The sequence below is a fragment of the Miscanthus floridulus genome, chromosome 15 (assembly GCF_019320115.1).
Source record: "Miscanthus floridulus cultivar M001 chromosome 15, ASM1932011v1, whole genome shotgun sequence".
NCBI lineage: Eukaryota > Viridiplantae > Streptophyta > Magnoliopsida > Poales > Poaceae > Miscanthus > Miscanthus floridulus.
In genome coordinates, this window is record NC_089594.1 from 21,822,241 (window position 1) to 21,893,428 (window position 71,188).

The window sequence follows — 71,188 nt, forward strand, 5'->3', positions numbered from 1 at the left end:
GATAAGTTCTCCAAATGGCTCGAGGCTCGTCCAATCAATCGAATCAAATCCGAGCAGGCAGTGCTGTTCTTCACTGACATTATCCACAGGTTCGGGGTCCCTAACACCATCATCACCGACAACGGGACACAGTTCACCGGCAAAAAATTCTTGACGTTTTGCGATGACCACCACATCCGTGTGGCCTGGTCGGCCGTAGGACACCCAAGGACCAACAGCCAAGTAGAACGTGCCAACGGCATGATCCTACAAGGCCTCAAGCCAAGAATTTACAACCGGTTGAAGAAGTTTGGCAAGAAATGGCTCGCCGAACTCCCATCGATCATCTGGAGCCTAAGGAACACCCCAAGCCGAGCCATGGGGTTCACACCTTTCTTCCTGGTCTATGGGGCCGAGGCCATCCTCCCCACTGACTTGGAATACGGTTCCCTAAGGCTACAGGCCTATAACGAACGAAGCGACCGCACCACCCAAGAGGACGCCCTCGACCAACTGGAGGAAGCCCGAGATGTCGCGCTCCTGCACTCGGCTAAATACCAGCAGACCCTACGGCGCTATCAGGCCCAGCGCGTCCGAGGCCGAGACTTGAAGGTAGGCGACCTGGTGTTGAGGTTAGCACAGAGCAACAAGGGCCGCCACAAGCTGACCCCGCCATGGGAAGGACCGTACATCATCGCCCAAGTGCTGAAGCCCGGGACCTACAAGCTAGCCAACGAAACGAGCGAAATCTTCACCAACGCTTGGAACATAGAACAACTACGTCTCTTTTATCCTTAAGATTACAAGCATTATATATATTGTTTCTCGGAATACAATTGAAACCCGTTTTTTAGTTGTTCTAATTTCTCGAGAAGTTCCCCGAGCTTATCGTTGGTCTCGGCAATACGATGACACTGTAAGGGAGACTCGGCTCTGCCTCCGCAGAACCAAATCTCCCTCAGGGGCTAGAGGGGGGATTCCCCCTAAAGTCCCACACGCCATTTTTTAGTCGTTTCTCAAAAAAATTCCTACGCCAAACCCTCTAGCACGCTCTGACAAATCGGTTGCGGAAAACCCAAGGACCAAAAGCCCGACTCAGGGCCAGAAGGCCGGTTGAGTCGTGAGACAGCCTAAGCCTCCGGGCCATGGTGTTCCCTCACCACCTTTCACCCAGGGGACGGCTTAGGCTCCAAAGAGGTTTTTTGCAAAGAAATCAGATCGGAGACAACAAGAGGGCAGAGGCTTAGAAATACAAGACAAATGATTAAAGAAACACGAGTACTTTAAAAAGAAAGGCCTCAACGGCCACAAGCATTACGATACAAATCTAATTCCTACTCTACACCAATCTCGGTCTCAAGCACCGTCTGCACCACGCTGGAAGCCTCGGCTGCCCGGGTAACCTCCGCCTCCGACTCTGCACCACAAAAAATAGAACGGGGTTGAGCGAGGAAAAAAACAACCTAAATTAGGGGCGGAAGCCTACGGAACTCACCCTTGGCCTTCTACTCCCAGCGTCGGGTCTCAACCTGACAGGCCTCAGCTTTCTCCTTCTAGCACAGGGCCTCGGCCCAGGAAGCCTCGGCTTTCTCCTTCAGGCGCTGGGCCTCGACCCGAGAAGCCTCGGCCGCCCTGGAAGCTTCACTCCCTAGCTCTGCGTCACACGAGGAAGTTAGGGAACGAACGTAAGAAAAAGCGAATAAAACGAAGGGAATAGGACTCACCCTCGGCCTTTCCCCTCCAAACCATAGCCTCGGTTCGCGAGGCCTCAGCCGCTGCAAGGGCCTCATCCAAAGCGCCCTTCGTCAGCTGGTGCGCATTATGTTCCGCCCCTAGCTGCCCTGTAAGAGCCGTGGCTGAGGCCGTAGCTTCAACGGCTCGAGCCCTGAAGGCATCCCGATCACTGGCCGCGCGGGTGAGCTCCTCCTCCAACTCCTTGACCTGCGCCGCTAGAGGGGCGAGCTGCTCCTGGGCCATGGCCACCTCGACCTTCGCGTCGGCACAACGAAGGCGGAGGTCCTCCACCTCTGCGCTCTGCGCCGACAGGAGCTCATTGGCACCGGCAAGAAGGCCCTTCTGCCGCTGAAGTTGGTCCCAGACATCCCTCTCCTGGTGGAGGAAGACTGACTTCCCAAGAGATCGGGTCTCGAGCTCCTAGGGGGAAACAGAACAGGGGTCAATCCCCACAAAGAAAAGTCAGAAAAAGACCACCGCATGGGAAAAGAAAGCACGAACCTGGGCAACTCCGGGCACATCGTTGGCCACCACGGACAGCACCGTCCGTAGAGACCGCTTGACCAAGGACACCACGGTACTACTCGAACGTGTCCCAGCGACTACCCTCGGCCGCGTCCTCGAGAGCAAATAGAGGCTCTGCCTCAGGATCATCCCGGCTTTGCCACAGGACACGCGGGTGGTTCCACCTGCGGGGCTCAGGTCCACGACACCGGCCACCTCGGCGCCGGCCATCTCCTACGCCCGGGAAGTATCGTCGGAGGAGATCGGAAGAACTTCCACCTCCCGGGCGCTCTCCCGCAACGGCGGCGGGCCTTCAACCAAGGGTGCCGCCAAGGCCTCCGCCGCCTTCATCTCCACTTCCTGGGCTGGCAGCCCCGCCACGATCACGTCAGCGTCGGTGGTCCCGTGGGCTCCGGCCTCTGCCATCGTGGCCTCAGTGGACCTAGGGGCTCCGGCCTCCGCCATCATGGCCTCAGTGGTCTGGGGGGCTCCAGCCTCCGCCATCGTGGCCTCGATGGTCACAAGGGCTCCGGTGCCCGTCGTAGCGGCCTCGATGGTCCTAGGCGCCGCAGCCTCGGTTGCCCCGGCCTGTGAAACCCCGGGGACCTCGGTCCCGGTGGTCTCGACGGCCAAGGGAACCTCGGCCGCATCTGACCCACGGGCCTCGCCATCACGGGGCGGAGGCGCTGCCTCCCCTTCCTATGTTAGGGCCGCCTCGGCAGCCCCTCCTTGAGTGGCTGGCTCCTTTGGGTCGGCCCTCGCCGATGCCACGCTACGATGCAGGGCGGCTTGCGCCTCTGCCACCCAGTGGGCGATGGAGCCGGGGTTAACCTTGAGCGCTTTAAGGGGTGCCAAGGTAGGCACCTCCGTAGGCCGCTTCCAGCTAAGGACAAGATGATCACGGGGTCAGTACAAGACAAAAGAACAAACGAAAGGCACTGTGACCCCACCAAAAATACACCTACCTCGAGCGGGGCGGTAACCGCTTCGCCACGGCGACCCTCGTCCGCAAAGGCAGTGGCGGCGGCAGAGGCATCGCCTCCGTGTCCATCGGCGCCGGTTGGTCCTCAACGGACCCCGGTGCCCCCTCGGTCCTCTGCGGGGGCAGTTGCATCGCCTCCGCCACCACTTGTTCCACCGCCGCCGCCGAGCCCACCGGGCTGATGGCGTGTTTGCCCAACGCTCGTGCCTCGGGCGTGTCGGCCTCGGCCCCAGAGCGAGCAATTGCCGACCCCGAGACCGCTCCTCCTCCTCCTCCCAGGAGTGCCGGGCTGCTTGCTAACGCCCCGGGCACCACCTCCACTACGTCAGGGAGATGGTCCAGGGGACCTCGCCCTCGTCATCCCTGTCCGAGGCCTCCGTCGACAGCGACGGCGACGGGGATTCCTCCAACGGGAGACCATCCTTCCTTTGTTGACGGCGACGCTTGTCCAGCTCCTCGTGCGCGAGGATCTTCTTCGTGCGCTTCGCCGCCTTGGCGTCTTTCCGTTTTTTCTGCGCATCGGCGTGCACCCGGTTGATCACCCACCGCCTCACGTCCTCGGGAATGGGCGGTGGAGAGGAGCGCACGTCCCTCATCCCCTGCAGGAACGGCGAACGCGCATAAGGGAACAAGAGATAAGGAGAAACGGAGGAGGCTCGGGGGCTACAGCGGCGCACGACTTACCAGCAAGAGGAACCCCCACGACGGTCGCATCGCGATGGGGGTCAAGTTGCCGCCCCTCAGCTTCGCCTCTACCGTCTCCCCCACCCGACGAAGAATTTCCTTGTCGGAAAGGGCGGAGGAGGACATCCGGATGCCCTCATTGGGCTCACCCGGCCTCATCTCGAACAGACGCCGCCACCGAGCCATCAGCGGTAGCACCCTCCGGCGGTGGAAGGCAGCCACGACCACAGTCGCGGTAAGGCCATGGCCCCGTAGCCTCTCCAGCCCCTCTAGAAGCGGCTGCAGCTTGGGCTAATCCTCCCTCGGGACGCCGTACTTCCAGCTCTCTAGGTAGCTCCCCACAATCCGCCCAGTGTAGGGAGGAAGTCCTCCGTCGTTGTTGCGAAGGTAGAACCAGCTCGTGTACCATCAGCGATTGGATGACGCGAGCTGGGCCAGGATGTAGAGGTGTTGGCAGTCCTGGTGCACTTGGAGAGTGCAGCCGCCGACCCTCGTCGCTTTCCTCATGCCCGACATGCCCGTCGGCTTAGTGGTGTGCCCCGCCCAGAAGAGATGGAGCCACAACTCCCAATGGGGAGCAATCCCCAAGTACCCCTCGTAGACGGCAACGAAGATGGCCGCCTGTGCGATGGAGTTGGGGTTGAAGTTGTGGAGCTCCACGCCATAGTAGTGCGGGAGCGCCCGCATGAACCGATCTGCCGGGACACCGAGGCCACACTCGTGAAAAGAGACGAAGCTCACGACATAACCATCGTGAGGCCTCAGCTCCGGCTGCCCGACGGAGCAATCCACTCCAGCCTATTGGGGTCCATCACCAGACGAAGGGTCCGCCGTCGATGAGTGACTGAAGCATCTCCTCGGTGACGTCCGATGGATCCCAGGGGTCCGCCTCGATGACAACGATGTCGCCGGCCATGGATGCGGTGGAGGGATCGAATGCAGCGGTGAGTTTCTCTCTCTCTCTCTCTCTCTCTCTCTCTCTCTCTCGCTCTTTCTCGCTTTCTCCCTGGCTCGCTCTTCTCCCTTCTTCTTCCCGGCACCCACTGCTCTAGCGACGGCTCGATGGAGGCAGAGCTAACGCAGGCAAGGTAAGGTGGGGAGGGGCGAGACTCTTTGAGTATTTATGCAGGGTGAGGGCGAAACGAACGGGCGATGAAATCGGGGAAGTTTCCCCTCGATCCGGCGCGGTTAACCACGATCCGATTTTACTGCCCACGCGCCCACTTCTTTCTCATTAATTGCGGGAACAGTTACGTCCCATCCACCACGTCGTGCTCGGCCACTGCGGCAGCAGGCATCGTTTCGCCTCCCCCAGGGAACCGCCTCAAAAGGCGCACCACCCGTTGTCGAGCCGATGGGGAAGATATTCCCTCCGCCCTATTTCTTTCAGATGAAGGAACCGGGCTCTGAGCCTATTACGGTCCAGGGGTTCGAAGGCTGGGCCCCTAGGGGTTTCGACAGCCGCCCTAGGACAACAGAGTTAGGGACGACCGCGTGCGAGCCTATACGGGGCTAAGGCCCAAGCAAGCGAAACGCTTGGGACGCCCTAAGTCGTGTCCGAGACCGGCGGGGAGGTCTCCGAATGGGATCCCACCGTAGGGAGGCACCGAGCCACTGAGGCCCAGCGAACGGCCTCGGCACCCACTAGAGAAACCCTCTGGTACTTTTGGAGTGCGTCTCTAGACCGCTAGCCGTCCCCTAGCGAATGGGGCACGGGCCTCCACTCGGACTTACCCGATAACAGCTCATCGGAAGTGTCAACGCTCGTGCCCACCGAGGGTAGCCTGGCACAGTCCACCCCTCCTTCCGAGCAAAAAGGAAGCGTGAGGGTCATGCAAAAAAGGCAGGGGAACCCCCGATAGACCTCTTGCCCCATGCAGAGGCTAGGGGGCTCTTCCTGCAACCTTGCCGAGACCTAGCGACCCCGGTTCGCACTCGAGGGGGCTCGGCAAAACAACCCCTCCTTCCAAGCGAAAAGGAAGCATGAGGGTCATACAAAAAGCCAGGGGAGCTCCTGACGGCCCTCTCGCTCCATGCAGAGGCTAGGGAGCCCTTCCTGCAACCTCACCGTGACCCCGCGACCAAGGCTCGCGCCCAAAGGGGCCTCGGCAAACAAACCCTCACGCGCGAGGGGTGTATAAAAAGCCAGGGGAGCTCCCGACGGCCCTCTCGCTCTGTGCAGAGGCTAGGGGGCTCTTCCTGCAACCTTGCCGAGACCCAGCGGCTCCGGCTCGCACCCAAATGGGCTCGGCAAACAAACCCTCCGTCCGAACGAAAAAGATATGTGAGGGTCGAACAAAAAAGCCAGGGGACCCCTGACCACCCTCTTGCTCCAGGCGGAGGCTCGAGGGCTCCTCCTGCACCCAAGACAAAGACAAACGACCTAAACCTGTGCTAGAAGTTTCGTTACAAATACGATAAAGGGCACCGAGCCCGTTACGGTCCAGGGGTTCGAAGGCTGGGCCCCCTGAGGTTTCGACAGCCACCCTAGGGAAATAGGGTCAGGGACGACTAGGGGCGAGCCCATGAATGGCTGAGGCCCGAGCAAACGACCACTCGGGGCGTCCTAAGTCGTGTCCGAGACCGGCAGAGAGGTCTCCGAATGGGATCCTACCGTAGGGAGGCACCGAGCCACCGAGGCCCAGCGAATGGCCTCGGCACCCACTAGAGAAACCCTCTGGTACTCTTGGAGTGCGTCTCTGGACTGCTAGCCGTCCCCTAGCGAACGGGGCATGGGCCTCCACTCGGACTTACCCGATAACAGTTCACCGGAAGTGCCAACGCTCGTACCCACCGAGGGTAGCCTAGCACATTCCACCCCTCCTTCCGAGCGAAAAGGAAGCGTGAGGGTCATGCAAAAAGCCAGGGGAACCCCTGACGAACCTCTTGCTCCATGCAGAGGCTAGGGGGCTCTTCCTGCAACCTTGCCGAGACCCCGCGACCCAAACTCGCACTTGTGGGCTCGGCAAATACGATAAAAACTCCTCACTCAAAAAACAAAAAAAGCCCCTGGAGGAGTGATTCCACTCCTCTAGGGCCTCGGGGGCTACACCCGGCGGGTGCGCTCGCGCGCACCCACCGAAACCTCAAGAAGCAAAACACAATCCCTACGGGAGCGGCTACAAGCCAAGTCTCGACAAACCCTTAGGGAGAGTGCACCCACTCCCCCTAAGGCTCGGGGGCTACTCTCGGGTACCATAAAACGGGGTACCCCGAGCGTACACCAAAAGGGTCACTTAAATCCCATCAACAACAAAGCTAGAGGGTAAGCCATGGGCTCATCACCAGCCACGTCCGAGCCCACCAGGCTCTCCACCTCGCCTCGGGCCTCGCACGGGAGGTCTCGGCGCCCTGAAGCAATCTCCGCCTTGCGCGAGGCCTCTTGCGAGGGGTCTCGGCAAGGAGCCCAATCTCCGTCTCGCCCGAGGCCTCGTGCGAACAGTCTCGAATAAGACATCTATTCTCCGTATCACTCGAGGTCGGCTTATCAACAACCCGTCGCTCTCGCCTCGACCAGTCTTCCCGACAGCATGTCGCGTCCTATTAATGCATCAACCACTCCCGCAATCTCAGCTGGACGATGGCCCAACACTATGGAGTGGCTAACGGGACAAGAAGTCGCATCAGCGCCATACCGGCTGAGACGGGGCACGATGGGGATTACCGGCCACTGTATCCTGGCGCTGTGCCCACGATCAGCGCTCGCACCGCACTGTGCCCCGCAATTCCCGCCCCGAAGACAACGCGGCATGGGAAGTCTGGCTCGGGTCATCATCGCCTTCGAATTAGTGTACCAGATCGACCGCTCCCTCCAGGCCTCAGCACTCTACGCCAGGGTCTCGGCTATCTCGGGATTCGCGTCCGCCGAGACCCCCCACCGCGGTTTAGCCTCGGCGCCAACCGAGCCTCGGCCTCGCACACAGTCGATCCACAGCGACCCACACACTGACCACCGCACCCGTTCCGAGGCAGTCCAGGAGCTCCCATGATGCGCAGGATCTGATGTGACCAACGTGTCGCCCCAGCGCTCCAAGGACAGACCGCTCCGACGACCACACCGCCACAGGAACAGGCTACAGGGCTTGGACACGCCGCCTCTGTTTGCACGACACCATATAGTTAGCACATGTACTATCCTTGTCCTCCCTTCAACTATAAAAAGGAAAGGACTTGGGCCATCTTGGAGGGAGACAGGTTCTCACGAAGAACAACACCCTGTAACACGCACACTTCCCTGCCGCTTGAGAGCAACGTCTCAAGCGGCCCACATCACTCCCCGCCGAGACCTGGGACTAGCTCCCTCTCTCACCTAGCTTGTAACCCCCTACTACAAGCACTTCGGTGCAAGGAATACAAGATCAATCTCCTAGACTAGACGTAGGGCTCGAATTGCTCGAACCAGTATAAACCTTGTGTCTCTTTGTATCACTATCCGGAATCGGGAACACGTAGAACAAATTCACTAGTTGGTTAAGGACTCCCCTGGTCCAAAACACCGACACAATTGCTACGAAGATGTACTCGAAACCGCCTTTTGCTTTCTTGAGAGGTCCTACTTGATCCAGCCCCCAGCAGGAGAATGGCCAAGCAGGTGGTATGCAAATGAGGTTGTGGGCTGGCACATGAGCCTGTCTTGCGAACTTTTGACAACTTTTGCATCTTCTGACGAGTTCTTCTGCGTCTTTCAAAGCGGTTGGCCAGTAGAAACCAGTATAAAATGCTTTGCCGACTAGTGTTCTTGAGGCGGCGTGATTTCCCCAGCAATCTGAGTGTATTTCGTCTAGGATTTGTTTGCCTTCTTCAAATGAGACGTATTTTAGGAGTAGTCCTGATGATGCGGCTCTTTTGTATAGCTTGTCTCCTACCAGAACGTAATTCTTGCTTCTGCTAACGACTCGAGTGGCTTCCTGTTTTTCCGCTGGCAACTTATTCTCTTTGATGTAATCAATAAAAACCTGGGTCCATGAAGTGGTGATTACCAAGATCTGGATACCTTTTGCTGAGATTTGAGGGGTTATTTCTCCGGGTTGTTTGATAGAGGGGGCTGATAACTCCTCTATGAAAACACCGGGTGCGCGCCAGCTGTCGATGTTTGACCACCGATAGCCTACCACGGGGGTACCTGAGACAGTATGTTCGGGCTTCAGCGTATGCAGAACTCGACGGCTAACGCAAGAGACAGTCAATTTATCCTGGTTCAGGCCCTCGATCGTGGATCGAGTAACAGCCCTACGTCCAGTCGATGTTAGCCTTCGCGTTGGATTGATCGTAAAATGTTGTACAATTGTTGTCTTGAACTCCCGATCTAAGGAGCCCTGCCCACCTTTATATAGTCAGGAGACCAGAGTCCTAGTCGGTTTACAATGAGAGTTCTTAGTAGGATTACAGAGTAATACTACTACTAAGATTATAGGAGAAGAATCATAATTAGACTATGTCTTCTCTCTTCCTTATGGGGTATCCCGTGGGTCCCGCACCGACACTAGCTCTCTTAACTTACCCGTGAGGGATCCAACATTCCAGCTACCTAAACGGATCTTGGTTGATTCGACTAGCTTCCTTACCCTTCTGCCTTTTCTATCTATTTTTTCTGTCTGCCTTCTTTTTTTTCGCCGGTATTAAATTACAGAGTTCGTTTTTTTGTGAACAAAAATTACAGAGTTCGTTTAGAGCCTGTAAAGGACTGTTTCTGGATTCTATTCGTATTCTTTTACCAGGCCCAGGCGGCATGCTAGAGCGAGCAGCCCACATGGCACAAGCACGGCCCATCCGCTGGAGCCAGCGGCCCAAAGCTGAAGCGAAGAGCTGAGATGGGATTCCGACTCTGACTGTCCGACAGCGGCATCTATGTGGCGTATGTTTTTTTCCTTCCCTTTCTTATACACTATATTTCTTTCTCTTCTATACTATGGAGTACGGCACCTACTTATCAAATTAGATAGGACTTAAACAAATATAGGAAATTTCTATATATGCTTAGAAAATATTATCAATATTCATATATTCATCTATATCTACAGCTATCTATACCTAATAATAAAGAAGTAAAATTTTTAATAATAAAAGGTAAAATTTCTACCACCGTTTTGTTTCCGCCGTTTTTCTTTATTGTGCCTTTTTTATGTTTGCGTACCGTCACGGTCTCCGGCTCCGTCTTGGATATGTGCAAAAGGATATTAGAGTGAGAAAGAAAATAGAAATGAATACAGAGTTCAGGTGTAAGATACAAGAGAGAAGAAAAAGGAGGAAGGGCCTTAATAGTTTTTAAATAGATTAGGGTTCTCGATGCAAAATGTTAAAGATCTTGCAAAATTCACCAAAAATCATAGAGAAATCAGAAAAATACCAAATCAGTTTGGTTAGTTTTATAAAAATGTGATCTATCCATATGTGTTATGAATCTTGTTAAGTTATGCTTTGTCTATAGGCATGTTAAATCATCTTGCATATGTTGTATGCATATAGGTTCGATGATAAACGAACATGCTAGAGGCGGACCCGGAATACGCAAAGGATATCCTTGTTGTCATTGTCCCCCAAGCCTTCACTAACTTTCTGCTGTCTGGTTCCTCTCAAGCAAGCTTGGTGTATAACCTCTATTTTTTAACACTTATTATGTTTGTTTCTGAGGGTGTGTTTGGTTGGGCTTTTGGCTTTGGCTTTTGGCCGCAAAAGCCAAAAGTCTAACCAAAGGGGCTGCTTTTGGATGCTGCTTTTTCAGAAGCAGCTGCTTTTCCGTAGTTCATTTTTGAAAGCTGGTTTGACCCTGCTTTTGGCTTTTGGCTTTCTGCTTTTCAAAATTGATGGAATAAAAAGCTCTTTCATAGTTGTTTCAAGAGAGATAAAGATAGAAGGTATATTTTATACTTGTTTAACCAAACAGCTTTCAGCTTTTCTACAGCTCACAACCCACAGCAGCTTTCTCATAGCTCACAGCCCACAGCAGCTTTTTCCCACCGCCACAGCTCAACCAAACACACCCTGAATTAAGTTTTGATAAGAAAGATTTACACCATGTGTAGTTTTGAATAAAAAACAAAACTTATTTATATTAAAATATGGATTAGTCAATGGTACAACTAATTATGTCTGAGCTGGAATGTTGGGCAGTATATAATTCTGACAAGGGCTGCTATATGAAAAAAAATAAAGAGAGATCTCCCGTCATAATCATCAGAGGACAGAACAGTCCTAATGCATTGATAACAAAAAGTTACCAAAGTTGATATGATGCATCAAAAAAGTGTACAGATTAAATATGCGCTTTGTAGCTGAAGGATACCAAGATGTTTTTTTAATTCAATACGTGTTTAATAGGACATTATTATTTATTATGAGTATTAACTTATATTATAGATGTGATGATCATCAAAAAATAAATTATAAAAATATAGGATAAAAGTAGATATGTATCATTCACGTTATCATTTTGCATGAATGTTAGTAGTTTTTTTCTCCCGATGCAACGCACAGGCATATTTGCTAGTAGATATAGATTTACAATATGATTTTAAGCGTATCAATGAAACCAGGGCCTTGTTTAGTTGCCCGATTTTGGACAACCAAAATCACTGTGCCAGCATTGTAGCACATTGTAGCGTTTCGTTTGTATTTGTGAATTATTGTCCAAACATTGACTAATTAGGCTCAAAAGATTCGTCTCACAAAGTACAATCAAACTGTGCAATTAGTTTTTAATTTCGTCTACATTTGATACTCCATGTATGTATCGTAAATTTGATGTGACGAAGAATCTTCTTTTCGACAGTGCTAAAGTTGGGATTTTGAGGTAACTAAACAAGCCCCCCGGCTATTTGGATGTTTCAATCGATGGATTCTACTCAATCGAAACAAAGGCTGTAGCCGGGCCGGGCCGAACCTTTGGAAGTAAAGAGAATAGGTTGGGCTTATTGGGCAAGTACACGGCAAGGTAGTGGGCCACATCACAAATCCTGGCCCACTCCACCCAAAAAAAACCTGCCCCACTGTTGATATATTCCGAGAGGATCACATCAGAAGCCCTCTTCCCCTTCGGCGGCGGCGGCGGCGGCCTATCCATGGCGGACGGTATCGTTATCGCCGAGCATGGACGGTCCAACTGGGGCTCCGGCTCCTCCACGCACGTGGTGGAGTCATACGAGGAGGAGGAGTGGGAGTGCGCAGGCTTGGAACCCTTCTTCTTCGACGTGGCGGAGGCGGTGGCGGACCATGAGAGGCGGATGCAGATTGAGCAAGAGAATGAGCAAGAGAAGGCGCGCCTGGAGGATCTGCGCAAACAGAGGAGGCAGGCCTATGATCGGAGCCGTGATTACGATCCCAAGCAGGGTGGCCGCTACATGACCCGCTGCTTCTTCTACGACTTCCTCCAATTCGACGTCGACGAGGAGTGTAAGCCTATCCGATCCACCTCTCAATTCCTGTGTAATTTTGCTTTTGTATAAGCCGCCCAGGCAACGCCGCCTATCACAATTCAACTAATTTAAATCCATGTGAAACTAAGTAATTTATGCATCTCATCTCGGTAATAGTTTCAGTTGCTTGAGTTTAGAGAGGAGTTTCCCTTTATTAAGTAACCTTTGTCAGTTACCCTACACAGCATGTGCACTCACACTATCGGGATTCAGTTGCAAACAAGCACTTCTTATGAGTCTGATTTGCTGTCTGCATGAAACATTAACTCATTTTTTTTCCTGAGCCTGATTTGCATTAAACCTAAATTATGTTATTGTTTTTTGTTTTCCTGTGCTGCAGCAAGCCTTGGACCAGTGAGATACACCGATAAGGTCTACAAAATGGATGACTTTTGTCCTCTGCTTAATGCAGTAAACATTCTCTCTGTGAAGATAGCATCCTTGGATGTTAAATTTCCAATACATGTCTATGGCACTGTCATTGCCAGAGATTCCTTTGATCGCAAGTGTGTTTATGTCTTCCGCCGCACTAGAGACAATTGCCAAGTCATCAAGTCTAAGGTACCGATATCATGCCTAGCTTAGTTATCCATCATTCTTAACATACAGATTCTAGCATGCATTGTGTTTGGAAAGATAAAAGTCACTACTAGCACGTTTATTAGCATTTTAACTGCTAGTTGGATCTATAATCATTCAAAACCTAACAGTTGACACACACCCTTATAGTTTTGAATCACTGAAAACTGTACTGTAAGCTTTTCTTGTAGACCCAATCGCTGACCTTGGAGGGCCCAAAGCGAGGACTCGTATTGTTAGATGATCTATTCATTGAGATCGATCTGAAGATAAAAGATGTTCGACAAAAGAGTGCTCAACGGGGTAGGGACAGAGAACTTAGTAAAGGATTTGTAAGGATCAAGGGCACTGGTCGGATCCTTGAGAAATCCCTTGTTGAAAGTAAATATCTTGCTACAAGGCTTAGTACAGTTGAAGTCGGGTGTTCAGTTGTGAAAGATGGCCTTGAGTCTCTTGTTGCTATTGAAGTTTTACGTGGAGAGTTCAGCGGTAAAATCACTGCTTGCACTGTGCACGTCCCGCATAGCCTCCTGCTTCATGATAGCAAACTTGGTGGTAAGAAGAAGGTTGGCGGTGTTAAAGGAGTCATCCAACTTTTGCAGCCTGTCATAACTGTGGGTAGGGGAGACAAGCTGATAGTTGTAATCCAGACTAGCGATGGCGTTTCTAAGCGCACCGTCGAGTTTACTCGAAGGATCAGGAGCTCAGATGAAGATGTTATCACTGTTGGTGCCACTAAGATGCGCGTTAAGGTTTCTTGGTCGGTAATGGACTGGTAAGCAGGTTTCTTGGTGGGTGATGGGCTGGTAAGCAGGTTTCTTTGTGGGTGATGGACTGGTAAGCAGGTTTGTTGGTGGGTGATGAACTAGTAAGCGTGAGCTTAATTATGGATTGTCGTATGCTATATATTTGCCGTGCCAACTGTCTGGCCCAGATAAGAAGTAACAGTGTCTGTATATAATGGGTCGTTATGTTGAACTGATGTCTATCGTGTTAGGCTTATATTATTATTGTTATAAGTAGTACTCATGATAAGTAGTAATCGTGATGACCATATTGTGCTCAAGTTGCCAAGAGAATTGTTTGGTGTTGAATGTCATGTGTTTTTTTTTTATGCCTGATCATTCCAAGACCACAGAATATGCTGTGTTTCAACAGAAACTAAGGCTATCAAAGAAGATTTGTTTCTCCATCTACCGCTAAAATGCGACAGAGGATTTGTTCACAATAGATAGATTCAGCCTACCACAGCGACACATGCATGCCTCAACCTGCTATTGGCGCCGACGAGTGGGCCTCCTCTTGCCCATCCTCCTTCCCCAACGCTGCTGAGAGAGAAGCTTCCCGCCGGATCCGACTGGCCCGAGATAACCTATGCTGCCGGCCGTCTCCCTCACGCAACTCAGGGGAGAAGGCGGCGCCACCACACGCCACCATGGTTGCAGTGCAGCGACTGGCATTCTCCGCGTCTAAGAACCGACCCCCAAGCACCGGCACAAGCTCCACGCACAGCACCTGCCCTGTTTAATTCTACATAGGAATTCCAACGGTAATGCTAGGCATACGCCGTCTGATGGGCACATAATCATCGGACCGACGTGGCCCGCACCGGACATAGCCGCCCACACGGAACCAAACCCCACCGCTCACTCCAGTCAAATTCATCAACCCTTTTCGCGCACCACATCATCCTGCTTCTCCACTCGACCACTCCTCCCCCGCCACTCATCTTCCTCGCCGCTGCTGCTCCGCGCATCAGCTGCTGTTGCTGCCGCCGCCTTTGCAGCTGCTCCTGTCGTTGCCACGAGATGCGCGGCGCGACGCTCTCCCCACCGCTACGTGGCGCGCCTGCCCAACCTCGACGGCGGACATGGTGGGCTCCCCATGGCGGATCCATGGCAGCACCGGCCTCCCATGGTGGATCCATGGAGCGGCGCAGATCCAGCGGCGACGACGGCCCATCATCCCACCCCATCCATGGAGGCGGCTCGATCTGCCTCCCCCTCTTTACCCTTTATCTCGAGGCTGCAGTGGATTTTTGCGGTGTTGCAATAGTCGTTTTGAGGATGTTGCATCATGTATTTTGTGGATGTTGCAGCTACCGTTTCGAGATGTTGCAACATAGATTTGTTTATGTTGCAGCATGTGTTTCTCGGATGTTGCAATAGGCGATTTCAAGATGTTGCAACATGTGTTTTCCGATGTTGCAACTGTCAATTTGAGAGGTTGCAACATGGTTTCATAGATGTTGCAATAGTTATGTTTGCAACAGTTGGTTTCAAGATGTTGCAAGTGTTGATCTAATGTTGCAACTCGCGGCCCCTCCCCAACCAAGCGCAGCGCCCTTCCCCCCCTCTCTCTCTCTCTACGCCCGACGTGATCGCGGCCACGGGCAAAGACGCCCTGTGTTAGGGGCGGGACACAGGGCATGATGTCGCGTCGGGGCGGGCGGTGGGGGTGTGCTTGTGCAAGCGTTCATCGGGGCGGGCGATGGGGGTGTGCTTTTGCCGGTGTTCGTTGGGGCAGGGGAGTGTACTTTCTGCAGCAGGCCTATGGTCGGATTCCCCCCATTGGACGTCCATGCGCTAGCACGCCCCGAATTCCAAGCTTTAACCGTTATCTCTGCTTCCACTTAATTTGCTTTCATATCATATCAATGCCCTAATGTTCCATCTTTGTGACAGAATCTCGAGACATCGCTACACAGCAGCTTCGCTGTAATAAAAGAGGCTGGGTAATATGGTTTTCAACTCTTAGTCCTACTAATAACAGCATAAACTTCCTAAGGACTCATGTAAGTTCTAACAAAAGTTTGATTTGAAGCACGAAATTAGTTCTGCTATCACGCTAAGCCTCCACGTTGTGCTCATGACATCAAAAGGACATTTTCTTGACTGTTTTTTCTTCACACAGGAACGGTGGCCTTGCTGTTTTTGGGGTAGAAAAAACACCGTCATCCTCGACCATGCATGCCTCCGCCGACCGGACAACTAGCACCACTGCACCAGAGATTTTATGGTCAGACAACTTCACGACACAGTTGGTCGACTGTTTAGTGGAGTGTTTTCCTATGGTAGTCGTACAACCAAACCAACCTTTCTCATCCTCCCTTTGTTGGTGAAGAGGATCTCAGGGATACGAAACTTTCAGCGCGTCCACAAGGTCAGGCCTACAGCCACACACTGCAGAAGATATATGCATAGTCAGAACTCGAAATGCTCCTTAACCACCAGTTACTGGGGGAATTACTGAAAGGATGTTGCAATGGATTCTATACCCTTGGCGACGGCAGAATGTGTTCCCAAAACATCTCAATTGCCTTAGTAAGCTCCCCCTCGTCATCTTATTCTCCTACGGTCTCCGGCCTGCAAGAATGGACATCATGCTTTGTCAAGCTAACTTGGATAATGGGTCCTCAATAAATTAACGACCTATTCATCGATAATTGAAATAAGACAATTGATTAGGTCCCTTGCAATTTAGACAGAAACATACAGGTTCAGCAATCGGCATATACCAGATTTATTCAGCTGCAATGTGGATTGTGGAATCACTCATGCTGGCCTTGTAATCACAACAGACACATCATGGAGACGTTCCGGCCATATATACAGATAAATAAAAGCTCGCGTTCACACCTTAAAATTTTATCAAAATTGACTGAAATTTGTTGCGGATGATTTAATATAGCAAGCAGCTACTTGATGTCATTTGGCACTACCAAATCAAAATGTGGGCCCCACATCAGAGCTGGACCCTAAAAATAAAAGCTCGAGTTCACACCTTAAAATTTTATTATTGAAATTGACCGAAATTTGTTGGATAAGTTCAAAATATCATGAAGCTAATATGTGCCAGTTAGCAAAATCTACACGTGAGTCCCACATCAAAAGCTAAAAACATTTCAAGTCAATATGTATGCATACAGTGATATATTAAAAATCAGCATCAAACCATGAGTTCAACCTGTTCAAACCCATAAAAAAAGAACCCAAAGACCAACCCATCCAACCTATTTTTTTTATTAAACCAAACCCAACCCAACCCGTTAGTTCCTACACATCCAAAGTGCACCCAATTGAAACCCAACCTATTAAACCCATTTCAATCCAACCCATTAGCAGGGTGATCTACAGCAGCCACACACTTGCAGAAGATATATACATAGTCAGAACTTGAAATGCTCCTTCACTACCGGTTACTAAGGGAATTACTGAAAAGGATGTTGCGATGAATTCTACACCCTTTGGCGACGGCAGATTTTGCTCCCAAAACATCTCAATTGCCTCAGTAAGCTCCCCCTCGCCATCTCATTCTCCTGCGGTCTGCAAGAATGGACATGATGCTTTGTCAAATAAAATGGGTCCTCCATAAATTCACGACCTATCTATTGATAATTGAAATATGACAATTGAGTAGGTGTAGGCCGGTCCCTTGCAATTTAGACAAAAACATACAGGTTCAGCATTTATCAGATTTATTGAGCAGCAATAATGTTGGATTGTGGAAGCACTCATACACTAATATGCATGGCCTTCTAATCAGAACAGACACATCATATAGAGATAAATTACTTGAGAGTCAAGAAGCACTGAGCAAGAGCAAGGAATGAATCATACTTCATACCTCTTCTACCTGTTATGCACAAGCACAATCATCAGGCCTGAAATCGGTGAACAAGGAGGCCTGGCATCCCAGTCCTGTGTCCTGACTCCTGACATCCCTCATCGCACATCGGCTTCAATGTAGTTGTCATCCTCCCAAACAATCTGCTTGTCGCTCTGATACCCCCGAGTCATCCTCCTCGGCGCGGTAGGGATCGGTCTCAGGCGAGGTGATGGACGCGCGGCCGGGCGGCGGAGAAGTGGGCGGCGGGTAGGATACGGAAAGGGAGAAGAAAAAGGAAGCTGATGCGTGGCGTGGATCCCATATATAAGAGACCGAAGAGAGACGGACGCCCTCGCGCGTTTGGAGCATGGCGGCGAGTTCATCGGGATCCATCTCCGCGCCCGACGAGGAGGCAGAGTGCGCAGGCTTGGAACCCTTCTTCTACGACGAGGCGGAGGCGGTAGCTGATCACGAGAGGCGGGTGCGGAGTGAGCAGGAGGAGGCGCGCCTGGAGGATCTGCGGAAGCAGCGGATGCAGCAGGCCTATGGTCGGATCCGTGATTGCGATCCCCAGCAGGGCGGCCACTACTTCACCCGCCTCTACTTCGCCGACTTCCGCGAGTTCGACATCGACGAGGAGCCTAAGCACATCGACCCACCTCTCAGTTCCTTGTGATTTTCTACTTTGGTCGCCACAGCGAATTCGTCCATGAGAATCTTAGTTTGCTCGCGACCGTGAATTCGCCCATGAGAATCTCATCTCTGCAGTAGTCTCTTATAGTTATACTTGAATACATAACCTCTGTCAGTCACCCTACACACCACACAGCATGCGCACTTACACTGTAGCGATTTAATAATTGCAAAACAAGAACTTATTCAGAGTCTGATTTGCGGGAAACCTTAACTCTTCTTGTTGTTTTGTTTTCATGAACCTGATTTGCAGTAAACCTTAATTTTGTTAAATTGTTTTCCTGTGCTGCAGCAACCCTTGGTCCAATGAGACATACCAACACGATCTACAGACAGGGCGATTTCTGTCCGCTGCTTGACGCAATAAACATTCTCTCCGTGAAGATAGTATCCTTGGATGTTGATTTCCCAATACATGTCTATGGTAATGGTACTGTCATCGGCAGAGACTCCCTTGACAGCAAGTGTTTTTATGTCTTCCGCCGCGATAGAGATAATTGCCAAGTCAGAAACTCTAGGGACATCTAATTATTTGCCACTCTTACGGAGGCCGTCTCTCTGATTGCCAACTTTATGGTGGCAACTACAAAAATGTCTTAGAAAATAGTAACTCGCCTAATTTTTTGCCATTTTTGCTGACGTGGCATGCCAGATCAGCCAGCCAGCTTGGGAACGGGTCGTTGATGCTCGAAGACCGAAGGCAAAAGACCATTCTGCCCCCGCCGTGTATTGCTTATCGAGCGCCATCTCCTCCCATCTGCTCAGTCCCAACTGTTTTCGAAGGATCTCAGGGGCTAGACTGCAAATATAGTTTGACTGGACGGTTGAATAGCCAACAAAGATGACGTGGCTGCTGACCGAGTACGTGGCGCATGCTGATTGGAAGATAAAAGATGATGTGGCCTCAACATGACTTTGGTTGACCAACGGTCAAGATGAAATTGTGGCCGTCGATCTGGAAACGGATGGCCAAGAGGAGCCTCTGCTCTGGTTGTCTTCACAGCAGCAGGGACGTCGGCGTGGTGGTGCTCCCGTGCGGCGGGGGCTCGACGGCGTCGGCCGGGTTGCGGCTCCGGTGGCCGGGGACGCGCGGCGACCGGCGGAAAAGGAAGAGGCGACCGCGGCGTGTATGTTGGTGGTCCTCTTTGTCAGCAGAATGGCTTGGGGTGGTCTGGAGACGACGAACGACGAAGAGGTGCGGGCGGACGGTGGTGGCGGAGCTCGGTGGAGTTCGACGATGCGGCCACGGATCGACGATGAGGAGTAGCGGGGTGAGCTCGTGGCGACCCTGCGGTGCCGGCGAAGAACTGATCGTGTCCAGAGGTGGTGGGAGGTGGGAGATCACGAGCTCGAGCCGACCCGGCAATGGCGGCGACGGCGAAAGTTGGGGGTGCTGGCGCGGGAAAGAAGTTGCGGGGAGGGGCGTAGGAGCAGCAGCGTGCACTTGCGACCTCGTTCCAGTTTTTATAGGGAGATGAACGATGAACGTGGACGGGAATGGAGCTCGGTTCATTGCCATCAATGGCGGCCGGAGTAACGGACAGAGGAAATGGAGGAACGTCCATTTGATGTAGGGATATTGAAGAGCAACGTTATAGCAGCACTATTATGGAATTTAATTGCCGCAGGAGTAAAGGAGGTGGGCTCTTTGGAGCTCGGATTCTCCGTTAATGGAGAAGAGAGAGAGGGAGGAATTCCTGACGGAGGTTGAAGACAACATGACAGGTGGGCCCGGCCTGGCAGTGAGCAGGCCAGAGAGAACCGTTGGGACTGAGCACATGGGAGGAGACAGCGCTCGTTAAGCAATACACGGCGGGGGCAGAATGGTCTTTTGCCTTCGGTCTTCGAGCGTCAACGGCCCGTTCCCAAGCTGGCTGGCTGATCTGGCATGCCACGTCAGCAAAAATGGCAAAAAATTAGGTGAGTTACTATTTTCTGGGACATTTTTGTAGTTACCACCACAAAGTTGGCAATCAGAGAGGCGGCCTCCGTAAGAGTGGCGAATAATTAGATGTCCCTAAACTCTAAGGTACCGTGCCTAGTTTAGCATCCTTCATTTTTAACGGTGAGGTTTTGACATGCATTCTTAACAGTCTCTCATAGAATGAGAATTATTATGTGCCACTAAACTGTAACGAGGACTGAGACTGTGCTACAGAAAAGTTCCTTCATTCTTTACAATAAGTATGAGAATTATTATGTGCCACTAAACTGTAACGTAAACCTTTCTGTAGACCCAACCGTTGATCTTGGAGGGCCCAAAACGAGGACTCGTGCTGTTAGATGATATATTCATTGAGTGATTGAGATCGATCTGAAGATAAGAGATGTGGAGGGTCTTGATGAACAGGTCAAGGACAGAGAACTCAGTAAAGGGTTTGTAAAGATCAGGGGCAGTCGGAGCATTGTGAAATGCCCTGTTGAAAGTAAATCTCTTGCTACCAGGCTCAGTACTGTTGAGGTGAGCTGTTCATTCGTGAAAGATGGCCTTGAGGCTCTTGTTGCTATTGAAGTTTTAAAGGGATCATTCAGTGGGAAAATCACTGCCTGCACTTCCAACATCCCGCATAATCTCCTTCTTCATGATAGCAAACTTTGCGGTAAGAAGGCTCGTGGCGTTGAAGGAGTTATCCAGCTTTTGCAGCCTGTCATTACTGTCGGTGTGAGAGACATGCTGGTAATTGTAATCGAGACTAGTGATGGCACTTCTAAGCACGCCATCGAGTTTATTCCAAGGTACAGCACTACTGAAGAAGATGTTATTGCTGTTGGAACCACTAAGATGCGCATCAAGGTTTCCTGGTCTGTACTGCATTGGTAAGCGCGTATCGTTAAGCTCATCGTGAGGTCCATGTACGGAGTACATCTCATTTTGCCTCCCTCCGCCACTGCAACTATCGAAGACATCTAACCCCATGAGCTTGATGGGCCTAAAAACGTGTTTATAGGATTATGTGTTTGTCAGTATTTTTCTTTAATTGAGTACGGGCTGGCATATGAGCGTGCCAGGAACTCAAGATCATGTCAAGTCCAATTGGCTGTTGAATCCCTCGTTGATGGCTTTGGTTCCTCTCTGAGCCACTCTCACGGCCCAACTGAATGATGATCTTTTCCATCAAGTCTTGGACTGGTGGAAACAGTCACGGTGCAAAGCTGGAATAGAGATGAGATTGGAGGAATTCCAACTGAACGATGAATTGATGATCTTTGCTAAGTCTTGGACTGGTGGAAACAGTCATTGTGCAAAGCTGGAATAGAGATGAGCAAGAAAGAGTAAGATCAATAAGATTGCTCTTGTCGTTTGGAGCAGCACAATCACAAGAATGATGCTTCTAAAGGATTACTTTGGTGGGAGATAGCCAAAAGCATAAGGGTGAATTAGACCAGATGAAGCGGTGGTTCCTGGAGCAACAGTTTATGCCCATTCTCCACGGGACATACTCACATACATTACAGCTAAGGCTTTGTTAGGATTAGATCCCTGTTAGGTTTTTTAGGAACCGGCGATACACATTACTGTACAAATGTGCATACCTGGGTCACACACATTGCATTGCGTATAACCAACAAAAGTGCTCTAGGCTTAGAAATATGCATGCAGGTTTTAAAAAATGGCAAAGCCCTGTGAATCATTCTTCTTTTTTTCTAGACCAGCAATGTCATAAAATTTGTGAAACTTGTATAGGCAAGGTTAGTTCATCAAATCTTCAGCACACTTTGGTGGACGCAAGAGAATTTTTCCATGGCACCTTTATAAGTCATTGACACATGAAAATTTTGCTTGCTACCAGTAATTTTCACAGTAACTGGTAGATAAACATGTCTTTATACCGTCTTGAACAATTTACCGGTACACAAAATGATACAAGACTTGCCAAATGGTATGGCACCAAGGTGATCCAACAATAGATCGACCAAAAGAAAACCCAATAATATTTACCACCGACGGACAACCCAAAATATTATCTCACTTCGGTGCCAGACCAGTCATAGTCAGAGTTCTATGGAGACCTTGTTTTCTTTTGCTTTGGATTTGGGCTTGATGATTCCTTAAAAGCAGAAGGGCAAAGGTTATTGATGCCACACTTGTCGCATTTGGGCCTCAGTGGAGTACAGATAGTTTGCCCAAATCCAACCTACAAGACATTTTTTCAGTTTTTTTCAGCATAGACTAGCAGTTCTGAAATCAAGGCAGGATTCAGATAGCATAGAACAATAACCACTATCTTTAAATCAAATAAAAAAAGCATTACTAAATAAAGTACCAAAATAAGAAAATACTTCAGTAGAGAGATACCAGTAATGGATTTATAGGTTCCCACTCATCCTTGGGTAGCCATTTCTCTAGAGAAATTCTTGTCTGTTCCGGTGTCATAGTTTTCTGTGCACAACACATAGCAACATAAGCACTATTCCCCAGCGGCCCAGCCTCTGTAATTAGTTGTGTGTTTTTTTTTTCCCAGAAGCGAAGACAACATAAATCAATACTAGGCTACCTGTTTTGTTCCTTCCCGAAAAACCCACCCAAGTCGGTTAGAAATGCGATGCACATGAGTGTCAACACAGATTCCTTGAGTATTCTTCCAAGCAATGCTCATCACCTGTTTACTTAAAGAAAGATACCCATGAAGATATTTATGTTCATATTTCAACCACAAAGGACAGAATAAGTAAGATTATTACCAAATGAGCCATTTTAGGGCCAACTCCTCTCAGAGCAAGCAGCTCATTCAAAGAATCTGGAATATCCCCTCCAAAACGTTCAAGACAAATTTTAGAAGCTTCTTTTATGAACTGTGCCTTTCTCTGATAGAATCCGACCTGTTACAATCATGAACAGTATGCTGTGAGTCATTTATCTGAGAAGTTTCTTGTAATCTCTAGCTTCAGATCATCTTGAGCCTAAAGCGATGTTCCATTTCAAATAGTGTTAAGGGCATGTTTGGATCTCACCTCCTAAAGTTTAGTTAGTCACTTTAGGGACTAAAGTTCCAAACAAACCGACTAAAAAGTGACTAAAACACTTTAACCCCACTAATCACTGGTGCTAAAAAGTGACTAAAACATTATAGTCTAGTAAACTTTAGGAGGTGGGCCCTAAGTCTGGTATAGTGGTATATTTGCAAAGCCTGTGACGGATAACAAAGCAGACACGTGAATTTTCTTTTTCATGCTTCTAAGTTCATTTCTTTTTTGGGTACATACAGTACAGTAATTTTAACTTATGAACGATGTAAGCATAGTATTCATCCTAATAGGGTGAAAACCTTGAAACTTACAGGTTTGATAAGATTTGCAAGTGTGGTCTGATCAGTCCTCACTATAGCATCGGGATCAAGTAAACCGTTTTCAGAGAGGCGTTCCACAGCAGCTGAAAAGAATCGACTCCAAAATGCAATCAGTACATTTCTGAAGGACAACTATTTAGTAGAAAGACATCAGAGAATCTCATGACAAGGCTAGTTTTTCCTGAATTTCATGACAGAACAAAAAAAGAACTCTTGAATTTCCATAGTAACAATAGATACTTCAGTGGTCTGAGAATTCTCAACAAGAAGACATAACCAATTCTGGATACAGGAAATTTTAAAGGCATACCATGGTTAACTTCATCTTTTGTCTGGCTTGACATCATAGTTGATATCAGAACTGCAAATCTTCTTTCCTGTCCAGGCATAGGAAGAGAAGTATTGATTACAACTGGATCTAAACACTTTACAAATGGAACCCATATGCACAATTATTTCTAGACAAAAAAGGCACAAGTATTATAAAACAGCAAATAAGTGAAAAGCCACAAATGTGGAAAATTTGCAATCTATTTGGCACAAAATTAATGTACAGATTGTTTTATTTCTAGACTCTAGACAGGAAAAACAACAACATTTTCATATTGTAGTACAGCACAAGAAAATTAGCCAACTAGGTGAGTTGCATAACCCCGAAGCTACCTATGTAAGGCCAACCAAAGAGCTCTACCTTTTTCTCTTTATATTTCCTTTTTGAAGGGAGCTCCACTTTGACATTAATATCGGGTAGGAAATAAAGTTGGGACATGTCATACCAACAAGGCTCTTTACATAAAATTGTAAAGGTGAAAAGATTATTGTGTGGCAAAAACTACCTTGGGTGGAAGGAGAGAACCAGCTTTTTCACAGCCCTTCGTATCTACGGGGGCTCCACCAGATAACCTCATGCTTTTAATGCCTCCAAGAACTGCCTCCCAGTTATCTGGAGCTCCAACTGCACAAATGGCTACCTTGGTTTTCATATCGTACATGGACATAAGAAAGATACCAATCAAATGAAAGAGGTGAATGCTTGATACAGCAGTCAACAAACCTGGCCTTAATGCATTTATTTTTCATGGTGCAACAATGAAGAATATAGGTTGAAAAAATGCACAGATGTTCAGAATAAGGGAACACAAAGTTTAATATAAGTTTTTAATCAGTGGCTACAATTAGACCATCTTTTTGGCTAACATTAAAATTAGGGGAAATCGAGAACAATATAATCTAATTCCAAACATAATGAAAAAATATTGAGCTTACAAATGATAGTTGTGTATGGAAAACTAAAAATGCCACAACATATCCTGACCATGTAAGATCTCACTTGTGGTTGTAGCAAGATTGACCACATGCTAGCAGAAAAGTTTCAATCCAGTGACTTCATCTTAGTAAGTAGTGTTAGAATTGATCTCATCCGTCTTAACGGTCGAGACAGCCCCCTTGACCGCGTCCTGATCGGGGACGTTCAGCCATCTAGTGGCTGGTGGGCCCCCGTCGCACAGTGCCTATAAAGAGGAGGTGGGGCAAACGGCTCTCGATACGAGGTTCACTGCTACAGTAACAACCCCGCTGTCCTAGCCCTAATCCGATCCAGAGGGAGGCACTGCCAGCGGCGGGAAGCGCCACCAGCATCTTCACCATCGCCGGTCTCCACCGCTACACCAACCGTCGCTGCCCGTGCGCAGAGCTTCACCGACGAACCAGCGATGGCAGGGAGCTCCTCCAACCCCTCCTACGGTCAGATGCTCCTACATCTCTCTCTCTCTCTCTGTCTCATTTCCCGAAGAAAGCTCTAGGTCTATTTGATTCAATTAGTAAAGTAAACACCCACTGGATCCACTCCTAGATGGTCCAAAGAACCTAACAATGGTATCAGAGCCGTCGATTTAGTGTGTGGATTGTGTTAGGGGTAGCAGTGTAGAAGGAGATGAGTTAGATCCAGTTCGGATCGAAAGAAAAGAAATACAGAGGGTTCATCGAACCCTAAACCCTAATCGGGTGATAGAAAGAAAAAGAAAGAAGGGGATTCGAATTCGATTCGGATTACCCTAAAGAACCCTAACCCTAAAGAAATTGGACGGTCCGGGGGGGAGTCTTACCAGGGCTTCCCCGCCGCCGTCACTACCGCCTCACACGGGATGGAGCACCCGCCGCCGGCTTGCTGACGCGCGGGAAGAGAATCAAAAGAACAGAAAAGATAAGAACGGTTTAGATCCGTTCGGATCTAGACAAAGAAAGGTTTTCTGAACTCTAACCCTAACTGGGTTAAGGAAAGAAGAAGAAGAGGGTTTCAGCCTAGACGAGAAGCAAAGCCGAACCCTAAATCCGTGAAAACTCATGGGGAAGAAGAACAGTGAATCAAATCGGCCCTAACCCTAACTTGCCGAAACCCTAACCCTAATTCCAATCCCCGTCCCCAAATCGGATCGGATCTGAGTAGAAAAGGAGAAATACAGAAGGGGAAAAGGGGAAGAGGGAAACCCAGAGGGACTACCTCGCCGTTGTGCAGAACGGCGCGTGGGGAAAAGAGGGCCGGGCCAGGGGCTCTGCTCGCCGGGCTCCGGCCAAAGGGGCGCCGCGGCCAGGCCACTCGACGGCGGCGCGCTCACCCGCTGGGGAGCGCGCACACCGGCGAGGGGGCCGGCGACGGCGCCGTTGCTCCATTGCTTCGCCTACTCCTCACTCGGTGGCTAGCTCCTGCTGCGCTGCGAAGAGAGAGTGGAGTGAGGCGAAGAGAGAGAGAGGGCCGAAGAGAATGAGGTTAGGGTTTCCTCGGGGGCGCGCGGCGTCGGCGTTTTATCCGACCGAAAATGGTGCTCGATCGTCGGATTCAGATTGACGGCGAGCGTTGCTCCGGGCCGAATAGAGCCCAGGCGGGCAAGAGGAATCCCGGCCCAGGCCCAGGTTGCGGCCTGGGCGCGGGGGAGGCGCCGCGAGCGCTACGCGCTGCTGCTGCTTGTGGGCCGCGCGCACTGCTGCTGCTGAGCTCCGGGCTACACAGTGCTGGACCGGGCAGAATGCACAGTGATGATTAAGAATTGTTTTATTATTTTTCAGAAGCAAATTTTGATGATTTCATTCAAAGAATGATTTAAAATCTCTGATAATTTTGCACAAACGTGTTAGAATTTTTAGAGAATAGAAAAGTACAGTAAAATGCTTCTGAAAAGTAGATAAAGAAATTTTGTCAAGTTTCCGCTGCAAAGTAAAAGGTTTATTGTCTTCTAATTTGAAGAGCAGTTATAGTTATTTAGTAAATGATGAAAAGTTTATCCTCCAGTTAAAATTGGAACCAACGAGAAAATTTTAATTGGAGGAATAGTCGGTTGATAGTTAAAGTTAAATTATGGTATTGTTATTTTCTGACCAACGTTGATGATAACAATATTATAATTCTATGAGTTTTATGATTAAAGTTTAAATCTCTGATGAATTTTGCATCAAAGTGACCAATTTTCAAAGAATAGATAAAGATCAAGGAATGCTCTTAAACTAGATAAATGTATTTTCATGTTTCCGCTACAATGAAGTTGATTGTCTTCTAATTAAATTCGAACCAACGGGAGAATTTAATTTTGAGGAACACTTCTATGTTTTCAAGATTATTGAGTTTCTATATGTTAATTCCATTTCTGCCCAACGGTGATGTGGAATTAGTGTAAAAGAATGATGTTTTATTCTATTTCTGTCCAACAGTGATATAGAATAGAACATAAAGATTTCAAAGTTTAATGAGCATTATTGTTGAATATTTTTTCAGACAAAAGACTTCCATGTTTTCATTCTTGAAGGCAGTAAGAGAAATGAGCTGGGTACTTGTGACTCAGACGATGAAATGCCTAAGGGCAAGTTATGTATGAAAGAATGTCATTGCTTAAGGGACTGTGTTCTCTTTAAAGAATGGCTTCAAAAGAAAAGAATTCTAGGATATTGATCCAAGAAAAGAGATAGATCAATGAGAGTTTTCGTTGAGAAATGTCTTTTATGTACTCTCTGTGAAGAAGAATTTATTTTTAGTTTCACTTATGAGAGTTGTAAAAATCATATACATGTTTAATTTGACCAACATTGGATTAAACATGTGTGTTAAAAGAATATTCGGATTTATTTCTGAATTTGATAATTGAACACGAGCCAATCCTGGCATTTATGTCGGTTCAAGGGAATTATCTCGTATGGCGGGAAAAGTTTGTGATAGTACCCGCATGGCGAGAAAAGACACATGGCAGGGTAAAGTTGGCATAGTACTTATCCTGCATGGTGGGAGAAGGATGTGATGACTCATGTGCTCTAAGTGTATCCCGCACATGGAGAGAAGTTTGGGGTAGCTCTTACGCTATCCTAGTATTGACCATACACTCTGATTGTGTCATGGTCATTAAGTACTCAATGAGTCTAAGAACAAAAGAAAGTTGCATGTGAACCAAAAGATGAGAATGATATGCAAGCATGACTTGCAGAAGTATTGATAATAATAGACTATGTTGAGTTTTGAAGTGTAATGAGGAAAATGTACTCCCATACGAATTTTGTTTGGATGAGGTAAGTAATCAAAGTTTCCTCATTGACAAGAGTTCTGAATGTTTCGAAATTGTGGTAGAAAAGTTCATACCACATTTCGAGGGGGAGAAATATAAGATTAATTAAGAAAGACAATTAAGAAAGATACTTCCCCATACTTCAGATAATGCAATGCATACTATGCATTGAAGGTAAAAGTGATCTATAAAAGATGAATGTGATCGTTGAGGGAGTAAGACGGTCATAATAACGGTACCCCTAAAGTAAAGAAATAGCTAAATTCCTGGACCTTTTACAGTTCCAATAGGAAGATAGCATAGTCGGCTAATATTCATACTGGACGAGTTCAGAGTTATCAAGGCGGTGCTTAAAGCACCATTCGAGTTTTGACAGATTAAACCCAAAATAAGAAATTTTAAGATACACCATCTTTAAAGAAGATAGAGTAATCTGGGGGAGCATAGTATGTAGATACCTAAGGCTTGAATATAAGTGGGATTACATATCCACTACAGTGTTTTAGAGCAACAAATTGCTTAATACATGTTGATGTTGTATGACATATACAACACCTGATGTTAGCTCTTAAAAAAGATGAATAAGTAAATAAGGATCTTATGATACAGGAGGCTATAAACAATTGCCTTTTAGCAATGAAGAGTAACAATAGCCCCATATGAAAGAAGTGTCACAAGGCCCCAGAAGGTCTCAAAGAATAAGAAAATCAGATATTTCTGGTGACTAAGAAGTCAATGTTAAAAAAGAAATTCAAATAGAGGATAATTCCACCTCATTTGAAAAAGCCATGAGAGGCGTTCACTCATCTAAATGGCAAGAAGCAAAGAAAGATGAAATGAAATCGATAAATACAACGATGTTTGAGACTTAGAAGAAATTCCCAATGGAGCCAACACAGTAGGCTGTAATGGGTCTATAAGACAAATGTGACTCCAAAAGAAATATGGAAAGCTATAAAGCGCCACTTGTGGCGAAATGATTTACACAAAGAGAAGGAATAGATTATAATAAGCTTGCAAGGATTCTTTTAGAATCATAATGGTGTTAGTGGCACATTACGATTTACAGTTACATCAGAAGGATGTAAAGACACATTCCTCAACGGGGATTTGTATGAAAAAGTTTACATGGCATAACTCAAAAGGTTTTGTCATGGAAGGAAAAGAACGTAAGGGATGTTGCCTGAAGAAATCCATTTATGGATTAAAGCAAGCTTCAAGACAGTGGTACTTGAAGTTTGACAGTACAATAAGAAAGTTTGGGTTTTAAAGAGAATGTAGAGGACAATTGCATTTATGTAAAGTTTAAACATGGGAAATTCATTTTCCTAATCCTGCATGTGGGTAGCACCTTGCTCGCTAGTAGTGGTGTTAATCTACTGTTGGAGAAGAAGCAGTTCTTGTCCTCAAGTTTCAATGAGAATGGTCTTGGTAAAGCGTCATTCGTTCCAGGAATTGGAACTTACCGAGACAAAAGGAAAAGGGGTATTAGAACTATCTCAAGTGTATACTTAGAGAAGATTCTAAAGAAATAAAGTATATATGTGAGTAAACTTGCGCATGTTCCTATAGTAAAGGGTAATAGTTTTGAAAACTTCCAGTGTTCCAAGAACCAATGTGAAATCGAAAGGACGTCCTATATGCTTCAGCTGTTAGAAGTTTAATGAGTGCTTATAAGTCAGAACTTACCCTGACATAGTTCATGTATCCGGGATGTTTTGGCTGAAGTCCAGTCCAGATATAGATCACTAGAATGGAGTTGAGAATGTTTTACAATTGTGCAAAGATTTATAGGCCTCATGGTGAGTGAGAAAGTATAAGTACTCTCAAATAGTTGTGGATACAAATGTTAAATTTTGGCGAGATGTTTAGTGAAACCCACATAGTAGCTAACACTCGCAGTTGGAGTTTTATTGTGGAAAAGCTCCAAAAGAAACAGTTGTGGTGTCATCAAAGATGCATACCCACAGTATAGCTTGTTATGAGGCTTAAGGACAGACGAAATGGTTAAAAGAACTTACACCCGGAATTGATAATGGTATACAACAGCAATAACCATTTAAGAAGTTCGCTCCTATAACAACGGGTCAAGTATGCTGCCAAACACATTGACGTTAAAGTTATACGTTGTGAAGGAGAAAGTCCGGAATCATACTGAAAGTATTGAACATAAAAGTAACAAGCAAGTGCTTGCGAATCCGCGTACAAAAGGCTTACCACCCAGTGTGTTTGGAGAACACACAGTCGACATGGGTTTATGGTATAGCCTATGATTTTCGGACAATAAAGGGCCCAAAAGTTAAAGAATCTGTTTCAGAACAGAGACGTGTATTGTAGCTGTTAAGTCTATCGACGATTGACCGTGACGATGAAGCATGCTCTATGCACTAATCCGTGATGGAACAAATAAAAGTGAAAGGGATTAAAGTCAAAGTTTAAAGTTAAAGTATGAGTTGAGATCAAGGGGGAGAATGTTAGAATTGATCTCATTCGTCTTGACCCAACGGTCGAGACGGCCCCCTTGACCGCGTCCTGATCGGGGACGTTCAGCCATCTAGTGGCTGGTGGGCCCCCGTCGCACAGTGCCTATAAAGAGGAGGTGGGGCAAACGGCTCTCGATACGAGGTTCACTGCTACAGTAACATCCCTCTGTCCTAGCCCTAATCCGATCCAGAGGGAGGCACTGCCAGCGGCGGGAAGCGCCACCAGCATCTTCACCATCGCCGGTCTCCACCGCTACACCAACCGTCGCTGCCCGTGCGCAGAGCTTCACCGACAAACCAGCGATGGCAGGGAGCTCCTCCAACCCCTCCTACGGTCAGATGCTCCTACATCTCTCTCTCTCTCTCTCCTTTCCCGAAGAAAGCTCTAGGTCTATTTGATTCAATTAGTAAAGTAAACACCCACTGGATCCACTCCTAGATGGTCCAAAGAACCTAACAAGTAGTAACCCAATAATTTAACTTCATATAAGCTTGCAGAAAACGAAACATGACATAACAAGAAAAGTAACATGGTAAACATATATGCAATAATTTATCTCTTCTAATAGCCTTCTGGGATTTATGAGTACCTTTTATAACTGAAGAAACTCTGACCTTTTTTACCACCTTGACTGAAGAAGGGAAGTGTTAGTTTTTTTGCAAGACATGGCAGAAAACATAAATAAGATTGTAATATGGCACAGAGAGACTTGCAAGCAGATTATCCAGAGGAAAGATACTTGCACACTGATTATGAAACATTTGGCTTAGCGCGAAACTGAAAAAGATTATCTGATCAGCACCAGCAGTTCTTACCCAAAGATGCTGTTGCCTTACTTGACGATGTCAATGTTTTGGTCTTTTCGTATCGAAAATCCTCGATGTCAGGGACAATACGAACCTGAATATGCATAGGACATTTTTCTGTTAAGAAGAGCATGAAACCAAGTTGTACTAAGATAACACATGAGTGAAGAAATGTAGCTAAATACATAAGGTAGACTTGCACCAAAGAATAAGGATTCAATGAACAAGCAATTTAAATGAAGGGTACAGAGAGTAAGGAAAGAAAAATGGAAACACATGGAACTTGGTTCTTTTCATACAACAACATTCTATTTAGTAAGCAGGCACCTGCTTCTTATGATGCTCCCCGTTTACTTCAAGTTCTCGCTTCACCCTTTTCCTCTTAACAGAAGCAGTTGCTTCAGGCTTTGAAATGTCAAAAGAAACACTGGATTCACGTTTGACTTCTCGTACAACTGAAAAAGGCATGAAACTTGTACTTTATTGACAGAAGAAAAACTATACCAAAATTGTTGGGAAATTAATCCTACTCGGCTTGTTCAATCCGCATGAACAAAAGAGATGATAAATAAGGAATTTTTTTCTCTCATCAAACTAAATCCATGTATCTTGACCTTGCATACAGCAGACAATCAACATTAAGCTAGTTGGGGGGCAACATGAGCAAGGCATTCACCACTTGACACGTTCACATCATGTCAACATTGATATGCATATTACTTCAACCATAGCAAAATCTAATTTCCAATGCCATCAAAAGAAAAGACTATATGTGAAATAAACTTAAAGAAAAGGAATCGAATTTTTTGCCCCTTGTATCACTTAAACAAACAGCATAAACTCACGAGAAGAAGAAATCCAGGTAGCACACTGATTTCACCCATCTTGTGAAAGGAATCACGCAACTCCAGTCTCCAGACACATCGGTATCAATATAACATTTAGGCATATACCATGAGATACAATTTTTTTTGGTTGTGGGAGGAGGTAAAAATAAAATTACTACTCCTACATGGCAAGTACCATTTCAATAAAATTGTTCCTCGGGACCAAACGGTGAAGTAAACAGAGCAAGAAGACATTGCACAACTTAGCAAAGGACCCTTAAAAGGGGGAGAAAGATCCGCGGAGACGAAAAGGGCAGGAAACCGGGCTTTCCGCTTTCGCTTCACCTGGGTTGAGGTCGGCGCGGACCAGCAGCCTGGAGGCGGAGGCGGAGCGGGTGCTGGGCATGGCGGCCGGCGAGAGACGAATGCGGGGGAGGAGGAGAGCGAGGTGCATCCGCGCCCGCGCCGCTGCGCTAGGGTTTTAGCTGCGACGAGGGTCCTGTCCTGTTCATCTTTTCCCCCCACCTGGGTGGTGTGAGCTTTTCTTCGCGTTTGAAAAAACAGTTGCGTTGCTTGTGGCGCTGCAGCCTACTGCGTGGCGCTTCGTTTCTTCGCCTGCAAACGTGTTGCTTTCGGCTGCGGCGTGCGCGGTGGCCGGCGGCAGCCCGCGTTGATCAGCAAGCGTACCCGTGCGTTAATCGCTGCCTAACCTGACAAGTAATGGTGGGGACAGAGGGACTTAGGGAAAGGAACTCAACGCCCACACACACCGACACACCAATTGCATGACAGCAAGGTAGTAATCCATGGTTATAGATTATGGAGAGAATTTGCAAATTTGATTGTTACTCTTAATGATCTCTTTGTTTGGTTGTGGAAAAAAAAATAAGACAGTTAAAAAAAATCCATACCCCCTGTTTGGTGCATGAGATAGAAATTATATCACAAGTCATAACCAAATCTTCACTCAATTAATTAACACCTATGTCATGATAATTGATTAGTGGAAATTCATCCTCTAAACTCTAACCCCTCTTCCCACCAAAACTCTTACACTTCGTGCTCCTCTTGTAAGCACACCTGAACCAACCCAAGTTGCTACGGTTCATTTGTGCGCGGGCACGCACACTCTGGAAAAAAAAACTTTCAGAATAAACACACAAAATTTTCCTAAAAGCCATTTTGGAATGAAGATATATATAGGAATAGTGGAGAAATTTCATTAAAAATAATTTAATTTTACATAAAAAAATATCGGTAATATTGTAGTCCAAGCATCTGGCCGCTCGGACGCTTGCTTCATGGGCCTATTGACCGGCCCAAACAACTTGCTCGTTTGTCAACCACACATGATGCTTCTAAACAAATTGGACCAGGCCATATTTCCCTACTCTGCCTTGTGTCGTTCTCCACCGCCACACCCACGCTGCCTGCTCGCCGCAGCAGCCCTCCACCGCGACATCAAAGCCTCCTTGCCGTGGCCGGAGTCTGCTCGCTCGCCGGTGCCGCTAAGCCTCCGCTCTTCCCCTCCCCAAAGGATCCAGAAGCACCCCTCCACATGCGTCTTCCCTCAAGTCGGCCTCCATGGCGTCCCCTCCCACTCCACGGTGGCCACGTCCCTCTCCTACGTCACACCGGTGTCGCCTTTCCCAGATCCGGCAGTATCTCCTCTCCCTCGGCCTACGACGGGCATGTCAAGGGTGTGCGGGCGCACACCAGCCACCTCGCCCATCGCTGAACGGGGAGCAGGGGAGGCTTGCGCTCCCATCCATGTTGTGTTGTCGGTAGGAAGGGGAGGTTGTAACACCCCGGTGTTATGCCTGCATTTAGGCACTGCTAATCATACATATCGTGCATCATCAAGCATCCTAATCATACCTGCATAATCTTGCATATAACAACTGAAACATTACTTCGAAACATACAAAACATGTTTGTGAAACGTAAATGATGCATACACTTATTAGAGTTGTTTTGCTCTGATTCTTGCTTGCTAGTTGAGTAGAAACTGTTGGTTATGCTTGTAAATCATCTAGAATTGTTTAGCACAATTTTTGGAGCAAGGTTTGTATTCAAATTAATTCAAAATTTTGCTTCCAAAGTAATTTCCCAAAATTAAGGTTTTGAGTTAAAATTTAACTTTGACTTTATAATTTAAAATCTAGATAGAATTGGACTTTGGTCATAAAAGCAAAGTTGTAAGGAATTAAATTCTAATCAACTTTCATTTTTGGTCCATTTTCAAAAGATGTCATTTTCTTGCTCAAAATGATATTTGAAAAACTGGTATTGAAAATCTCTTGAAAATTTAAATTGAAAATCTTCATTTTTCCTTAACGGGCCGCCGCCTCGCTTCTGGCCCGTCAGCCGAAGCCGGCCCAGCCAGCCTCCCACCCGTGCGCCTCGCGCTTCTCCCGCGCCGGCCCACAGCGCCCCGGCCCAGCCCAGCGCGCCGGCTCTTTCTCCCGCTCGCCCGCACTCGCGCGCCCGTCGCAGCGCCACGCCGCGACCGCGGCAGAGGAATCCCGCCGCGTGGCGACTCCGCGCCGGCGTCGCCCGCCGCGCGGCAGCCGCGGCCTGACACCGCGCCCACGCGCCCGCCTTCACCTGCTGGTGCCCGCGCGCTCGCTCACTCCCGCCCACATTTCCTCTTCTCCCCCTCCAGAGCCGAGCGCTCGAGCTCCGCCCTCGCCGCGCCCGTAGCTCCGCCGGCGTCGAGCTCTCGCACCGCCGCGCCATTTCCCGATTGCTCGCGCCCACAGCACCACCTCGCCTCCCTTCGGCTCACGCTCGCGCTTGCGCCGTTTTTCGAGCCCTGGGTGAGCTTCCCCGCGCCTCGCCACCGACGTCCATGGCGCCGCCGTGCTCGGCCGCCGTGGAGCGTCCTCTTCCTCCCCTTCTCAGCCGTGCTTAGCTGCCTGCTCGCTTTCGCCATTGCCTCGCACACCTCCCGCGCTCGCTTGCTTGCGCTGCCGTGGCCGGAGATGGCCGCCGGCCGCTGGCCGAGCCGCGCCGTCGCGCCAACGCGCGCCCCGGCGAGGCGCTCTGCCTCGGCTGGCCAGGCCGAGCCAGGCCGGGGGTTGACGCCCTGTTGGGCCGTCTCCCCTCCCTCGCGCTCGGGCCGCGCAGGCCGGTTGTGGCCGTGGGCCAGCTGTTCCCCACGGGCCGGCCCAGTAGTTTTTAAATGAATTGATTTCCATTTATTATTTGTTATTTGAAATCAAAAATGGTTTGAAAAATGTTTGGATGATCAAATTTGCTCCAAATTTGTTGAAACAAATTTTGCTAGGTTCCTTATCATCAGATCTACTTGGAAAAATTATTACATGTCATTTTTGGGATACTTTTCTGTAGGATTTTATTTAATCGTGTATAATTGCTGATAACTTGAAAAATGTGTAGAAAAATCTATAATCTTCAGAAAAATATGATTCCAAGTTTGTTAATCTTATTATGTCCTGAACTTCCTAGGAAAAATATGTTTCATGCATGTGCTGTGGAAAACTTTGGAGGTGTAGTTCAAGTGCCTTTAATGGCTGATTTTTGTTATTTTTGCTAGAGAGCAAACTTTGTATAAAACATGCATGTGATAATTTTTGGACAGTCATTATAGGCTATGAAGAACCTAGGAAAAATATTAATTCTGTTGTTTGACACTTTTCATAGTACAAAGTAATTTCATGCTCATTTTTATGCTATAGCTTGTCATTTTTGTGTAGGATAGTTTACTTATCCAAATGCCATGAAATTTTTATGGTAGTCTGCTTAGGGTAGTATTATGCTACTGTAATTTTCTCAGATTTTTAGGAGCATCAGAAATATATGTTGCTATTCAAACCTATTATTAATTAGGGTTTAAGCAAGTGTTGCTTTAAGTGTGATTAAGAAATTAGTAAAGCTTTGGTGTATCTTTGAAGCATTTCATAAGATAGGTTAACTTAACATATTAGTAGTAGAAGAGAATGCAGTAGATGACATGTGCTTGTAGTATAGTTTCTTGGATGATGTTGACTACCTTGCATTTAAACATATCCATTGCATCCATCTCCTTCGATGCACCGTTTGCATAATCACTTACGCGCATGGCATCATACAGGATCGCAAACCGAGAACCCAGTCGTCATACCCGAGGAGCCCGAGGAGCAGCTCGAGGTGCAGCAGCAGGAAGTGCCAGAAGCCGACGAGGAGGACGTTGAGGAACTTCCAGAGTGCCCCGATCACCGCCCGAGCTCCTTCGAGAGAGGCAAGCCCCGGAGCATTTTTCTCCCGGTTTGCAATAATTTAATTAAATACTTTACTTTAAAGTAATGCATTACGTTCAGGAGTTGTTTGCAACCGTTGCTGCATTATACCTTACTTACCTTTGTTATACTATATCCTTGTTATCCTGGTATCCGCAGTTGAGTCAATGCTTAGCTGGCTTAGACCGGTAGAAGTCAGGTGATTTCATGTCACCTGCGAGCTATAGGTGGTTACCTGGATCTGTTTGGATGACTATGAAGTCATGGTATAACTAAGTGTTAAATGAAGTTGAGACCGGACGGAGACTTGCAGAGTTTTGGACTGTAGTGTTTCCGTATGTGTCGATTAAGGACCGACCGTTGTTGGGCCTCGAGTCATGTTGAACGCATGCCTTACATTTAGCTGGCCGGATAAAGTACCTTCTGACCGCGAAGCTGGGAGATTTTTCGGGCCGAGCAGATTGCCCGCAACGCACTGTGCCGGAGCAGGTGTGGTAGGACACGGGGGTGGGATGATAAGGCCAAAGTGCAGTCGGTCGGCCCCCGGGTACATGTGGTTCCTGGCAAACTCGAGATTCCTGGAAAGTTGACTCGGTGATCAATATCTCACTTTAGCGGGTGAGTGAGGTTTGTGTAAGGAATAAATCACCAGCTGGTTAGGAATCGATTCGAATCGCCATCGCTCCTGGATAGTGAGCACTTGACTTGAGTTACTTCATCGTAGTAATTATTTATGGAACACTTGGACAGTTATAATGAATATGACAGTATGAAAGTTGTTTAATGATCATTGGTTATCATTATCTGCTTAATCACATGTTTACTCTAGTATAGGTGCAAACCTAGTTGACAGGTTAATAATAATTAACTTGGCAATAATGCTTTTAGAAAGGTTCTTGAAATGCTAAAAATGCTTCTTTTTGCAAATGAGTCAGCTACCCTACTATAAAGCCCTTCATAATCCTTGGGGTCATTTATTTTTGGTTATGTCGGGTAAGTCTGGCTGAGTATCTTCTCGTACTCAGGGTTTTATTCCCACTTGTTGCAGATGGGCAGATGTATTACGGCTACTGTATCAACTGCCTGTATCCTGCGATGGGTGATGCTTAGGACCATGGGCAGGGTCATTCCTTACGTCTCATCTGATGCTTTTGTTGGAGATGATCATTCGCTGGCACTATATTTAAACTCCGCGTGAGTGTGTGTGGTTTGAACAAATGACTTCCGCTTAGGACCATGGTTTGAACAAATGACTGTAGCAAAAGCCGGTTTTCTCTCTCCTCCCCTCACTCTCTCACTGACGCCGTCACTGTTCATCAAGCCGCACAAGCCAGTTTTCCTGCTTCGCTACAGTGTTGCTACAGTGAGAGAGAAAAAGAAGGAGAGAGAAAACCGTTTTTTTGCTACAGTGTTTTTGTCAGATAAGCCAAAGCCGGTTGAAGCTGTCCCAAACGGGGCCTAATTCTTGTGATTCTATTTTTCACGTTCGGCTCCGAAACCCTCAGTGGAACACCTGGCGTTGATTCTTGTGATTCTATTTTCTAGCTCGAAATCCCTCCGTAAAATCTCTATTTGGCACTGATTCTTAAGGGTGCGTTATCTCACAAACGTAAATCTCTATTTGGCACTGATTCTTAAGGGTGCGTTATCTCACAAACGTTTCAGATTCATCAGTTCCTAGAGACATTCCTTCTAGTGAATACGAATCATGTTCTCAAATCGTTTGGCTAGTAGGTTCAATTCTGATTCTTGGTGGCTAAAATCATTGGTTTACATGAAAAATAATAAAAAAAATATTTTTTTTACAAAATACAAAAAAATGCTAATGTTTTTATGGACGAAGAAAAAAAATCAAAAGCATCTGATTTTAATTGGTTTCACTTGAAGACGATCACTAGAATCATTTTAGATTAGATGGGAGGGGTAGTAATGCAAGAAACAGAATCTGGAGGAAACTACTCTGAAGGTGATTCTGATCTCTATTACAAAGAGAGATCACTAGAAACGAATCAGTGTCGTCTTTAACCGTTTGGAAGTGTTTCCAGTGACTCTGAAAAGAATCCTAAACTATTCTCTTCTGGAGAGAATCCAAACCTATTCTCACATCCAAACGGACCCACAATTCTCTTGAGAAACGGATCGGTTCTGGCTATCCAATTTATCCCTAAATATTCCACTCCAACCGAACATAGCCCGTTTTCACTGTTACCTATCGCTGGATCGTAAATTTGATTCACGCCAGGGAAACTAGTTTCGATGCTTCTATTATCAGTCAATATTTAAAACCAGAAAAAACAGAACGTCGAGAATGAATCCATTTAACAATGGGAAAAAGCAATGGAAAAAGCGCCTAGGGGACCATAAATGTCTTTTAACTGTTTACTCCATTGAAACAACATAGAACTAACTAAAAGAAAGCAGGAAAGCCAAAGAACATGTACTCAGATCGACGATAGAGCCTATCACCTTGGTCAAAACCAAGATTTCTGGTTGATCATAATCATAACACTACAAACCGACAACAGATTTTGGTATCATATGGTAGACCAGGTGACATATTTGGTTCGCAGGCAGGCAGGTCTCACCAGGTAAAATATTCAATCCCAACTAAATCACGCTCAGGCAGGTTGCAGGCATGGGTGCTAACTCCTAACGAGGCATCCTACTGCAGGGTTAAAACCAAACAGCCCCTTTTACAATAACTTCCTTAAATAGCAGTTGAGAATAAACTTGGTGCCAAAACTAACAGCAATGACAGGAAAGTTCAGGAGGATACATCAACAGACCAAACTAACTATCCAGTCACATTCCACAACCACAAGAAAGCAAAATGAGCTTGACAAAGAAACTCCAATTATTCCCAAAAAACATTGCCGGTAGCGGTTGCAGATAAACATCTAAGCAGGAAGACCATCAAAGAACTTCATGTAGTCATCAAGCTTCTCCTCATGCCTGATCTTAACGATCGAATCATCCTCTTCCACCTGCAAAGCAAACAATAAACCGTATTGGTTAAGTGACCAATGAAGAAAACTGATAGACAAAAGAGGCAACAAATGGGGAACGTTATGAATGGACATCCCCCAAAGTCTCAATTCCTTACATTTACGGTCTACACCTGCATGGTTGACATGCAGAACTCTTAAGAAAACATTGGTTGGCCAATAGGCACGGGGGTATTTGGAAACACATAGAATTTGCATGTTTTAAGAAACGAGCAACTTTGGCACTAGCCCTTATTTTAGAGCCCCAATGACTGGTTGTCAAGCTCCTCTCCATGATCCCCTACAGCCTCCATGTTCTACAGCACCTCAGGCTTGCCAGGCTTTGTTCCCTTAAGCTCCTCTAAGCCGCCAGCACTATGCCCCACTCTCCTAATTGGTCTGCTCAGCCTACCTTCTTAACAACAATCAACAATCCAGAAAAGAACCAAGCTCCCGTCCATGGACAGATACCCATCTGCGACATTGTGGGATAGGCAAAGGGGACGACGCGCAAGTAGGCTGGTAGGTATGGACCAGGAGCGACAGGGTGCAGGCTGTGCGGCATGGTGTGGAATCATGGGGAGATGGCATGCAGGGAATTTCAAGCCAAGTTTGAGCCTCTCCATCACTCTACATTTGAGGCCTTATGCAGAAAAAAGGGTAGCTTCAACAGGCCCCACTCAAGCACTCAAACTTGAGCGGCACCAGCATTTGCCCTGAGCCCCATCTTTTCCCAATGGGCAAGCAAGCCATGCAAGGAGGCGCAGTGGCAGTGGAGGGTCAGGAGCAGTGGGGGTTGCAACCCTGCTGGACCTCGATTCTTAGAATCAACCACCAAAACTGCTATAGTTACTCTAAGGTCTAAGGAAAGAAGACCCAGGCAAGTAATTGAAATTCCCTAGCTCGCAGTGGGTCTTTCCATTTTTCCTACAAAATAATCATGAGAAAAAAGGAATATAGGTGGTAATATGTCCCCCCCAGGGAGGTTGCCGCCCTTCTTTAGCTAAAATATCATGTTGCACTGTTTCAAAAAAATCATCACAAAAATCATGTATGTAGTACCTAAAGTTTGTAGCTGAAACAATTCAGTCTGAAATTCATCTCTGATGTTGAGATTAAAAAAACACAAGTGTCACTGTCAACACATGATGAACAATGACAGGTTGACCACTTGTTTATTTTATTTCTTGACATCTAGGATTTATATCAAACTAACTGTTGCAACTATACTTAACTCTGTGTTCTACATACGTGATTTTTGTGATGATTTTTTTGAAACATTGCAACATTATATTTTAGGTATTGAGGGCGCCAGCCCCCCCTGGGCACTAAATATGTGTTGTAGTTTGTACCCAGTACTCCGGCGGCCTCAACTTGAGGTTGTAGGTGGAAGCCATGCTCATACAGTAGGCACCTGCGTCATGAACAACCAGTCCAGCTCCCTAAAAGGACAATATATGTCAGAAGGAAACAGAGGAGACACTAATCATCAAATAAAATATAATGGCTTTGAAAAAAGACCTCATCAGGGGTTGGAAGTTCCCTATCTTTTCCAAGGAAATCTGCGGACTCACAAACTGGTCCTACAACATCAAAGGTCGCTACTTCGGCACCAGGAGTGGGGGGAGAGACCAGTTCGATATGCTGCCACATGAGTAACAAGATTCAAGAGCTGAAATAACTTTCTTCACATGACATTTTTGTTTATTCGGTTAACATGATTTCTATGCATTTCAATGAAAATGAAACCTAAACATAAATGCTTCATCAAGTTGCTGCAATCATAGTGCTTCATTAAGTTGCTGCAATCCCTGAGTGATGCATAGTTGACTAAGAGAATCAGCAGTGGAAACAACAATCATAAAATAAATCTATGGCAAGAATGAGATGTAGCAGTATCATATCATTCCAAAACTAAGACTAAATCCTTTACTCTCAACACATTACCTAAATATTTAATCTACTGTGTGGTGTCTATGTGATGCTGAGAACATAGGTGTGTAGTTGAACATCCTGAGCCTACACCAGTAAATTACCCATATATGGTTGTAAATATTAGCATTGAAAAACTGTCCGATACAAGGCAATATTCAAAATTTCCATGCATTAATCTACTTTCTCAAGACTATCACAATGTCAAAGTGGTTACCATCTTGGATACACAACCAAAGCTATGGCTTGGAATCATTATGGTTCTATAGACGGAAAAAGAAACTACCTAGAGAACATAGTAGTAACACTCGCTGTCATTGATTAAATCTCTACTAAACAAACCCTTCCTAAAAAAAAAAACTCTAAACAAACCTGGTATGCTCCATACAGACTAGGTCTGATGAGTTCTGCCATGCTGCCATCAACAACAATGAAATTCTTTGTACCATTAGATTTAACACCAGTTACTCTATTAACGAAGCAGCAAGTATTAGCGATCAAAGATCTTCCAGGTTCAATAATAAGAGTAAGATCTGTAGAGAGAACTAATTCTCGCACCTGCAACAAAATAAATAGAATAAACATGATGAATCAAGCCATAACTGCATAAGCTAACTTTTCATATCACAATAAGGAAAACTGATATCTTAAAGATGCATGCGTGCCTGCATAGATATGAATCAAAAACATGGTAACGATGCTGAGCTTACAGTGTTGATGAGATCCATAGGTGTAGGTAAGACTGCATCGGTATGATGGTAATCTATTCCCAAACCACCTCCAATATTCAGGTACTCCAACTTAAAACCTTGTGCTCGAATTTCATCAACATAATTCACCATAAGAACTGCAGCATCTCTGAATATATCAACCTAAAAAAATGGAAGAACACTTTAGATACATCTACTAAGAAACAGGTATTCTGCAAAGAATACAGCAAAGAATACAGCCATCTAAGCAAAGAGTACTGGACACTGAACATAAATGTTCTGCATGAATATTATTTGGGTCTTTATGGCAGAAAGATAAAAGCCATAACCAGTATCAGATCACTTTAAGCAAAATAATTGAAATGGTATTTACTATAGCGACTTAGTGAGTGCATGGGTAGTACATATGCATGGAAGGATGGAGGATCTACCTCTTGATTCAGTCAAACATGCATCTTAATTTCAAAATAGTTGCATGGTCATCCTCAGGTTCTATACGGGACTTCAAAGTTAGATCTTAGAAGACAGGTTCTATAATGGACTTCAGGTATAATTTTAATAATAACAATAATTTCTAATTTTTACCGGTGGTAAAGGCTGTCAGGCAATCATCCTAAAACAGGGTACATTAACAGACTACAGGTGACATAGTGCAAAATGGTCATTGTTGACTGGGGCAGCAAACATTTAGCTGACTGCAGCAAAGTGACTGTTAACCCGACACAAGATGTTGCCTATTAGGCAGAGAAAAAAGTACAATTTACCACTGCAGGCAAGCTTTTTATTTCCTCAAATAGACGAATATGCAAGAGAGCTGTGTTTCATTGCATTAAGAAGAAAAAGAACAACTGCGGGCAAGCTCAGTCTCAGTTCAACAAATTCTAGACATAAGGCTATAGTGATATTAAAATAATACTACAAAGAGAACAAGACATTACCTTTGTAATAGTAGATCCCAGATGGCAATGAACACCGACGAGTTTGATTTCATCTGGGTATGACTTGATAGAGTCCAAAAACCATTGCAATTTCTCATTGCGGATCCCGAATTTGGACGTTTTATTTCCCGTGGCAACATACGGATGTACCTGTTGAAAAAAGTTCCTTCTTACAAAAAAATGTCCAAGCACTGCTACTTGGCATATCAACGTATCTTATAGGTGTGAAATTCAAAACTTTTATAACATTTAACTCTTCTTCTTTTTTTCTCGAACACGCAGGAGAGTTTAACTCTTCTTTTATTATCACTACCATTACTAATATACTGCTGACTCTTTTATCTTTTGGTAGCTCTTATATTGGGTTTTATCTCTACCGGTCTAGCCTGCCCAATTTGCTTGGGATTAAAAGGCTTTGTGGCAGTGGTCGCTCAAAAGTGGAAGACACAAGGAGTTATTTAATCTGTTAAAGGAAAAAAATCAGATAGGGAGGAAAGAGTGATCACAACAGAAGTGGCAGTTGTCCACAAGACATTCAAGTAATAAGGAAACAGAAGGAAAAAATCCATGGATAACAAGCACAAGTAAATTAAATCAATAAAAGGTACCCCACTCAAAACAATACAAAGGGATGTTAGCCAGCAGCCAGGTGCACACCCACAACTGAAACTTGATAGTTGAGAGAGAGAGAGAGAGAGAGAGAGAGAGAGCACAAACACAGTGCCTGCTGACTGAACTGAGGATGTCTTGTAGTAGTATAAGGTGATGTACACCCACTACCAGGCCATACATGTTCAAGTTGATGTACACCCACTACAAGACCATACCGGCCATTCTACCAACTACTAGAACAAAGCCATACATGGCCTATGGATAGAATGGCATGACCAAATAAGCAAGAGCTAGCCAAATTCCATCAAGGGATAAGACAAGGGCAATAAAAGAAACCAAATACTCTCATTGGCCGCATGTGTATACATGTACGTGTGTTTTGGGGAGTACTAGAGGGTAACCATACCTGCGGATCCACATCTGGATTTATTCTAAGCAAAACAGGCACTTTCTTTCCGGTAGCCCTTGCAGCTCTGACAATATTTTCCAAATCAAATTCACTATCCACGTTTACAAATACTCCGCTCTCAGCAGCTAATTTAAGATCTTCGAATGTCTTCCCATTTCCGTTAAATATACACCTGATCTTCAAAATAGAAAATGAATATAGTTACTTTCTATTCAGAAACAATGCCATCAACTGGAGAAACGGTGAGCTCTACAGCTGAAGGGGTTTGCAAGACCAATGGCAAGCGAAAATCCTTGAGTAGATTAAAACAATGCTATGCGATAGCCAATAATATCATTATGTGATTTTTTTTTTTTTTTGGTTTTGGGCCTATAGTCCATGTACACTTTTGTAACATTATTTATTCTTTCATACAAAAAAAATAACCAGGTCTCTCCTTTTTGCACTATCAAGGACAGATCTGCACAAACAAAACCATAGTACTTGTATACACAAGTTCTGCTAAAAAAAACTGAACGCCTGTCAGATAGCTTAACTAGCATTTTGGAATCTCCCAGCTCTTTCCAGATTCATGTTTTGTTGAGGACATATGTGGGAGTTAGATCAAAAGAAAATTCTTCAACCCTTTGCCAATGCACGTGAAAGTGACAATTCCAAGTTCAAAGTTTTTGTATATGAGTTTTTTACGCCGTTGTGCAAGGGAGGAACCAGAAGGAAGGTTGCGGCTAGCAGGGAAGAGATCTTCAGGAGGCTGTCCGAGGGTGCGCAGGTCAACCAGCAGGCCGCTGAGCCAATAGAGAATAACAGTCAACATCTTCTGTCCCGCAGCTAGGAACCTGACTTATGCATGCAGACTAAATAAAATGAACTTGGCACTAGAGCTGGCCTTTTTCGTACTAGAGTTTTGGTGACGTGCTTGTCTGCATGTTTGTGTGGCCATTATGTGTGATCCCTGTTCTTACTTTGTAATCTGGTATTCCCAGAAACTCGCTTTCTATAAAGCAGGGCCGGAGCTCCTTTGTTCAAAGGTGATATATACTTCAATCCTCCATTCCGCCCACCATTTATACAACAAGAATAAGACATTTAGACCTATACTGTGATGCATTCATATTTGATTTTTGTCTGCAACTTGGACTTGGAGTCTTGAAGTTGGAGAAATCAGAAATGGGTGGACTTGGCTTGCTGTTGCCTTATTGGGGAAAAAAGTAAAATTACAATATTTGCAGGGTAATTTCAATGCTTACTGAATTTTAACCTGCATTATTATTTGTTTATTAAAAGTACTAAAATGTATCTGCATATGGGGTATTTGGGGGTAAATGCCCTAATAGTGTGTCCATATCAGCCTGATAACAAGACACTTATCTGTGCTGCATAGACTTCGATAACAATATACTCCCTTCATTCCAAATTATAAGACGTTTGGCTAATGCAGTTTGCTGATGCATAGATGTTTTGGCTAATGCATAGACGTTTCGGTGCATAGATTTTGATAATGTATTACCGTGGCTAATGCAGTTTGTGCAATCGCTACAATAATCTAACATTATCACTGCTATCCATGCCAAATATACAGAAACGCCCTTCATCACCATCAGCGGCAATGCAACATAATCTATTATAATCCATCCAAAATTAAAACAATAAACAACAGCAGCAGAAAGTGAAGACATTTGCTCAATGACACCAGTCCATCCCAGGAAGTAAAAATCTTGGAACAAGAGCAGCACCTGGTGGGGTCAAATCCCGCCTGGAGAGCGAGTCGGAGCTCGTTGCCGCTAACGAGGACGGCGCCGCAGCCAAGCTCACGCAGGACGCGTAGCACAGGGAGGTTGTTGTTGGCCTTCACGGCATACCCGACGATGGAGCGGAGCCCCTGGAGAGCGTCGCGGTAGGCGGCGAAGTTGCGGAGGATCTGAGGCTTGCTGTAGAGATAGAAGGGGCTGCGCTCGGCAGCCGCCATCGCGTCCTCCACCCGCACTCCCTCGCAGTACAGGTAGCCGTCGGCGCCACGCCGGAAGCAGTGCTTCGGCACGCCGGCAGCCGCCGCCGCCGCGGGCTGTGGCGGTGGGGACGGGGAGGCCGTGGAGACGGAAGCGCGCACGGAGGACAGGCGGCCATGGCGGCGAGGGAATGAGACGACGGCGGGGCTCCGGCGGTTCGGGTGGCTCGATTGGGTAGGGTTTGGGGTCGGGAGAAGGGAGCGCGAGAGCAGGTTAGCCGCCGCCATTGCTAGGGTTTAGGGAGCGAAGTGTCCTGTACCAGTTCCACGCAAACACGAGTTTACAGGGATTTCAGGATTTTACCTCCACGTGTGCCTCAGAGCAAGTATAATAACGTTTTTTAGCCGGCTGGGAGGAGTCCACGTCGACACGGAAAATGGCCACGTCGGAGAGAGATTACTGAGCGGGCGTTTTCCATCTCGCCCTCCTGCAGCTCATCATGGTTCGAGAAAAAAATTATTTCTCGCAGGCGTCTCCCAGCTCGCTATCGGCGAGAAGCCGACGCCGTCTCTCCCAGCTGATGGCATGTACATGGGCTTCTACACGTTGACATTAAATGCTTGTATTTTTATTATAGTACACCTCTCAGCCGGTTCATGGTACAGATTGATTGTATAATTAGCTGTAAGTAACATGGCAGCTTCTCTCAGCCGACAGTGGGCTAAACCATTAGCCTTGCTCTCACTCACACTAATTTCTTTGAATTGTTTCGTTATCTTTTCTCCAATTTATTTTTTTATTTATTTTCTTTCTTTTCCAGATACCGATTCATTTCGGGTGGCTCTTATATATAAGCAATCAAGCATGCGATGGGTTTTGACATGAAAATGAATTTTTAGGGGAAAACAAACAAACAAAAAAAGGGCGCTGCTGGCGCTCGGACGTCCGATGGATATAGATTCCATCGGACGCCCGCCCCGCACGCCTCTGCCTCCTTTCGGACGCCCGCGTCTGACCCACGTTGCATCTCGCATGCTGCACCGCCTCCACATACACACGCAACCCCATTTGTGTTGCGCCTGTGCATGCATGTAGGAGCACCCACGCCTACTCCTGGAGCCGAGCCCCTCATTTCCCGCGCCTATACTCCTGCAGCTGCAGCTCAGGCCTCGCTTCCCGCGCCAATGGATGCATGTGCATGTAGCTAGGACCATCTTTAGTTCCCCAAACTCCTTAGCACTATGAAAAAAAAAAGATTTCCCGTCACATTAAGTTTGTAGTATATGCATGAAGTATTAAATATAGACGAAATTTAAAACTAATTGCACAATTTGATTCTACTTTACGAGATAAACATTTTGAGCCTAATTAATCAATGGTTGGATAATTATTATCAAATACAAACGAAATGCTGCAGTACGCTAGCCCAACTAAACGTGGTCTAGGGTGGGGAGCACCCACGCATGTGCTACTGCAGCAGGTACGGGACCGCCTCCTTGGCTCCCGTGTCCATGCATGTAGGTGGGGACCTTGCCCCTTATGCCCTCGCCTTGCTTTTGTGCTGCTCGTCGACGTGTTTACGCAAAGAGACCAGATCTATACGGAGTATTTGCAACATCAAATCTATTTTGTAATATTTAAATAAAATACTTGCAGTATATAATATACATACAAACATGCATGGCACCTACTGTGCCGGATAATAAAAACCCTCGCAACATAAAAGCAATTACTGTAACATGCGTTTGAAACAGGTGACACATTTATAATATAATTTTACAACATACGTGTATAACTACAGCAATATAGATAATATCCGTTTGAAACTTTTGAAGTACACATTTGCAACATACGTAACATAAAAATGAAGCACTTATAACATAAAACATTTGAAACATATATTTGCAACATATGTGTATAGCCAATGCAACATACACATGATAATATTTGAAACATATATTTGCAACATATGTGTATAACTAATGCAACGTATAGATGCCAATATTTGAAACATATATTTACAACAGATAAAAACACTCGTAACATATTGTGAAATAGATACTAAAACATTTGAATATATGTTGCAACATACATTAATAGCCGATGCAATATACTCCGTATGCAATATTTAAATAAAATACGTGTAACATCTCAAATGCATGAAACGCTTGATGCCATGGTGTGGTGGAAAAATTTGGACCAGTACTCAGATGCCGAGGGTCAACTGTTGAGGAAGCACCAAACGACCTACAGTATGTAAACGTGTGCCTTCTCTCCTCTCACAAACAGCCTGTTCATCCTGGCTGGCCCTGCAGCTGGTTCATCCGGTCGGCCAAGCCGTTGTTTAGTTCTCCGGAACTGTACTACGTAAAAAAAAGATTATCCGTCACATTAAATTTGTGATACATGTATGAAATACTAAATGTATACGAAATCAAAAATTAATTACACAGTTTGATTTAACTTTGTGAGACGAATCTTTTAAACCTAATTAGTTAATGTTTGGATAATAATTCACAAATACAAACAAAATACTACAGTAAAAAATCTATACCAAGTTTGCAGGGGGCAGCATGCGGCAGGGGCTGCTAGCTGACACACGGAGAAAAGAAAGAAGCAGGAAGCCCAGCAGGTCTGGCCAGAGCTAGTGGCAGCATGTTGCAGAGACGTGTAGTACTCCGTACAGTAAGAAGCAGCAGGTCTAGGGGCTACTCCGTAGGCTGCATGCGAGGTGGGAGCCAGGCATGCGTGGAACATGTACAGTAAGAAGCAGTCTAGGGCCTTGTTTAGATCGTAAATTTTTGCAATCCGGACACTGTAGCATGTTTTGTTTGTATTTGACAAACTTTGTCTGATCATGGACTAACTAGGCTCAAAAGATTCGTCTCGTGATTTACAACCAAACTGTGTAATTAGTTATTTTTTTACCTACATTTAATGCTCCATGTATGCGTCCAAAAAGTGATGTGATGGAGAGAGAGTGAAAAAACTTGGAATTTGGAGGTGATCTAAACAAGGCATAGAATCCCACGCCGTGTCACGCGCGCGGGTTGGAATCGTTAACTGACGTGTGGCTCGTCCGTCCGAAAGACACGTCGCCCATAGGACGCTCTAACAGTAGCATTACCGAACAAAAAACGAATCTAGATAAGAAAGAGTGGGTATGACATAGGGTAGGGATATATTAAGCTTGTACCCCACCCTCTTGTTTGGCATGTGACGATGAGTTTAGCATTAGAAAATCAAAAGAGGTGCATAAAATAGCTAGAATTGTCACTTGCCCCGTGCCCGTGCTCCAAATAATCAACATCCATGTTCACGTATGAAAGTCATATCCTTAATGTCTTCGTCAACCTGCACGGTGAAACTGGAAAAAGCTATGCATGAGTTTTTTTTTTGTTCGAATCGTGCAGGTTTTATTTCATTGTGGAAAGGGAAATTTTGTCAGTGTGCCTAAGAGAGTTTGATGTTGTGAATTGTGCTTGAGTAGCAACTCGCAGTCTATGTGTATGTCGTTAGAATTTGTGTATGCGCCACTGAAACATAGTAGAGGTTAGTGGCACTGGCAGGAATACGAATTCCAAAGGGGCGCGCGCACACGGATAGCAATTTCCAGATGGCATACACAAATTGCAAACCATTTCTTCCCTCTGCCACAAACACATTTCACAAGTGTAAGAAACAAAGAATAAAGGAGCAAACTCCTCCATGGAAGCATTTTATCCTGTCCTTTAAGAGTACTAGTATAGTTCCTAGCCACGGGTTTATTTCAGGGATGCACGTGAAAACAACGAAGCGACAGTAATTTTTTTCATAGTTTAGTCCGAAAAACACTCATGCATAACGACAAAGCATAATAGTTCATGTCTCGTATGATGCAAATAATAGTATACTGCAATGCTAACGCTGCGGCAACACCTAGGCATATACAGATAAACTTGTCGTTTGATATGCCTATTCAAGGGGATGGGATTTCTAATTTTTTGCCACTCTTATGGTGGCTCACTCTCCATTTGCCAGCTTTGGAACGGCAACTACAAAAAAGTCCCGGAAAACAGTAGCTCGCCTAATATTTTGCCATTTTGGTTGACGTGGCAAGCTAGACTAGCCAGCCAGCGTGGCAATGGAGAGTTGACCCGTGAAGACCGACGCAAAAGACCAGCATGCCCCCCGCCTTCTCTCACTTAATGCGCATCGTCTCCCTCCCGTCTGCTCAGTCGCACCCCCTCCCCTCCCCTTCCCTTTCATTCCCCTGGCGGCGGCGGTAGGAGCTCGAGGCGGGCTGGCGTAGACGGCGGCCACAGCTAGTCGGTGCTTGGAGACGGCGACGGCAACATAGCCTGCAAGGTTAGATAGACTTCCTTCTTCGGGATCCCCCCTTCTTCTCCCTACGCGCTGCTTCTTTGGATGAGATGCGATAACTGATGCTAGGGTTTCATCGAGTTAATGCAATGCTTGATTAGGCTTCCTGGGTTCATGGTTTGCGTGTGTTCATGTAGGATTTGGATGTAGAGGACACCATTAGACAACATGGTGTTGTCTCCGTGCCCCCCGTGGTATGTTTCTTTGTTATTGCCTCCCCAATGTGATGTAAACTACGGAGTCGGTTCTGTCCTAACTCCCGATTTGTTTTATTTTAATGTTATTGTCAGGATTGATCCTGGCTATGCTTTTAGAATCCATGTTAGCGTTGATAAATACACTCTGGTTAACGAATATGGAGAGCTAGAGCTTGTCATAGATGCTCAAGAACATGTAATTTGGTTTGACTGTAGGAAAGTGTGCACTCTGAATGGCTTCATAAATGAAATGTCCACCAAGATGATCTGGGGGCTCTAGTCAGCAACTGCTTGTTTGGGGTGTTGACATTGATAGTGGAACAGAGTGGAAGGTTACTAGCAGTGATCAGTTTTAGGAGATGATAATGTGTAGGATGGATCATAAGGTAATGCATGTTAGCTGTGATGTTGTTGAGAAAGATGCAGCTGGGCTCAATGTAGTGGTTAGCAGATCAAACAAAGGTGGGTCTTGTGCTATAGCCACCTAATCTGGGGTCACAAATGCAGGCAATGCAGAAGGCTTAGCTGACACCTGTAGTACTCCTGACAAAGGTAGAGCTGAAGGAACCGTTGTTGATTGGACCACACTGACTATATTGCCAAATGAGAATTGTGATGGTGAAGCTAATGCTGTGGCAAATGAGGACCAAATCTATGAGGCTTTTGGTTTCAAGGAAGCAGATGAGGCTCCTGCAGATGAGGTGCCTATCCCTAACATACCTGCTGATGTGGAGGCTGAAATGAATGAGGCAGCAATTCCCGTTAATGATGACATCCATGATGAGTGTTGACGGTCAATAACAATGAAATCCGACCGTCAATTAATATCAAAGATAGGGGAATTCAGCAAACCAACATCACATATGCATTTACTTCTAACTTAGTTCCACATGTATTTGGAGAATTGTATTTTTCGTAGGACATATACACAAATACATGTATTCATATCCAAAAGGCGCTTTTTGACGCATATTTGCACAAACAAATAACAAGGACGTCAGGAAAATAAACTCCAAAGAGGCCCAACACGCAGAGGTACCCACCTGGAGTCCACAAGAGCCCACCACGTAGAGGCGGTGGTGAGGTGGCGCAGCCCAGGGGCCAGCCGAACCAAGGGTGCGGCCGCACCCTAGCTGGGCTGGACCAGCACCGCCTTCCTCTAGAGGTTCGATGGCGGTTCCCTGAGGCGGTTCATCGTGTGCTCCAGTGCAACTTGTGGTTTCTTACCGCCTTACTCACCAGTATAAGAAGGGAGGCACACCCCCCTCATCAACACACACAACACTCTTGAGCAATCTTTACTTTCAGTTCATAGTTGTAGCTTTTACTTTCTTGTTAGTAGAAGAGCAAGGCAAAGCTACCTTGGAGAGCTTGACTCCTTGGAAGAAGACCACTTTGGGTATGAATAGAATTATGAGTTCTTTCAAGTTTATTCTCTCATTATCCAATTATAGTCATATTTATGAACTAGAGTATAGTTGTGATGTTATAATCTTGATATATGAACTAGTGTATAGTTTGTGTCATGAGAGTATCATCATTAACATTGTGCTTAATAAAACATATAACTTATATAATGAAGATTAGAGCTAAGTTGGGTGTGGTGGTTCATCGTACCGCAAGGTGTGCCCAATTCATAACTTGTCGATCCGTAGGGTCAGAGTCCCGGGGTGAGTTGGGTAGTCTCTGTATACGTAGGCATGGTGCCTGGGTATGGAGAGGCAGGTGTCTGCATGGCCCTTGCTTCAGTCGAGGGGATGGCGGCAGGTGGTGATAGCACTATCCGTCCTTAGCATTCCCCCTGTTCGTTTGGGATGTAGGAGTCTAAATTGGCATGGTGGTTGCTGGCAGCCCAGTACACGCATGTTCTCCTGATCCATGCCACACTTAGCACTAATTATAATTATGTAAATTGTATGAACATTAACTAATCATAATATGACTATACTAGATTAATGCCTGCTCGCTTAGGAATATTCTTTTATCAGTTTCTTTTCTATTTATCATTCGAGGAAAGCTCATGTGTGTGTCCACTATCTCTATTATCATTTCTTACCCCTGTATTAACAATTGGTTAGCTTGCACAGCATTACTACCTATGATCATATCAGAATCTTAATCAATGCCTTCCTTTGGGAAAATATAAATAACGATACCCGAATACTCACCGGGTGAAATGCTACAAACGATAGCTCCGTGCACTTGCGAATTAATATCTAAAAAGGTTAAGAAACTATCAAGGTCAATACTTGTGATATCGCTATACTCTAGCGATACTCCTAAGTAGAAACTACAAGGACATTTCTGGCGCAGTTGCTGGGGATAGGTGCTCTGCCTAATCCTAGTGATTACGTTAAGAAATGCCAACAAGCATTTCTGGCGCCATTGCCGGGGAAGGCATAAATGATTAAGATTCATAATGATATGTTCATGATAGTATGCATGTAAGGTAGCCATTGTTTATGCAGGCTAACTTCGCTTGTTTTCTCCTGTTGTGGATGAAAACAGGGATAGTGTATGACCAGGTTTGATCTACCGGAAAACTTCATCGACAACCTGGAGGTTATCCTAAGGAGGAACCGGTCCCATACCGTTTCTCCCCGTACCACACCTCCACCTCCGCCGACAGACAACCCAGTCAACCCCGCACCATCCGCTACTACCACTATGGCCAAGTCACTCCACGACTACTCTGTTCCCAACGTTGCCAACGTGCCCACCGGGCCCGCTGTCAACACTGGGGCCAGAAACTTCGAGCTCCGCACTGGCCTCATCACGATGGTGCAGGCAAACCAGTTCCATGGTTTGCCAAGTGAGGACGTGAACATGCATCTCCAACACTTACTCGAGCTCTACGACACCATCGTCATCAAGGATGTCGCACCTACAAGCATAAGGCTCCATTTGTTTCCCTTTTCCCTCACGAGGAAAGCGAAACAATGGTTCTACAAGGAGAAGGAAGCTATCAACACGTGGGACAAATGTTCCGCGGCGTTCCTCGCCAAGTTCTTCCCCATGGGCAAAACCAATGCCCTGAGGGGAAGAATTTCAAACTTCTAGCAGAGTGCCATGGAATCAATTCCTGAGGCATGGGAACGACTCCAAGATTACATCCAAGCATGCCCACATCACGGCATCGAAAACTGGTTAGTGCTCCAGAATTTTTATGATGGATTAACCCTGATATCTAGGGGGCATATTGACGCTGCTGCTGGAGGGGCCTTTCTCTCCCTCACTATTGATGGAGCCACAGCTCTGATCAATAAAATGGTGACAAATCAAAGCTGGGAGAGGAAAGAAAATCATAAAAAGGAATGCATACCGTTAAAGAAACGGACATGCTTTCCGTAAAAATAGACCTACTGATGAAAAGGCTGGACGATCGTGCCCAAAAGAAGGACGCTATGATGGGCACCGTCCAGGCCATAGACTCACACATGACGTGTGAAGTATGTGGAAACGTTGGCCATTCGGGGAATGACTGCCTCGAAACCCGAGAAGACATAGCGTTCATCAACAACAGGTTTCGCCAACTAGGTAATAATGGGTGGAACAACCAACAACGTCCACCCTACCAAGGTAATTCGAACTACAATTCCAATCCCAATTATAATTCGAATCAACCCTCATTGAAAGACTTAGTGTTAGGGCAAGCTAAAATTAATGAAAATCTTACCAAGAAACTTGCCTATCATGATAAAAATATTGAGTGTATAAATTCTAAATTAGAAAATTTGACTTCCTCCATACAAAATCAATTGAGCTTCAATAAGGTTCTTGAAAAGCAATTGGCTCAAATCGCTGCTGCAATTCCTATTAACAATAATGGCAAAATTCCTGCTCAACCTGAAAAATCACGTGAAAATGTAAATTCAGTGACTACGAGGAGAGGTAAGTCCACTCGTGAGCCACCATATCCTAACCAAAATGCAGGAAAAGAAAAAGGGCAAAAAGAAGTCGAGTCATCAAGTGCACAAGAAGAGGAAGTACAAGAGAAGGAGACGGCACCACAAGACTATGTGGACACAAACTACCCGCCGTTTCCTACAAGAACGCACAAGCAAGCTGTGGATGAACAATTTGCATGTTTCGTGGAGATGATCGAGAAGATACATGTGAGCGTCCCCTTAATGGACGTCTTACATGTACCCTCATATGCAAAGTACATCAATGACATCATCAATAACAAAAGGCCACTACCATCCACAGCAGTTGTAAAGCTAACAGAAGAGTGTAGCGCAGTTATACTCAATTTTTTAGAGAAAAGGAAGGACCCTGGATGCCCTACAATCTCATGCTCCATCAGGATCCAACACTTCAACCAAGCCTTGTGTGACCTGGGAGCTAGTGTGAGTGTCATGCCCAAATCCATCTACGACAAGCTGATCCACAAGCCATTAACACCCACACCAATGATGCTCCAATTGGCCGATTCATCACTACGCCATCCGGCCAGAATCGCGGAGGATATGCCTGTCAAGATCCAAGATTGTTATGTCCCCATGGACTTTGTGGTACTGGACATGGAGGTCGCAAAGGAATTAACCCCTATCCTAGGGCGACCCTTCTTGAGCACCGCAAAGGCCCAAATCGACGTCGGATCAGGAGAAATAAGCTTCAACATCCATGGGAAGGAAGAAAAGTTCTCCTTCAAGCCAAGGAAAGAGCAATGTTCAATGATTCACATAAAGTATGGGCCTAATCCCCAGGGAATAAAGGAGGTGCATATCGAACCTCACCTTGTGAGCAACTTGGTAAAAAAAAGGACAAAACCAATAGAAAAAAGCCGGAACAAAAGAAAAAGGCAACTCCTAAAAAGGCTGAAGAAACAAGATCAAAGAAAAAGCCAGAGCAAAAGCAAAAGGCCGCTCCAAAGAAATTTGAAGCCGCACCCATCCCACCAAGGATAAACAAGAAGGCTTGGCAGCCCAGAGAAAACGCTCCAAAGCCTACTCCTACATTGCCAAAAAAGACCAAAATGGTGTGGCGAATGAAGGTACCAGCCTCCGTGTCCGTCTCTCCCGAAATAGAAGCTTCATCCTCTAGAACAAAATGAAAAGGAGAAGAGTCTTGTTCACTGGACTATAAAAGGTAAACCCTTGCCAAAGGTAAATCGGTAGTTATTTTTTTACAAAACACATTTTCTTCTATACAAAAGGCTATTTAGTTTTGAGAATAACTCTTGCCAGGAATAATACCTTGATTTAAAATAATTTTTGATCACTTGACTAAGTATAGAATAAAAATGTTAATCAAAATCTCAAAATTTGGCTTTTGTTAAAAAATCTCTTAATCATCCTTGATCTATGCCAAAACACTTAATTTAAAATATAGTTTTTCGTACACTATAAGTTTATAGGCTTTTTAGTATAAGCATGAAGCTTAGTTTATATAATCTACTCATCAATTGTTTAGTTTGACTTTTGAACTAAAAGTGCCAAGCATGGAAATCAGATGATTACAAGAGTCTAACCGTTACAAAAAGAAATAATAACGTAATAAATAACAAATAAATAAATAAAACACATCTATCAAGTTTCGCTTCTAATAAGAAAGAGGGCCATGAGCGAAGAATAAGCTTGGGGGAGGACCCCCGTCAAGGTAAGTACCCTCTCCCCTCTCTTTCTTTCCAGTTTTTATTTTTTATTTACATTTGAAAAAAATATGGATCATTATAATTCTTAGCATCTAGCAATTAAAAAAAACAAATATGATAAAACAACAAAAATATTAATTCCACTCTCATATGTGACTAGGAATGCTTAAGTTCTCCCTATGTTAAAATGATGAATAGTTGCTCTGTTTATAATTCATCATGTGCCTAGTTTGTAACTTAGTATTCCTCAATATTTAAGTTTGTTGGCTAAAAATGTCTTAACCTAAGACTTGAGAAACTTGTGGGTTGCAAAAGCATGATTCTTTCTAAGTTGTTGCGAGTTATGATATGCTAAATGGATTATGCTATGACTTAGTTCTAAGAAAAACTTGACACCCGGAGTTTTATTTTCAAAAATTTAAAAACGACATGTTCTTCAATGGTTATAAAATTCCTACCACAGCCATATGGCAATATTTAAATTTCAAACCTTAGTCATATGCTGCTTGTATTTACATTGAGCTTTGTCAAATTGATGTGACCCTTGTCGAGATACTTGCCATGCACCCATGATCATGATTCACGTACACCCAGAAATAAAAATGCTAACTCTCACACTGAGAGTTACGCAAAAACATGCCATCCATCCACCAAAAATAATAAATATTCCATTCATGTGCTATGATCTCTTTCAAAATTTCCAAAAGGAATTTGGGCTATAAAAAAAGAAAAAAAATATATAATATCTATGCCAAAGGGCATGAGAGAAACAGGGGGTACAAAGATGCCCGCCGAAAAAAAGAGAGAAAAAGCATAGCCCACCTTCTCCATATTTCCTAGAAAAGAATGAGATTCATGACAAAGGAGTTCAAAAAGAAAATAGGATTAGAACATATTCCACACACTTGCACATCTTGATCAAAGTATATGCCTTGCATCTCCTTGGATCTGGTTTTTGAATTAGCAATATTATGTGATGCAAGTAGGCACATTTTTCATACCTACCCAAAACTCCACATATAAACCTTTCTAGAAGTAGGATGAAAAACAAAGGCATTATCAAAGGCCTATGGTTAGGATCATACACATTGAGCAATTGAGTGAATCATTTGAGGAACTTGTTGATTATTTTCAAAATTCATAAAACCTCCGGATGAAAAGTTGATCAAGGAACAAATGATTAGTAAATCTATTATGTCGTTCTATCTTGCAACCGCCCAAGGATTGGAAAAGCAAAAGCCCCATAGAATTTCAAGTTAAAGGGGTAGATAAAAATGCCAACTTATTTAAATTGAGGAAGAATGTTTTGTTACCGCCATGGCACTTATGAATTATATCGGCATCGTAGCAACTCCTAATCAACAACCCAAACAACTTAATGTTTGCTCGGGACGAGCAAAGGTTAAGCTTGGGGGATTTGTTGACGGTCAATAACGATGAAATCCGACCGTCAATTAATATCAAAGATAGGGGAATTCGGCAAACCAACATCACATATGCATTTACTTCTAACTTAGTTTCACATGTATTTGGAGAATTGTATTTTTCACAGGACATATACACAAATACATGTATTCATATCCAAAAGGCGCTTTCCGACGCATATTTGCGTAAACAAATAACAAGGACATCAGGCAAATAAACACCAAAGAGGCCCAACACGCAGAGGTACCCACCTGGAGTCCACAAGAGCCCACCACGTAGAGGCGGTGGTGAGGCAGCGCAGCCTAGGGGCTGGCCGAACTAAGGGTGCGGCCGCACCCTGGCTTGGCTGGACCAGCACCACCTTCCTCTGGCGGTTCGATGGCGGTTCATCGTGTGCTCCAGCGCAACTTGTGGCTTCTTACCGCCTTACTCACCAGTATAAGAAGGGAGGCACCCCCCTCATCAACACACACAACACTCTTGAGCAATGTTCACTTTCAATTTATAGTTCTAGCTTTTACTTTCTTGTTAGTAGAAGAGCAAGGCAAAGCTACCTTGGAGAGCTTGACTACTTGGAAGAAGACCACTTTGGGTATGAATAGAATTATGAGTTCTTCCAAGTTCATTCTCTCATTATCCAATTATAGTCATATTTATGAACTAGAGTATAGTTGTGATGTTATAATCTTGATATATGAACTAGTGTATAGTTTATGTGTCATGAGAGTATCATCATTAACATTGTGCTTAATAAAACATATAACTTATATAATGAAGATTAGAGCTAAGTTGGGTGTGGTGGTTCATCGTACCGCAAGGTGTGCCCAATTCATAACTTGTCGATCCATAGGGTCGGAGTCCCGGGGTGAGTTGGGTAGTCTCTATATACGTAGTCATGGTGCCTGGGTATGGAGAGGTAGGTGTCTACATGGCCCTTGCTTCAGTCGAGGGGATGGCGGCAGGTGGTGACAGCCATGTCCGTCCTTAGCATTCCCCCTGTTCGTTTGGGATGTAGGAGTCTAAATTGGCATGGTGGTTGCTGGCAGACCAGTACACGCATGTTCTCCTGATCCATGCCACACTTAGCATGAATTCTAATTATGTAAATTGTATGAACATTAACTAATCATAATATGACTATACTAGATTAGTGCCTGCTCACTTAAAAATATTCTTTTATCAGTTTCTTTTCTATTTATCATTCGAGGAAAGCTCACGTGTGTGTCCACTATCTCTATTATCATTTCTTACCCCTGTATTAACAATTGGTTAGCTTGCACAACATTACTACCTATGATCATATCAGAATCTTAATCAATGCCTTCCTTTGGGAAAATATAAATAACGATACCCGAATACTCACCGGGTGAAATGCTACAAACGATAGCTCTGTGCACTTGTGGATTAATATCTAAAAAGGTTAAGAAACTATCAAGGTCAATACTTGTGATATCGCTATACTCTAGCGATACTCTTAAGTAGAAACCACAAGGACATTTCTAGCGCAGTTGCTGGGGATAGGTTCTGTGCCTAATCCTAGTGATTACATTAAGAAATGCCAACAATGAGCCAGTGTTCACTTGGGATAGAGACAACCCTGACATGAGTGTGGGGACAATGTATCCTTGCATGGATGATTTCAGGAGTTAAGTAGCATGCCATTAGGAAGGAGTTTGAATTGGGGACAGAGAAGTCTGACAAGGAGAGGTTTAGAGGCTATTGTAGATCCAAGGGCTGTCCATGGATAATAAGAGCCATGACACAGATTGATGGCAGTGCCAGGGTACTAACACTTCTTTGTCACATTGATGTATCTTTCTTTGTCTTATATGTATGTAGGATATGTTCTTATCTTGACTATTTCTAACTATTTTTCATGTCTATGCAGATCTAGATCAATAAGGGGGTCCACAAGTGTCCTTCAAAAAGCAGAGTTCTTGGTAGGATGGCATCCCAGGCATGGATTGCTAAGAGGGCTATCCCACTTTTGAAGGATAATCCTTAGATAGATCCCAAGGCTGTGCAGAAAGAGTTAGAGAGGAAGTACAACATCAAGATGGCATATCAGACTGTATTTTATGGGAGACAGAGGGCTGCAGATAAATTATTTGGTAAGTGGGATGACTGTTTCGATAGTTTATTCAGATTCAAGGCTGAGATCGAGCTTAGGGACCCTGTTAGTGTAGTTGAGATAGATACCGTTAATGTGGATGGCAAAGTACATTTCAGTAGATTTTTTTGTTCCTTCAAAGCAAGCTTAGATGGATTTATAAATGGTTGTAGACCATATATTAGTGTAGATTCAACTGCTCTAAATGGTGAGTGGAATGGCCACATGCCTGCAGCCAATGCAATAGATGGCCATAATTGGTTGTACCCAATTGCATTTGTCGTCAGTGGAAAGTGAGTGGCAAGCCATGTCCACATGCACTGACAGTCATAACAACTGAAAGGCAAGTAAACATGGAGAACTATGTGGATGTGGCCTACTCAGTGCACAAGTTCCAAGCAGCCTATGATGGAATGATTCCTATCATCACTGATAAGAGCCAGTGGCCAACAGTTGACAAGGGGTTCAAGCTTCTTCCACCAATTGGGAAGAAAAGAGGACTTGGGAGGCAAAGGAAAAAGAGGATTCTAGGATGCCTAGAGAGAAGTGGTAAAGCCACAAGGCAAGTTACTTGCAAGGGCTGTGGTGAATTAGGCCATAGGAGGACCAGTTGGAGGTGCCCACTAAGTGGCACCAAAAAAGGTAACTTACTAACCTAAGCTACACACCTTACTGAATTTGCCACATTTTTTTACTAACTAAATGCAGTTGCAGGAAGAGGACAAGGAAGACAAAGTCAAAGAAAGGGCTAGGGTGATGACATGGACACTGAAACTGCACCACCTTCCCCAAATTCACCAACGGCTCCTGAGCCTGAAACAGCTGCACATGCACCTTCACCAAGGACCCCAAGAAAAAGGGCAGCCCCAGCACCATCACCAATGACACCTAGAACAAGGGTAGCAGCAAAGAAGGAAAGAGAGGCAGCGGAAGCAGCAACAAGGTACATTGTGACTACCTAAATTATGTCTACATAACTCATGAACTTGGCAACATGTCACTAATCCACTTTGAAATGCAGGATGTTGGACTTGGAACCTCCCTAGCCCTTAGAAATGATCATTGCAGAGGCTGAGCACCCACCAAAATCTGCACCAGCTAAGAAGTTGACCCCAAGAAAGAAGCTGGCCACAAAGATAAAGAAATCACCTGCCAAGGGGACCTGAGAACAAGGGCAGCAATCAAGAAAGCTTAGCTTTGTGATTGTGATGCATATTTTGGGACATATGGTATTGTAACGTATTGCCTTCTAGGCCTAAACAACCTATTATGGTAGTATTGCCTTCTAGACCTCTGAAAACTTGTAATGACTTGTCTATGGTTGTGGCATGTACTCAGCCGGAACAACCTATTATATTGCCTTCTATGCCTGCCTGAACAACCTGTTATGTTGCTGTTGGTTTTATCTTATTTGCAATGCTATATCAGTGCTCTTTTTGTGAGGATTTTAAGATGTCATGTACAAGTGCAATAACAAAAACAACATTCCCTTGCATTAACCATTCAACATTTTAGAGATACATGCCCACTGCTCAGTGCAACAAACACACAGTTCAATTACAAACTACATGTTCAACTAAAGCATCTAGGTTCACCTCAAGTTTAACTAAAAGACAACAAGAACTACTTCATTACATACATAACTCCAACAGCTACACCAGCACCAATGACCAAGCTCAAAGTCTTCACTGCACCAACCAAAGCATCTAGCTTCACCTCCATTGAGTTGTTCTCCACACGAACCGCTGCACTTGAATCAGCTTCGACTACAAGAGATGAGGCCTTCTATGACAATTAGAAGTTTATCTCTTGTCATAGAAGGCCCATCATTAAAGACCTTCTATGACAATTATAAGCTATTTTTGTGACAATTCTTCCTCAACTGCTGCTTGAACTTATCCAAGATTCATCACAATCTTCCCCGTGTCCACCAATAGTTCCAAGTAATCTAGCTGCCACTCAAAAAAGCCACACTTGACTAGAACCTAAACACATGCACACACCATCATAACTGACCGATCGAGTCCAAATCATGAACAAATCGAAACAAAAACAGTGGGTTACCCCTTGCATGTTTGTAACACCTCGGGTGTTTAAATACTAAAACCTGTCATGTTATCATATGCATTGCAAAGCATTTGGCATTTAGTGAAAATTTTAATATGCTTACACTAAAACAAGTTTACCTTTATGTGGTATGTGTTGAATAGTATTGTTTGAATCAAGTTTAAAATTTGGTTTGGATTTGAATTTTCAAGAAAACCCTGATTTTCAGTATTTAAATCCTACCCTAAAAACTTATTTCAAAATCTAAGCATATTTTGGGGTTGAGCCTTAAAGCAAAAGTGTAGAGCTTGGCAAGTTATACAAAGTTTGTTTTTGGAGTTTTCAAAGTTGTTATGAAAAATTTGAAGTAATTTGAAAAGGCGAAATTCGTTAAATGTCCCCTATTTGAATTCAAAATGTCATTTCAAAATGTAGACCGAATTAGGGGTGGTTATAAAAGCAAAGTTGTAGAACTTTGGATTTTGAGCAACTTTTATTTTTGGAGATTTTTGAGTTGTTATACAAATTTGGGAGTAATTTGGAAATTTAGACGAATAGCAATTCTGTAAATATGGTGAACAGTGTCACGACCACCGCCCCACCGCCGGCGACCTTCTGCTCGGTTCCAGATGCGCCTGTGGCCGCCCTTGGCTTCATGCTGGCGCAGAGAAGGCCACTGCGTGTCGTCTCCTTGCTCTCTTGGCCGCTCTATAAAGCTCAGACGCCATCGCCGTTCTTCCTTTCGTTGCTCTGTTTTTCCCGACGTCGCCGATCATCTCCGGCGAGCTCGCACCGTCGCTGTAGTGCCTCCACCATCGCAGCAAAGCGCTCAATAGCTTCGCCTACTCCTTGTGCATCTAGCCATCCAACTGTGGTCACTTGATTTCACCGGGAATCGTCGTTAGCCGCCTTTCTTCCTCGCGGCCGGCAACCTCTCCGTCGTGGCCAGCGCTCTCCGGTGAGCCTTTGCTCTTGCTCAGTGCATCTCTAGCTCCGCCTTGTTCCCGAGATGCTCTATGACCGGTTGATTGCTCATTTTGTCCGTCATAGTCGCCTGAGCACCGCCGTCGTCGAAGTTTGCTCCGTCGTGGCCGCTGTCAACGTCGACCCGCGTCACCGTTGCTTCTCCGGTCTCGCTCTTTGCTCCAACGTGTTCGTGGTGAGCTGCTGAACCTTCCCGTGTCTTTTGTTTACACTCTACCGGCCTTGTTTCACCGGTGTGGCGTTGCTGAGCCACCGCGTCCGACATGGGCGACGTCAAGCTCATAACTCGCTATAATTGCTCAAGCTAGTGCCTTCAAGCGATGTGGGGTGGTGTGGGGAGTGTTTTGGTGCTTTGGTTGTCGCCGTTGGTCTTACCGTCGGCGAGTTTTCGTCGGCCAGCGCCATCGCCGTCGTGGTCAAAGCGGGAGGTCGGGGATGACATGTGGGGTCACCCTGTCAGCGACCGTGTAGTTGAAAAGTGAATTTTCTGTTTTTTAGATTTGAATGAATAGTGATAGTTTTTGTTATTTTTGTGTAGATTTATTTAGAGCTCCAAAAATTATGAAATTTTTTGTGTGACCTCTATGTTATGTATATTATTTAAGAAAAATATGAAATGTTGATTTTCAGTACTTTTTGAATGTGATAAAAATTGCTCAATTAATTAATAAATGGGTTTCCATGATTTTTCTAGAATTAATTAATTATCCAAAAATTATAAAAATTGTTTTGCCACTTAGTTATCATGTGATGAACATTTACAAAAATTTTAAGCTCAATTAGAATAAGTTGATTTATTTCATAATTTTGAATTAAATAATTAATTCATAAAAGCAAATAGTAACCTTTAATGATTTAGGTTTTGTTTGAAATTTTGGATTGAGTGATGACCTTGAATCATTAGTTGGTAATGATCCTTGGCAATTGATGTATGTGTTACGAAAAAGATTTAGTTAGTTTGACTTGCAACTGGACCGCGAAGGAAAGTTGTATTCGAATTGTTAATTTTACATCCATCATCGAGCATCATGTTTCGTATTCCGCATCATGCTAAACATGGCATTGTTACTACATGTAGTGAATGAAGGTGAACACGTGATAGTTAATCAAGTTGCGGAGGAGGTTAATCCGTCTATTGAGGTCGGATCTGATAATTGTGGAACGTCGCAGGAACCTAACTTTTCCATCAACGAAGGCAAGCCCCGGATGCATTTAACCCTACCTTGTGCTTTACAAATTTTATCGTTTTTGCTTTTATATATTGCATTAAGTGATTAGGAGTCAAGTGGAAACCTAATTGGTGCATCACCAACCTTGTTCTTCCATATCTACCTTGATTACCTATTTTATTCGTAAATGTCTAGTTATGCTTGGTCATGCTTAGTCGGGTGATTACCTGTCACCTGAGAATTTTAAATGGATCTTTGGTTACTTATGTTATCATGAGATATGAGCATGGAAGTAATAAATCTAGACCGGGCGGACTCGGTGTGTGAGAGCCACAAGACATGGAGGTCTTGTGAGCGGCTTCTTTCCGCCTGTGTCGATTAAGGTCCGTCCGTTGTTGAATTGCATGAGATGAGACTTTGTAGTACTAACCACATACTCCGGTAAGCCTTAACTTGGCGATTCTATTACGAGAATGGCTACTCGCGCACTGGGAGTGGAGAGATGACGGGAATAGCGTGTACCCACGTGGCATTGGGCTGGATCGGTGGAGTACTGTATTCTCAGGTGGCGCGGACCTGTTCTTGTTTTAGGAGACCTGAGAATAGGTTGATATATGTAAGTCGGGGACCTGCATATGTCGTGTGGTCTGGAATCCCCAGCTGGGTTAATAATCGGTTCGAATCGTCGTTGCTCCTCGGTTATGGAGACTCAACTCATTGTTCATCATCGTAGTTAATAACTGAAACTTGAGTAAGGTTTGAGAAAGAGTTTGATATGAGGGTCATGATCTCATTACAGATCATGGCAGATTCATATATGGTTCTAATGAAGTTTAAATATTGAAATACTGAAATTTTGTAAAGAACTTTTACGCAAAAGAACTTTGAGTATTGCTAAAGCCATACCTTGAATCCCCGAGCCTGCATTCCTGAGTCTTCTCAGTTTTTATTTCGGTTAAGTCTTGTTGGGTACTTTTGTACTCAGGGTTCGTTGACCCTTGTTGCAGGTGAGCCTCATGAGCAGGTATGTTTTGGACCTTGCTGCATGACTGTTGTTCCTGTCGATGACGATAAGTGAATGTGTGATCCTTGGGCAGGATGCTTATCTTGTGTGTTATATTTATGTTAATTATGCCACTCCACTACTACTATGGTTTGTAATAATTATCGAACTTAGTTTGTAAGGTTTGAAATAACTGGTTTGTAAATTAAGTTATCGTAAGACTTCCGCTATTTTACTCTGATGTATATATTTGAATAAATGTTGTAATATTGCAATGACTCTGTAATGTGATCCTGCTCGGAAATCGTGGATGATTCGGGGTTCCCCGAGGACACCCGACAGACTTCTTAAGTTACCAGGAACATATGCATAGTTATCAAAGGTCGCTGGACAGTGACAAGTGCATGTGGGTCCTATAATTTAGGAGGTTCTGCCACAATGTTCCTGGGGCACTTGAAGAAGACACGTCCCTTGTTTCCATTGTCATCTGTTTGGGCCACGAGCTCCAGCACCCTCTGCAGCCCACACTCATCGCACATGATAAGGGGGAGCCTCGTGTGTCTCCCGAGTGGGTACTCCCCTATCATGTCTGGGAGCCACGGGCGCCTGATGCGCGTCGACGAGCTCGCATGACGGGACATGGCGGCTAGGGTTGGGAGGGGCGTCGGCGACCAAGTGAGGAAGAAAAGAGCCCGGAAGAAGAAGATGTGGGAGAGGGATGCGACTGAGCAGATGGGAGGGAGACAGCGCGCGTTAAGTGAGAGAAGGCGAGGGCAGGCTAGTCTTTTGGCGTCGGTCTTCACGGGTCAACTCTCCATTGCCATGTTGGCTGGCTGGTCTAGCTTGCCACGTCAGCCAAAATGACAAAATATTAGGCGAGCTACTGTTTCCCGGGACATTTTTGTAGTTGTCGTTCCAAAGCTGGCAAACGGAGAGTGAGCCACCATTGTAGTGGCAAAAAATTAGAAATCCCCTATTCAAGGGAACAACCTACCTTGATAGCCGCAAAATGTTTCAAAGTTCACAGTTATGCTTAGCAAACAAGAACGATATCATGTGCAATGATCTCGGCATGGTTACAACATGATTTCTGGTCAACTTCTTCAACATGTTCTTTGTCCTGAAACTCAATTAAGAAGAAATAATGAACATAAGGCTAGAAGAACCTATAGCCAACTTCACCGGGTTTACTATCAAAACATACCAATAAAAAGATTATACTTCACTCAACCTGCTAAAGTCTTTTTAAATGTCACCAAAAACAACATATGTGATGTGCTCTTGAATACCTTTTTGTATCGAACCAACTACCGGTTGCAATTTGGGATAGGGAAACATCCGTAGCATGAAGAGGCCGGTAACCTTTTTGAACAAAGAAAATACGTGGATCATGCTTGTGACAGTTACTGTGTCGGCTGTGTGATCTAATAACATGATAAGCAAGGCATTTTAAGCTCTAATCAATACTCTATGCTTGTTCTTTGAATAATATTTTGGAGTTTAGGTGGTGCCATTTGCAGCATATTAAATTTGCTCAATATATGACAATGCGGTGTACTACCATGACACATGCTGGACTCATCCTTTTCGTTCAGCTCTCCTATGGGACAGAAGTCTGAGTTGAACAGTGCAAATTTGCTAAAAGTTAAAATATTAAGTGTTTATGCATGAGAATGACTTCTTCTATATTTCTTTCGTGGATGGTGGAACCCTCCAATTAACCCACCAAGAATATGTTGTGAAATTCAAAGAGCTGGTGAAGGTGATGAGCAAAAGCGGGGAACGGTGTGGCCAAGGCGGTGGCGGCCGCAGCTGTCGTCATGATGGGAACGACGGAAGCTAGCTGGTTGTGGTCATTTACATGGCAGATGTTCCTGCATTGTTTTTTTGAGTGGGATCTATATAGACCTGTGTTTTGATAGAACCTTACACAGTAGGAACTGCACTACTATTGAATTGCACTAGGTACCTGGATTATATCTGCTTATGCAGTAGGAACTGCACTACTATTAAATTGTTTATGCAAAATAATCTAATTGCTTATCTATAATAAGGATCCGATTTGCTTATGCAATGGAAACCGTAGTACTATCTGTTCTCATCGATGTGCTGCTATTTTGGATGAATTAATAACTTTTGCTGATGGTGGCGACAGTGTTCCAGAACCTTGTTTGCGTTTTGAAATGGGCAAGAAAGCGCAGTGTGGGTATGCACGCTACAACCTTTCCTGTACGGACACAGCTGGTGCTTGCCCCATCTTTAGCCCCATCTGCCCAGAATGGAAAACATAGTTTTTATATTTTTCTTATTTAGATTAGAGTGTGTGTGCTGGAGGTTTAAAGGCTGCTTCCAATATTTTTATATTAAATTTATTTGGAGTATAAATATTGATATTATTTTTTATAAACTTGAATAAATTATTATCCCAAAGTCTACACTTTTATTTTGTTAATGGGGGCATGATTTTTCTATAATAGTTGAATGGCTAGGACTGTATCGGCGGCTTGCCATGCTTCTGCCGATGTTTGCCGACCTGGCGTAATTTCGTCACTTCACATTATTGGATTGTTTTCCTACATTAGGATTGCTTGTTAATGGTTGATCAAGCTTGATTGATCCCCCTCTGAAATAAGAAGTTCTGGCCTGGGAGGTATAATATCAATCACTTGGTGTCCATCCGATGCATCCAGTATGGATATTTCATATCCCCTTTTCTTTACGTAGTATTTTTTTTACTATACCTATTGACGTAGCATTATAGACTGTATTGTTACTCTTGCTACCATCAGGATAGATCTATCCCCTTCCTCGGTTTCCCCCTACATATATGGAATATTTTAAGAAATGAACGTTTTTTTAGTGGGATCGGGGGACTTATATAAGATAAGCCACTTTTTACATGGATCGTCTAGTCGAGAGACAATGCAAAATTGTCGGTGGCCATATCTATCTTATTTACGTAATAACCAGATCTGATTTTGAGTATTTGAATTAAGATATGGTATAGCTCATATAGCAATGTCTATATTCATATAGAGAATATCGATTTTGCTTTTGAACCTTTTTAGACGAACATATATCAAGAAAAATATTAGAATCACTGTGGGGGTATTAACCCCTATACCCTTACGGCTAGGCTTGGGCCGGCCTGGACCAGGAGGTCTGGCCCACTAGAAGACGACGCGCGGCCCGGCCAATCTGCTCGGAGTCCCGCGCAAGGAATCAAAGCAGACTTGGAGATCAAGCAAGATCCTGGTCGGTTAGAATAGGAATCCTTATCCGACCACCTATGGCAATTGTAACTGGTTAGGATTAGTTTCTAGGTCTGTAACCCTGCCCCCCAGACTATATAAGGCGGGCAGGGGACCCCTCTCAAAAACATCTCTTATTGACATACAGCAATACAATCAGACGCATGACGTAGGTATTACGCCTTCACAGCGGCCGAACCTGGATAAAACCTCGTGTCTGTCTTGCGTCACCATCTTGTTTGTAGCTTGCACATCTGTCTGCCGATAATCTACTACCTTGGGCATACCCCTAGGTAGACTGCCGACCATATTTCGTCGACAATGGCGCGCCAGGTAGGGGGTGTGCGTACTGCTCTCTAGACGAACAAGATGGTCATCATCCCCGGTTCCATGGCAACGCCGAACGGCCTCACGTTCACCATCGGCCAGATCACCCGAACGGCCTCACGTTCACCATCGGCCAGATCACCTAGACCACTGGCTCCGATAACTTCATCGCCATGACCACGGAGGAGGCGTGGATTCAATCTGCGTCAACCACTGCTTCACCTGCATCGGCTACGGCTCCGACCACGGTGGATCTGGCTCCGGCCACACCAGCATCGTCTTCAGCCACGCCGACAACCCGTCATCCGCTTCCTCGCTACAAAGGGAGGCAGATCGACAACACCGACCTGCTCGACTCCATCGATCGGGTCGGCACCAAGCTTGCTGAAACCCTAGCTCTGGTAAGTTCGATTCAAAATCAACTTAATAAGTAGGTAACCAGTACCCACAATAGATCTACCCGACCAGCTCGGGCCAGTCGTCCTGCACGACTCGGTACGAATCTCGTGGTCACATCTACTCCTGAAGGGCGCTCCGTTCGTCGCTGACCAGCCCCTGCGATGGGTCTCCGGCTCTCTGAGTGCGAAGCCTCGATGGAGAACTACCAGGCTCAGCCCTACGGCCTGCGCAACTTTGTCAACATGGGCCGGATTGAGGAGTATCAAGAAGGATCAGTCCACACAGTTCAAGAGGGCGGCTCAAGCTCCCCGTCTGGCATCGCATCTAATGGCTCCGTCCACACTGAGCTCCAGCATCATGACAATGAAGGAGTTGAATACGATCTGGATATCCTAGACCATGCCCCGGGGTACCCACGATTCCCATCCTTCCCACCAAGGCGAGGAGACTTGATCAATGTTATCAGTAATGACGAACCACCGGCAGTTGGCGAAACATAACAAGAAAGGCTAGCACGCGAAGCACGCAATATTGACCGGTTTAATCGCAGACAAGCCAAAGCCAAGGCAGAAGAGGAGGCATGACGCATAAGGTTCCAGCCACGTGATCTCAACAACGCCTTTGATAGGGTAGGGGAAAAGCAGGTCTTCAGGACTCCAAGCGCCAATGTAGCTGTTGCTATGGCGACAATGCAACGACTACCCAATACCCTAGAAATCTAGGCAATTCGTGATGATGTACAAGCCTACCTGACGGCTGCTATAGCCCAGACCGCAGAGATTGCAAACCAAGCCCGGGCTCCGTTCGTCTTAGTCGAATCAAGCCGCAGTCGCCAGTACTCAAGTCAGCCACAGTCACCCAACCAACGTGGCTCGCGCAACAACGACCCATCAGACAACCGTCAAGGCGGAAACGGTGGTCATGATGGTGGTCGGGATGACAACCGCCGCAACAACCAGGACGATAATCGACGAGACAACCGCGACAATCGCCGTGATAACCACGGTCGCAGGGTCAACCAGCGTGGCAATCGAGATCGCCATGACGGCAATAACGATCTCCGCCATTCCCTCGGAGAACGTGATCTGCGCGATCGCATCAATCAAAGAGCCAACGATCGTGCATCCCACGAAAGCTATCGCCGTATGGAATATTATACTACCCACGGCCCTCCGGGTTTGAAGCAGTTTACTCCTCACCTTCGCCATGTCATATGGCCCAAAAACTTCAAGCTTGAAAAACTCCAGAAGTACAACGGCAAGGAGAACCCCGAGTTATGGGTCATGCTCTACGAAACCGCGTGCAGATCAGCCATGGCTAATGAGCACGTCATGTCTAATTACTTCCCAGTCGCCATTGGCCATGCAGGCCACCAATGGCTGGTCAGCTTGCCGGTGAACTACTTTGATTCTTGGCAAGAGCTCAAGCAAGCATTCATCGACAACTTCATTGCTACTTACGAACAACCCGGCAACAAATATGATCTGCAGCAGATTCAAGATCGCAAAGATGAGCCACTGCGCGAGTACGTCCGACGCTTCTCGGAGATGCGCATCAAGGTCCCGTCAATCTCCGACAACGAGGCAATCGAAGCTTTCATCACTGGTCTCCGCTTCCACGACGCCCTAAGGGACAAGCTCCTCCGCAAAAGACCTAAATTGGTCACAGCGCTCCTAGCCACTGCTAAAAAATATATGGATGCCGATGATGCTAAAAAGACAATCATCGAAGAAGCAGCAAGGGTTCCACGCTCCGACCACCCCCCGCACCACGACAACTATCACGGCAACCGTAGTCGAAACGACAATTTTGATCACCGCAACCAGCGCAATGATTCCCGCGACCACCGCGACCAGCGTAATCAGCGGCGTAATCGCCGTGACGATTACAGGGGCAAGCGTGCTCGGGAAGATGACGGCGAAGTCAACACCGTTAAAAAAGGTGGCGGACGTCGCAACTACGAAGAAGACTACACCAAAGCATTGAAAGGACCCTGCCAACTCTATCCCAAGTCAAACCATACCATGGAGAATTGCCATGTTCTCAAATCTATCTACACGCGCCAACAGGCTCTGGATACATCTGACAAGCCTAACGACGCAGGGGAGCAGCGTAACGAGGACAACGATGATGAAGACGTAGATCCCCATCACAAGTACGTCAAGCCAACCGACCGCGTCCACACCATCATTGGGGGCAAAGTGTCCATCGAGACCAAACGAGAACGCAAGCTGCTCGCTCGTGCTTGCTTGAACGTGGCCAACGCCGACAACCTCATCGCCGATCCGTGGCTCCCTCCTTGGTCTCACCACGAGATCTCCTTTAGCAGAAAGGACCAATGGGCTACAATACCTGAGCCAGGGCATTTTCCTCTAGTTCTCGATCCTTGTATCAACAAGGTTTAGTTCGATAGAGTGCTGATTG

At 45.5% G+C, this 71,188-nt stretch overlaps 4 protein-coding genes, 1 long non-coding RNA gene and 1 other non-coding gene across 6 annotated transcripts; 2 read left to right on the plus strand and 4 right to left on the minus strand.

Annotated features, from left to right (window-relative positions):
- Window positions 1–11,902: 11,902 nt before the first annotated feature.
- On the plus strand, window positions 11,903–13,939 carry LOC136509037 (uncharacterized). Its single transcript, XM_066503834.1, has 3 exons — window positions 11,903–12,271; window positions 12,635–12,855; window positions 13,065–13,939. Exons 1-3 carry the CDS (start codon window positions 11,941–11,943, stop codon window positions 13,650–13,652), a joined length of 1,140 nt encoding a protein of 379 aa, XP_066359931.1. The 5' UTR covers window positions 11,903–11,940; the 3' UTR covers window positions 13,653–13,939.
- Window positions 13,940–15,499: 1,560 nt separating this feature from the next.
- On the minus strand, window positions 15,500–18,451 carry LOC136508456 (uncharacterized). Its single transcript, XR_010771978.1, has 3 exons — window positions 17,500–18,451; window positions 15,969–17,198; window positions 15,500–15,872 (listed from the first exon to the last, which is right to left on the minus strand). It is a non-coding gene; the product is annotated as an uncharacterized lncRNA (long non-coding RNA).
- A 4-nt stretch (window positions 18,452–18,455) lies between these two features.
- On the plus strand, window positions 18,456–20,995 carry LOC136507186 (uncharacterized). Its single transcript, XM_066501985.1, is given in 3 exon segments — window positions 18,456–18,695; window positions 20,411–20,468; window positions 20,471–20,995. Coding segments are annotated over 3 exon segments (798 nt in total). The 5' UTR covers window positions 18,456–18,480.
- Window positions 20,996–21,912: 917 nt separating this feature from the next.
- On the minus strand, window positions 21,913–32,817 carry LOC136508509 (endonuclease III homolog 1, chloroplastic-like). Its single transcript, XM_066503193.1, has 11 exons — window positions 32,469–32,817; window positions 31,624–31,751; window positions 31,306–31,390; window positions 31,080–31,121; window positions 24,299–24,417; window positions 23,773–23,839; window positions 23,454–23,545; window positions 22,858–22,995; window positions 22,671–22,775; window positions 22,472–22,555; window positions 21,913–22,310 (listed from the first exon to the last, which is right to left on the minus strand). Exons 1-11 carry the CDS (start codon window positions 32,575–32,577, stop codon window positions 22,176–22,178), a joined length of 1,104 nt encoding a protein of 367 aa, XP_066359290.1. The 5' UTR covers window positions 32,578–32,817; the 3' UTR covers window positions 21,913–22,175.
- A 5,912-nt stretch (window positions 32,818–38,729) lies between these two features.
- On the minus strand, window positions 38,730–46,261 carry LOC136508045 (probable diaminopimelate decarboxylase, chloroplastic). Its single transcript, XM_066502652.1, has 8 exons — window positions 45,683–46,261; window positions 43,947–44,121; window positions 42,929–43,078; window positions 41,991–42,152; window positions 41,653–41,838; window positions 40,870–40,992; window positions 40,701–40,790; window positions 38,730–39,348 (listed from the first exon to the last, which is right to left on the minus strand). The coding sequence occupies exons 1-8, from the start codon at window positions 46,180–46,182 to the stop codon at window positions 39,262–39,264; spliced, it is 1,473 nt and encodes a 490-aa protein (XP_066358749.1). The 5' UTR covers window positions 46,183–46,261; the 3' UTR covers window positions 38,730–39,261.
- Window positions 46,262–53,482: 7,221 nt separating this feature from the next.
- Window positions 53,483–53,591, minus strand: LOC136509688 (small nucleolar RNA R71). The gene has a single exon (XR_010772438.1). It is a non-coding gene; the product is annotated as a small nucleolar RNA R71 (small nucleolar RNA).
- Window positions 53,592–71,188: the final 17,597 nt, after the last annotated feature.

Bases quoted from the DNA above. Each gene is read 5' to 3' on its own strand.
- LOC136509037 (XM_066503834.1), top strand. From the start codon at position 11,941: ATGGCGGACGGTATCGTTATCGCCGAGCATGGACGGTCCAACTGGGGC. The intron at 12,272-12,634 runs GTAAGCCTATCC...CCTGTGCTGCAG, and splicing joins ATTCGACGTCGACGAGGAGT to CAAGCCTTGGACCAGTGAGA. The intron at 12,856-13,064 runs GTACCGATATCA...CTTTTCTTGTAG, and splicing joins GCCAAGTCATCAAGTCTAAG to ACCCAATCGCTGACCTTGGA.
- LOC136508045 (XM_066502652.1), bottom strand. From the start codon at position 46,182: ATGGCGGCGGCTAACCTGCTCTCGCGCTCCCTTCTCCCGACCCCAAAC. The intron at 43,079-43,946 runs GTATGGTTACCC...TTTTTTCAACAG, and splicing joins ATCCAGATGTGGATCCGCAG to GTACATCCGTATGTTGCCAC. The intron at 42,153-42,928 runs GTAATGTCTTGT...CCATTTTTTTAG, and splicing joins TGGGATCTACTATTACAAAG to GTTGATATATTCAGAGATGC.
- LOC136508509 (XM_066503193.1), bottom strand. From the start codon at position 32,577: ATGCACCTCGCTCTCCTCCTCCCCCGCATTCGTCTCTCGCCGGCCGCC. The intron at 31,122-31,305 runs GTAAGAACTGCT...TCCCTTCTTCAG, and splicing joins TAAGGCAACAGCATCTTTGG to TCAAGGTGGTAAAAAAGGTC. The intron at 22,556-22,670 runs GTAGCCTAGTAT...TGTTGTGCACAG, and splicing joins TTCGGGAAGGAACAAAACAG to AAAACTATGACACCGGAACA.